The sequence below is a fragment of the Malus sylvestris genome, chromosome 10 (genome assembly GCF_916048215.2).
Source record: "Malus sylvestris chromosome 10, drMalSylv7.2, whole genome shotgun sequence".
Lineage (NCBI taxonomy): Eukaryota > Viridiplantae > Streptophyta > Magnoliopsida > Rosales > Rosaceae > Malus > Malus sylvestris.
The window spans coordinates 6,172,761-6,244,849 of NC_062269.1; the positions used below are offsets into that span (position 1 = coordinate 6,172,761).

General features: G+C 38.3%; 4 protein-coding genes, 1 long non-coding RNA gene and 1 pseudogene across 5 annotated transcripts; 3 read left to right on the plus strand and 3 right to left on the minus strand.

Moving 5' to 3' along the window:
• Positions 1 to 3,112: 3,112 nt before the first annotated feature.
• On the minus strand, positions 3,113 to 3,962 carry LOC126587580 (uncharacterized; annotated as a pseudogene).
• Positions 3,963 to 23,617: 19,655 nt separating this feature from the next.
• On the plus strand, positions 23,618 to 27,526 carry LOC126586187 (ABC transporter G family member 1-like). Its single transcript, XM_050250901.1, has 8 exons — positions 23,618 to 24,017; positions 24,932 to 25,011; positions 25,231 to 25,701; positions 25,800 to 25,886; positions 25,973 to 26,092; positions 26,221 to 26,415; positions 26,509 to 26,595; positions 26,676 to 27,526. The coding sequence occupies exons 1-8, from the start codon at positions 23,684 to 23,686 to the stop codon at positions 27,357 to 27,359; spliced, it is 2,058 nt and encodes a 685-aa protein (XP_050106858.1). The 5' UTR covers positions 23,618 to 23,683; the 3' UTR covers positions 27,360 to 27,526.
• A 2,714-nt stretch (positions 27,527 to 30,240) lies between these two features.
• LOC126585762 (small ribosomal subunit protein S13, mitochondrial-like) lies at positions 30,241 to 31,852 on the plus strand. Its single transcript, XM_050250263.1, has 3 exons — positions 30,241 to 30,408; positions 31,166 to 31,393; positions 31,488 to 31,852. The coding sequence occupies exons 1-3, from the start codon at positions 30,337 to 30,339 to the stop codon at positions 31,659 to 31,661; spliced, it is 474 nt and encodes a 157-aa protein (XP_050106220.1). The 5' UTR covers positions 30,241 to 30,336; the 3' UTR covers positions 31,662 to 31,852.
• A 140-nt stretch (positions 31,853 to 31,992) lies between these two features.
• On the minus strand, positions 31,993 to 32,738 carry LOC126585763 (uncharacterized). The gene is made up of 2 exons (XR_007610642.1): positions 32,482 to 32,738; positions 31,993 to 32,363 (listed from the first exon to the last, which is right to left on the minus strand). It is a non-coding gene; the product is annotated as an uncharacterized LOC126585763 (long non-coding RNA).
• Positions 32,739 to 33,117: 379 nt separating this feature from the next.
• Positions 33,118 to 34,526, plus strand: LOC126585761 (30S ribosomal protein S13, chloroplastic-like). Its single transcript, XM_050250262.1, has 3 exons — positions 33,118 to 33,533; positions 33,620 to 33,844; positions 34,183 to 34,526. The coding sequence occupies exons 1-3, from the start codon at positions 33,420 to 33,422 to the stop codon at positions 34,345 to 34,347; spliced, it is 504 nt and encodes a 167-aa protein (XP_050106219.1). The 5' UTR covers positions 33,118 to 33,419; the 3' UTR covers positions 34,348 to 34,526.
• A 1,719-nt stretch (positions 34,527 to 36,245) lies between these two features.
• On the minus strand, positions 36,246 to 37,476 carry LOC126585760 (protein EXORDIUM-like 2). The gene has a single exon (XM_050250261.1). The coding sequence runs from the start codon at positions 37,405 to 37,407 to the stop codon at positions 36,526 to 36,528; it is 882 nt and encodes a 293-aa protein (XP_050106218.1). The 5' UTR covers positions 37,408 to 37,476; the 3' UTR covers positions 36,246 to 36,525.
• Between the last annotated feature and the right edge of the window lie 34,613 nt (positions 37,477 to 72,089).

Below are 72,089 nucleotides of genomic sequence, written 5' to 3' on the forward strand. Positions count from 1 at the left end.
GATGATGGTTTAAAGGCTGCCTTGGCCGAATTGTTCCCTCGTTCATCGTCAGCCAAACTTCACCATTTAAAGCCATTATATGTAACGGCCCACATTGAGGGATATCCAGTCTCTAAAGTTTTTGTTTACTGTGGGGCTACCGTCAATATCATGCCTCTGAATATCATGAAAGCCTTACGTCGTTCGAATGAAGAACTTATTCCGTCAGGAATCACGATGAGTAGTTTCGTCGGCGACAAATCTCAAACCAAAGGTGTACTTCCGTTAACTGTGAATATTGCCGGTCGCACCCACATGACCGCCTTTTTCGTGGTTGATTCCAAAACCGAGTATAATGCACTGCTTGGTCGAGATTTGATCCATCAAACCAGTTGTATTCCTTCTTCGTTGTATCAAGTGCTTGTCTTTTGGGACGGCAAATCGGTCACTGTTCACCCAGCCGATAACCAGCCCTTCGAAGCTAACATGATCCAAGCCCGGTATTATGATGACCACGTCGGCTACATTACGCTGCAAGGCTTCAATGAAGACGGACGACCGACTCGGATTTCAGTTCAGAAAGCCATCGAGGTTGGCGCCGAGACTGTCCACCAGGATTCGGCGAGACTCGGATTGGCCAATTTCCTCCCCAAGTCTGATGTCTGACACTGATCAGGACAAACGTAGGGCCGCGGTTTCATCTACGATGGAACGACTGCTGGCTCATTGGTATACTATATCTCGGCAACCGAATTCAGGCGTTAACCTCGTCGAGTTCCTTGCCGAAGAAGATCATGGTCCTACCCTATCTTTTGATAAAGTCCGAGCCGCCCCGGCCGAACTCGAGGATCATCGGCCTCAGGTTAAGGACCCCCTAGAAGAAATTAATGTGGGGACGGCCGATGACCCACGGCCTTTGTTTGTTAGCGCTTTACTTCCTCAATAAATGAAGGACGAGTTGCGTGCCTTGCTTACGGAATTTAAAGATTGTTTTTCTTGGAGTTATCATGAAATGCCCGGCTTAGATCGTGCTCTGGTCGAGCATGAACTACGAATTAAGCCCGGATGTAAACCTTTCCGCCAGCCACCTCGGCGATTCTCGACAGAAGTGCAACTCGGCATCAAGGACGAATTGGTTCGGCTTTTAAAAGCCGGGTTCATTCGGACGGCTCGATATGTTGAATGGTTGGCAAACATCGTTCCTGTGTTAAAGAAAAATGGCGCACTGCGTATCTGCATCGATTTCCGCAATCTGAATCTGGCAACTCCCAAAGACGAGTATCCCATGCCGATCTCAGACCTGTTAATCGATGTTGCGGCGAATCATGCGATCTTATCCTTTTTGGATGGACACGCCGGGTACAACCAAATATTCATTGCCAAAGCCGATGTGCACAAAACTGCTTTCCGTTGCCCGGGGGCACTCGGCACTTACGAATGGGTTGTTATGCCATTCGGTCTCAAGAATGCCGGCGCCACATACCAACGGGCGATGAATACTATTTTTCATGATTTAATTGGAACCATCGTCGAAGTTTACATCGACGATGTCGTCATCAAATCTAAACGCCGACAGACACATCTGGATGATCTCCGACAGGCTTTCCTCCGCATGCGTCGGCACAACCTCAAGATGAATCCCGCCAAATGTGCCTTCGGTGTGTCGGCCAGAAATTTTCTAGGTTTCCTCGTACATCACCGAGGGATTGAGGTTGATGCGAATAAGGCACGCGCAATCATCAGTGCCCCACCCCCAACAACGAAGAAACAACTACAGTCCTTACTCGGCCAGGTCAATTTTTTACGCCGATTTATTGCTAATTCGGCAGGTAAAATGAAAGCATTCTCCACACTTTTGAAACTCAAGGACTCAGATAAGTTCGTGTGGAATGAGGAGCATCAGGCAGCGTTTACGCAAATCAAGGTTTCTCTCACAAACCCACCTGTCCTGGTTCCCCCTCAGCGCGGTAAGCCTCTCAAGCTATATATTTCGGCGGCCGAAGAGTCCATCGGTTGCCTCCTCGCGCAAGACAACGATGCCGGACGGGAACAGGCTATCTTTTACCTCAGCCGCAATATGAGTCATCCAGAGATCAATTATTCCGCCGTTGAGAAGATTTGTCTCGCCGTGTTCTTCTCCGCATCCAAGCTTCGGCATTACATGCTCCCGTCGGTCACCCAAGTCATTGCCCAGACCGACGTTATCCGGTACATGCTTACCCGGCCAATTGTGAAGGGCCAAATTGGGAAGTGGACGATGGCGTTGTCCGAATTCAGTTTGCAGTACGTGCCGCAAAAAGCTGTGAAAGGACAGGCGTTGGCCGATTTCCTTGCTCAGCACCCTTCGCCTTACGGTTTCGGGGATGCTGACGTCGAAATCGGCATGGTGGTGACCCACGACAACTATTGGACGATGTATTTTGATGGTTCCAGTACTTCGTCTTCGGCCGGCGCGGGCATCATCATTCAATCTCCTCACAACAATCGTTGGTATTTTTCGCTCAAACTGGATTTCGAGTGCACTAATAATCAGGCCGAATACAAGGCTCTTGTCATTGGTCTTGGCCTCCTTGTTGGTCGAGGTCATCTCATTAGCCTTCTCGGTGAGGTGAGGTGTCACAGTTATTACATTCGGCACATTGCAAGCCGAATTCGGTTCGTGAACTTTGTAAGAAATAGCAGCCTTGTCTTCAGGCTCGAGAACCCAAGAGGCCGAGACGTGTTCCTTTCTCGGCCGCAATCGCAAGACGCAGAAGTCAGTAGCGCGACCCAACGCAGCATCATCAAATTTACTCCTCGGTCGAGCCTCGGCCGACGAGTTGGCACGCCCCGCAATCACCGAAGGACGTAGTTAGCTTAGAATATACTCGGCCTGCGCGCCACGTAGGCTTTGTAATTTCTAGGGTCAACACACTGTTAGGCAACTTCGTTGTTGTTGAAGCAAATTCAATGTATTTCTTTTGCTTTCAAACCTTAAGTGCTTGCCGAATAAGTAACCTCATTTTTCTTCGTAGCTTTTGACTTGATCATGCTTGTGCAATATTTGTCCATGTACATTTTTGGTATGCAGCGAAACTTCGTTGTCTTTCTTTTCCTTCCAAAGAGAGACTGAATTGCATTGATCTTAATTTATAATTGACAAGAAGGAAGGAATTCTTATCTTTTAGGCAATTTCTAAGAGTGTGTTGAAGCCTTTCAATATTTTCCAAAACTTTTGCTTCTTGCGTGCATTCTTTGTCCTCGTGGTGTTAGGAGTTTTTGGGAAATCGTAGATTCATCAGCAGCTGCTAAGTTTCGAGTAAGAACCCGATCACCACTCCACAACAATATATAGTTAGACTGCTTCCAGAATCAATTTTTTGTGACTTCTCTAGGCAATCCCATAACGGTGTCAACCCTATCAGTATCACTGCTTCTACAAATGGAAAAATCAATGGATGTTGCAACATCAAACCGCCAGCAACATTGAGCGTAATTTCCTCCTCTATCAGGCTATTGATCACCTCTTCTGGTATGACATAAAGACAAACCTCTGCTCTGCGCCAACCACTGTTTCTTCTTCCGGTTTTTAAGGTTGGTAACCAGTACAGATCCTATAACTGCTGCTTGACCACCAGAATAGCCTTGATAAAATTCCATGCTTCTTCCTTGCAGGATGGTTTCTCCCTTATTATCCACCGTGTCTGCAGTAATCAACAGTGTAGCAGGAGCATCCCCATTCAATTGTTCTCACTTTGGAGCCTTGAAATAATAGCATCTGCTTTGGCCTCAACTAGAACCATGACCAATTCTTTAGGCTTATCCATCCTTATACTTTTTTTCATCAATATCTGCAGTCACGACTGTGAAATGGTATTCCATCTCCGCCAGTATTGTCCGGCGCGCCGCCTACGCCGATCCGAGTATTATCTGAAATGACATCTCCTTTGAGTTTCTCATTTGTAGGTATTTGAATATCAGGTCTGATCGCTTAGTCTAAGACAACATGTGTAAAGTTGGTTGGTCCAACGTTGAATTCTGAATCGTTGCTTTATACTAGGACTCTGAATTGATTACCACCATTAGTATTGTTGATATTCAGGATCATATATTATCATAAAAATGTTATTCTTCATTTATTGTTGATAAATACTATATAAATAAGCAAATAAGTCCTTATCTCCTTGTTCACATGGTACACGACGTGCCCAAATTCTCGGTTAGTCTCACGTCCAACAACCATAACGCATTTCTGATTTTCCTTCACTTTCGCTCCCATTATAGGAATTAAAAATAATAATGGTACAGCTTAGCCAAATAAGAACTTCAAGCAAATACAGGGCGTTAGGCAATTGCATAATAAACATTGAAATTTGTATGCAAACATTGTGAATAATCTACTATATATCATCCGAAAAACATTATGGATTAGATAAGAGGGTTCTTATCTTGTTGTTGACAGAAGCTTGAGTGTGACCATTAGTCATTAGCGAACGCTTCGCTTGATGTAATTCACGACTGAATGCTTTTCCTTCATTTTCAACCTTTCCTGCTAATACAGAATTTTCTACACACTGGTCTTAATTAGTTTGTGACTTTGATCGTTTGTTAGCCATTGAACGCCTATTCGAAGTCTTGGAATCATGCCCCCATCCTAGCTTGAACAATATCCATGGAGCAGCGACAGAAGATGGAGGCTCGTACGCTGCCTAAGTTCGTTGGCGGCTGCTAAAGGACTCAACTGCCTTTTCTCATATTCCGATTGGTTTGCTTTTCTACAATTAATAATCATTATATTACCATATGTAAACTGGTGGAAGTATTATAAGAAAGGAAGTAGGAGCGCTTCTCTGTTTGATGTCTCAGCCCATGCCCCCATGGTGTTGCTGGGATGGATACTATTTCGTTCGCTTCTTAATTTGGCTTTTTGTTCAATTCCCACAGACGGCGCCAATTGTTGGAGCAGAAAATTTTGGTTCCTCTAATCTCCCAACAAGTAAATCCTGTAACCATGTTGAGAAGCCTACAACTCCATCTTCGCTCGCCATCAATGAGGGAGGGGGGGACCTGCAAGAAAACACTCTGACGCTCAAGTCAGTATTTGTTCAGAATGCTTATCAAATATAGAACGATCTTTTTTCCCCTTTCCTCCCTATTCTAGTTCCTTTATAGGCATAAAATACTTAGGCTCCAAGTCCCACTTTCCTTCTATTTCTCCATGTTCCATCTTCCATGATCATGCCCCTTTATTCTAGCCCCACTCCCCCAAATTTAGGAAGTGGCTGCTTGCTTAAGCCTTATTTTTTGCACCCACAGCTCCCCAGACAAAACAACAAGGTCGTCCAATTTAATTGTATTTTACTGAATTGAACAGTATTTGGCAAGAGCTTGACAAACATCAACCTAGCAAGATGGTACGTGCGGCTGGCTTGAAGAGCCGAAACAAGGATCTGATCTATGATTTTCTTGCTGGCCTTGGTGATGTGTTTGACAAAGTTCGAAGTGATATTCTCCAGATTAAACCACTTCCGGAGTTGGCAAAATGTTTCAACTTTGTTCATCGTGAGGCTCAGCGGCAAGCAACCATGCTAAAAGCCATGTGGATGATTCTCCCATGGCTATGGTTGCAAAATTCCATATTTTGGAATGTCTCGGTCCGCCCATTCCTCCGAAAATGTTGATAAAGATAGTCTTCGTTCTGTTTTTTGCAATGGAACCCGACACACTGATGAAATGTGCTTCAATAAACCTGGGTATCCTGCGTGGTATTTAGAGCCTTTCTCTTATGAGATTGTTCAGCTTTTGTTTTCAAATTCTCTGCGATTGTGGGATGGTACTAGAAATGGGGCTCTATTTGGGTTTTCAGGTCTCTTCTAGCTGGTTAGCTCTAGGAGATAGTGGACCTTATATTTCAATTTTTATTTCTCTTAATTTAATTCTTTTAACTATTGCCCTGCATCAAAAACCTTATTGCGATATATGACATCCCTTCCTAAAGGAAACGTAGTGACAACAACTAAAGAATCTCTTCCTGTGACGAGGATCGGTGTATTTTTCTTTTATTCTTTGAGTTTTAATAAAAAGACCGAACCCATTTGATTTAGTTTATTTTGATGTACAGAGAGGCCTAATATCTATTCAACATGGAATTCGGTGGTTTGTTATATTTGTAGATGACTATACTAGGATGACTTGGTTACAAGTCATGAAGAATAAGAGTGATATTGGATTCATTTTCTAAAACTCTTATCAGATGGTTCAAACTCAATTTTCACTCTCTATCAAAAGTTCTCCAGTCTGAAATTAGCGGTGAGTATGTCAATTCAGAACTCTAAAAAAAACTCCACAAAAATGGTATCTTCATGAAGCTACATGTCCACAAACTGAATGGCATGGCTGAGCAGAAAAATATACACATATTGGAGATAGCTCGGGCTCTTATAGATGCATCAACTCCAGTCTTACTGGGCTGACGCAATTACCTATGCTATCTGATGGATTGGATGCCCTCTGGGATTCTTGACTTCTGGACTCCTCTTGAGGTTTTGGTAGACCATATATTTATCCTCTACCCTTAATCTTACGCCATGTAAATTTGGATGTGTGCCGCATGTTCATGTTCAAGAAAATCAACGAAGTAAACTCAACTCATGTGTTGTCCAATGCATTTTTTGGGAGCACTTATGGCTCCGTATATTGCTTACTGAGATCGGGTTTTTACCTTGTTTTTTTTGTAACTGGGTTTTCTTGTTTCAAGCAGTTTTCTACTTCTTGTTAGGGTTTGGCTTCAAAAGATGTTTTTAACGGGTATTGGCCTAGCTCCCCCGCTTGTATTACTTTTCCTTTTTCCTTCTTCATATTATTAATAAAATCTAGTAGAAAGGGGACGGGCGGGGGGGTTTCTAGGTGCAATGGTCCTTTCTCCTAAAGGAGAGGGTTGGTGCTTTGCACATGACTATTGACGAAGAACTAATCTCGCCTAATCCGTCCCTACAAAATTAAAAATAAAAATAAAATATTGGGTTTAAATCTCAAGGGGCTATACAGCTTTCTTGTCATAATCAAGCAACTAGGGAAATAGCAAATAATCATGTCCAACATGGCCGAACTAAACATGTGGAGGTAGATCGATACTTTATCAAAGGGACGCTAGTTGTGAGGTTACTAGATATACCGTTTGTAAGGTCTAAAAAAACAGTTGGCAAATGTTTTAACACATTCGGGATTTGCTAGAGTCTTTCATGACTCACTTGACAAGTCATGAGGCAATGATTCTTTGTATTTATTGTATTTATTATAAGATTGTAATTTTCTTATTCTATGAGATTTCTTGTATGCTTGGTCAGCTTGTACATATATTTCACCTCCTGGATAGAAGAATAGACATTGAATTATAACCCCTAATTTTCTTCTATCAATTTTATCTCTTGGTTTTGTAATTTTCAACCGGCAATAGTTCCTAGATTATTATTTGATTTGTATGTGTTAACGCTTAAAATTGGAAGGTCAATAAAAACTAGTATGGTCAACTCTACATGGGTTTGAAAAATAAGATAGATATAGAAATAAATTTTTTTTAAGTGGTTCACTCATAAAAGATGAGCTACATCCACTGGAGTACTCTTGTATATATGAGTTGTGAATTACAAAAGATCTCGACTTAAGTAATCTACTTATTTCTCTTGGACTTGACCGCTTATAAGGGTACTCGGTTTCTTTGTTTACGCCCTTAGTGAATCCTAAAAGTCTTGGGTCTTTACTTCTACCACCGTTCTACTAATAAATAGGCAGAACACATAAGCACGATCAAGTACTTCTCTACTCGACATGTGTGGAGGAAGTGACATTTACACATGGCTACTAACATGATTTCTTGGGTCGACGCGTTTTGAGCACAACGCTCATCCAAGAGAGGTTGAATAGCATTTTGTCCAAATGCTAGGCCTGACAGCATTTATGTCACATTATAAACTTCTTCTTCTGTTGATGGTCAACGTGTGGCTTAGAGTTGACGTCTAAACAGACCTGTCCTTGAAGTTATGTGCCAACAAGTTGTAGGTCCATCAACATTCAGATAGTACGTTTAAGTTTTACACTCGTTTCTCTTTGTCGGTAGACGATCTAAGGCTAGGAGCGATCGTTGATGGCGGTCATCTTTCGTTTGTTGCGATAGCGCAACGTCTGCTGGGTTCATTGGGCTGGTTTGTATTGTTTTCATCTTCTCATTCTTTTGTGGGCTCTCCCAACGGCCATCTATTAGGTCCAAAGAGCTAATATTGTTTTAAGGGCCATGAAGGGGTCGTGCGTTATTAATATGGCAATAGCATCAAAGATAATCCTTCCTATAGTTTTTTTGTAATCTTTTCAAAAAAGTTGAACAGTGTCGTTTAGTATATGTTTCTGTTTTTAACAACCATAAACTGCAAGTGACCATTTAACAACCATAAGCTGCAAGTGACCATTTAACAACCATAAACTGCAAGTGACCTCATAGTCTTGGGGCGCTGACGTGATAAGAAACATTTTTAAATTTTTCCTATGCCTTGTACCATTTTAACAACCACGAACTGCGAGTGACCTCGTAGTATTGCAGTGCTGGCTTAATAGTCATTTTCAAAAAACGATTGATGTCAATATCCCTAGTCTTGGGCTAATAACTTCGATAGGTGGAACATAAATGCTAAAGAGACTTTTTGGAGTGAGACTTTATATTGATTATATGTTACCTCATATTTTTTTGTACAATATTTTATAACATTGGCACGGGAATTGTGCCCAAAACATGAGATGATAAAAAGTTCATAAAGAGTCCAATTTTTTAGAGTCTCCTTAGCATTTTGTCGAGAAATTTTTCATTTTGACGAGAACATGGATGGTAGACCACGTGTTTTTATGTAAGTTGTGGAAAATTTTATTTTTTAAGTTATTAACAAAAAACACACATATCCTATCATTTGTATAGTGATACGTGGTGTATTACCTCCTATATCGGTCACACTAAAAAATCTCTCCATTTTGTCATAAGTGAAACCTTTCTTTATATTATAAATGCTAAGGAAACTTTCTTAAAAATGAGATTTTATGTTACCTCATGTTTTTTGCATAATATTTTATAAGATTAGCACAAAAACTAAAGTTAAATTATGAAGTGTCAAAGAATCTATAAAGAGTTTCACATTAAAAAAATCTCCTTAACATTTCTCTCTTTATATTTCTTATGCATTGATTGCATTGGCGGGTAGCTTAAGAGTAACCTTTTTATTTTTATTTTTATTTTGTTCAGTTGTCTTAAGAGTCAAAACCAATCTTGGATTTCTAAATCTTAAAACCTCTTTTAGTATTTTCCCCTTATTACCATAATTTAATGCAATTTTTCTTTATTTGCAAATATGAGATTTTAAATTCAAATATCATGGATGGTAAGTTTGATACTTATACAAAAATAAAAAATAAAAATCGTTTTTAGTATTTAGGAGTTTATTGAATATAACGATTCTCTAAATTCAATAATGTTGAAGCAAAAATTTAATATGACTTTTAAACTTTGTCAAGTTTGAGTGTACAAGATGAATTAACCATGAATGAAACTTGTCCCTCTAATTGTATCAATTATTACAAATTGGAAAGCGATGCTTTTCCTTCATTACTAATGCATATCTCTAACTTGGACAAAATTTAAAATTACATCCATTTCTTGATTAAACAGATAATGAATCTAATTAGTTATTTGATACAATTCAATTCTATCCACACAACAAAAGACACAATTAATGTAGATCGAGAACAAAATTTCGGCTCATCCATGCATTCACACGCAAACACACAAAATATAATGAAAACGTGATGAGTAAACTCAGTATGATACATGCACATGGTCAAGAATTAGAATTTTCAACATTAAATTCTCAGTAATTTGATGGACCAAGAAACCAAACCCACAATTCTCATTAGTCTACTCCTCTACGTGTCTATCTAATTGTACTGAAAAAGCAAACACAAATACAAAATAATTAGGAGCATTGACTCTTTTTTTTAACAAACGATGTTATCTATTCTAAAGGGGTAGGAGAGTGGGTGAAACCTCACAATAGGTTAGCACTAATGTGGTTCAAATTTATTTTTGACGAGAATCGAATATAAGATCTCTTACTTACAAGTAAAAAGAAATATCACTAGATCGTAATACTAAGTAATTTTTAACAAAACGAGTGAACGTCTCAATCTTATGAACTACGGTCCAGTCTCCAAATTACATTTAGGGACAAAACAAATGTATAAATTATATAAAAAAATCAATTTTAGTCCCTTGACTCAATGTTCTTGTCAGCATACATTAATTACCTAATATACTAATATATTTTGATGTTTAATTTCTCTTTTTCTTCTTAAATTTTTAATATAATATTCTGATACACTTTGTGCTTGGTAATCTAGTGTCTTTATGCATGAAGATAATCAATTCGGTCATTGTGGTTGAACTCTATTATGGATTTTTGACCACATTCTCCATAGGCCCTCTTATCTCTTCCTTCTCCAAGCTCGGGTAATACCAGCTGCTCTCACTAAAGTACATATACCTATGGGTATTGATATATCACACTCACGGCTCCGTTGCAACACGCCACCAATTCTAATTGAAATCGAAAGTGTTAGAATGAAATCATCAAAATATGTATCTTTATTTTATATGGTATTTACTTGGGATTGTAGTTCAATTGATTAGAGCACCACTCTATCAAGGCAGAAGCTATGGATTCGAGCCCCGTCAGTCTCGACGAATCTAAATCTAATAAAAAACTATATCTTCATCTCTCTAATTTTTGTGAAAAGAAGTCCAAATAACAAAATTTCATTCCCAACAGCAATCCCTCTTCTTTTTTTCTTTTACATTTCACATTTATCATTAACCAAAAATCTTTTTTCCTCCACTTGCTTTTGCTAGAAAATTTTTTGCAAATTATATCAGCAAAACATAAGAAGGTGTTTAGACTCAAATTTACGTTATCAACCCGCGCAATCAAGGCCGCTGAATGAGCAGGATTTTAGACCGTTGAAAGATAAAGTTGTGAAATCCCGTCCCTGATTTTTACTATTGCAAACTATGTATGTGTATTAAGGAGTTATTATATTATTTTTGGAATTTATATTAATTGTAGAGTGTTGAGATTGTGTACTCAAAAGTTATCAAGGTGAAAAAGCTACAATTAAAGAGTTGCCCTTAATTAATTAAGGAGAAAAAAAATTAAAGAAAATGCCCAGGGGGGGTGGCTGAGAAAAGGAAGAAGAAGAAAAGGAAAAGAGGTGTGGGAGAGAAAGGAGGGGAGGAGGGGGATGAATCATGACACGCCCCGATCCCGATATTCCCCGAATATCATGATAGGTACGTGCTAGCCGACACCCGAGGTGACGAAAGCTATTTATTGAATACAAGAGTAAAGATTAGAAGAATATATATATATATATATATATATATATATATATATATATAATTATCAAAAGGTCTAAAGGAAATAAACAGTGCTTAAGAAAGTGGCTAGAGTGCACAGAGCATGTTCTAATTTGAGATTTCAAAAGGAAAGACTATTACAGATATCACACAAAGAAAATGGATGCAACTACTGGTAGGGGAATGCCTCGTATATTGCATCGTAGTCCTCGTCCCTAAGACCTGAATGGGGGCGCAAAACAATGGTGAGTGGACCAAGTTTATATATATACATACTACGAAAACAATTATAAACATACTAACCCCCACCGTTAAGATGATGAAAACTACTAAATAATAAGTGATAGGTTTCTCAAAACCTCTAGCATGCCATAAAAATAATTCATATAACTATCTGCAAATCAAACTCATAAATCATATCAAGAAGCATAACACAAATTGTGCTGCTAGTGAGTGCACCGAATAATAATACTCCTGGGCCAATGCCTGCACCTCAGTCTCTGTGCCCATAGCCAAAGATATCTCCCTCCCGGCCCAATGCCTTTCTCCGTGTCCCTCAGCCTTTTGCTAGGGATTATTTCTCCCGACCTCAATGCTAACATCAGATCCTCGCCCCAGGCGGCATAGTGTTCACTAGGTACGCACAAAACATAATTCATCTCTAAAATACAACTTCGTAGCATAAATTCATCGATCCTCTATACTACGAAGAGGTGTTCGAAAGTCATTTGAAACACATTCTTAGCATCCTATCGTTATCGATCAGATAGTATACCAGAACGAGGGTTCTATAGAAAATACCATAGAATGAAAATAGTTCAATATATATATATAATCAATCATAATTAAATCATCATGCTTCCTGTAAAGTATTCCTCAAATCAATAATTCTGCAAGGCATGCTATTAAATTATGCAATTCTATAAATAAAACATGCAATTTTGAAGGTGGTCCACTCACAGTTACTCCGTAGCAGCAGAATTATGTGGAAAAAGATTAAGGAATTCCTCACTAGCAATTTCACCTAAACACAAGAGTGTACAAATAAATCAAACTACCCAAACGATATAATTCCAAGAAATGGAAATGGGTCTTGGGTTTGGATAGGTTAGGAACAAGAGCTGGTTTGGGTTTAAACCCCCTATACTCACACACACACGGCACACACCACACACCACACACACCTGCACCACGTACATACGTACTACACACACACATGCACTACAACACACTCACATGCATGCACAGCACACATGCGCACATGCACTCACATCATATACACATACACACACACTGTGCTGCACACACACACACACACACGGCACTGCACACATACACTCACACGGACACACATATACACACAACATACACTCACACAGCACACGCACACACCCACAACACATAACACACACACGCAACACACCACATATGGCACAGCACACACACACAACACACACTTACGACCCATGCAGGGCACGGCCGTAAGCCAACTAAACAAAAAGGGAAATGGGCTAAGCTAAGGCCCGAGGGTGATTAAGAAGGCCGGATGGCCTAGTGGCTTTGGGTGCAGATCGGGGAAGAACACCAGAAATTTTGATCGGGATTCCTCTCGATTCCGATTTGGACCTAAAACTAAGTAAATATAGGAAGTTAAAACATAAAAAAAATGACGCTGAGAGAGAATGGAAAACAAGATTATACCTAGTTTAGAGCCACCCCAGCTGGACCGTGAAGAAGAGGTCGGAAATTCGATTTCGAATTTCGTCAGATTCTGGAAATAAACACCTAAGGTATGCATGCAGAGATTAGAATCACAACTCAGGCTCAAAGGTCACCACAGATAGACTACCACCAAGGGGACAATTTAAACATACCTGAGATGGAAATTTTGAGAGAGCTCAAGCTCTCGGGTTCACTGGTCACTGCATTCGCAGTGCACCGATGGTGCATGCAAAGCTATAGTTAGCTTCCTCAGGTTCCAGAGATCCAAAATATGAGTATAGAGTGTGCGAGTGCTAGGAAGAAAGAGAGATGAGAGGGTTTTCAAAGTGAGAGCAAAGGTAGAGCTCTCGGAGCTTAGAGAAAATTACGGAACTGGGTGCAGAAAAGAATAAGGGAGAAGATGGGTTCACGGGTTGGGTCAACCTTAGGCTTAAGAAAATTAAAGAAAATCTTGGGCCTTACATTAATTCACAAAGGAATGAGCCTGGCCCAATGTAAACTAGGTTATTTTCAGGTAAGGGTTATAACAAATCAGAAGAGGGGAGAGGAAGGAAGTGACGAATCAGGGAGGGAGAAAGAAGGGAAAGGAGGGAAGGAGAAAATGAGGGGGAAAATCGGTTTCCCCTTAACCCATCGCGACCCTGTTTCGACCCGGTATAATTTCCGATGAAAATCGTCAATTTTCCGACGAATTGAGATGATTTACCACCACCAATCATCACTTCGTTACTCCTTCTTCATCTTTCCACCTAAAATCGAGCTAATTTGGCCTTGTATTCGTGAGATATGCACTGGTGGGTGGCGGGGTGGACAACGGCAATTCCACCATTTGTGAAGACAAAACCATTGACTACCACCATGGTTCAACTCCCCTTGAGGTCTGGATGAAAGCCCAAACAAGTTTGGGGGCGGCGAAGCTATGGAATTGAAGGATTGAGGCACACCCTTTTCTAGGGTTTCCGACGGATTTAAGTGAAATTGGAGCTCTTTCCGGCCAAATTGGACTTGGCCACATGTATAAAGTTTGCTCTAATCATTGATATCTTCATTTCTGTAATTTTTGGTAATTTTTAAAAATAGTTGAATTTTCCGGCAAATTGGGGCGGCCGACCGCCACCCACGATGGCGCGTGCAGCGGCAGCCTGGCCAGTGGGCCGACGATGTCCTTTTAAGTTCAAATAGATTCCTTGATTCCATAATTGATAACTGTATGACGTAATTTGATAGTTTGGACTTAGTTTCATAGAAACTTATGGATCGAGAATCCGACGTACGGATCTTCCCTAATTAGATTTCTACGTTTGTAAAATTAATTGTTAACCGCCACCTAATTCTAGCAATTGGTGGAGATCCGATTGTTGGATTGCGATGAGAATTTAGTATATGGTTCTATGAGCATAATGTGGACTTTGGGAGGTTATGGATCGGAAATCCGATATACGAATCTTCCGGATTGAATTTCGCAGGGTTGTGGACTTTACCGTTGCTCGAAAGTTGACTTGTGGTCAATATGTCTCGAAACGTTTTAAATATTAAATCTAGTACCACGGGATACTAAGTAAGTCTAGTGGGGTCACATTGGTTAGAGAGTGACTGGAATATATGTGATGTAATTACTACCTTAATTTCTTATATTAATATCATTTGTGAATATGATTTGGGCTATAAATGACATTTATATTGACGTGTGAATTATATATATATGCCATAGACCTATGTTTATTAAATGTAAATTCTATTGAAGTGTTATTTTTATTTCGGACTATTGATCTATTTTCATTAAGTATGATTTGACTTGTGCATTGGAAATATTGTTTGTATTGTATGATTGGATTGATGTAATGAAATGCGAGGGCTAATAGTGAACCGTTAACCCATTGTCATGGGGTTTGTTGCTTCGAAACATGTTTCACCCCTTGTGTCATTATTTTATTCTCGTTTTGTTGAGTCTTTGTAACTTGAGTAACTTGATTCATGTCTTGGTTCATTGATTGGTGTTATACATTATACTTCACGATTCCGTTGAGTGATGGTCCGGAATCGTGTCCTGGTTTGGATTCCGTTCAGTGATGGTTCAGAATCCCTTCTACTCCGTGATTCCGTTGAGTGATGGTCCAGAACTGTATCATGGTTTGGATTTCGTTGAGTGATGGTCCGTAATCCCTTCTACTTCGTGATTCCGTTGAGTGATGGTCCAGAATCGTATCCTGGGTTGAATTTCGTTGAGTGATGGTCTGGAATCCCTTTTGTTGTCTTGGCTCCGTTGTGTAGTTCGAAATCCCGTTCTTCCGAGATTTAGGCTTCAGCCGAACTGTGCCGCTCTAGCCCTACATTTTGATGAGTGGTATGTGATATTGATGATGCGATGGTTGGCATTATTGTTTGAGGTGATTATGGAATGATGTTGGCTATGGTTATTGTAATTATGATTAGACTCGTTTACCATAGTGACTAGTGAATATGATTGTGCTCCGTCGTTTTCTCTTTGTAATATTGTATGATATGCATTGTGATATATTGTTGAGATATAGCGATCTATGTGATGAATATTCGAGTGTAGTGAAATGACGAACTACGAATGGCTTGATCCCAAATGTGGGTACGTAGGAAGTCTAACGAGGATGTTAGATGCAGTCATAAAGTATACAAAAATTCTAACGCAATTCGAGTATTGAATTAGGCTTTATTCATATCCCGAAGACGGGGTATGTTAGATATATGGTTATTTGATGACGTCACGTGTCGATCTTGGACGTACGTCGGGATCGGGGCGTGACAAAAGTGGTTGAAATGGTTTTTAATTATTATTAAGAAATGATATTGTGATTTTAATCATGATATTATCTCTTAGTAATATATTAAATTATTTAAAATTGATATTTATCTAAATCCCAATTTGAATGATGATGGGATATTCAGTATCTGGCAGTGCATCTAATACTGGATTAATTTCATGCAATTAATCCATGCATGGGATAAAGGTGAAAGATGGTGATGTGATGTGATTAGGATGGTTTTATCTAGATAAAAAAAAAGGAGTAGGCTTCAACCTATGGACATGATGGAAAAACTAATTATCAGAAGATAGTGACATGGTAATTTCTTGACCATTGATCACATGATAATGGGATAAGGAGTAGGTGTGTTTGGTCAGACATGGTGTATTTAAATATTAAAGATTTGTGGCGTAAGGAGACTCAGGGATTGCTTCAGTTTGGTAGTCGTGATACATCAGAAGACCAAGAGATTATTTTCTAGTAGCCGTGACACGTCAGGAGACTCAGAGATTTACGGCTTAGCCATCAGCGAGAGCAACATTATAAATACAGAGGCACTGTGCATCGTAAAACCCCTCCAGTTCAACACATAAATTGCCCTACGCAAACCTCTCAAACACCTTTAAGACTTTTATTTTCTTTTTTCGCCGACACATCTTCAGTTTGGATAAACAGCACTGTTGTCATAGAATCAGCAGACTGAGGAGAACCTTCAGTTTGGATAAACAGCACTGCGTCAAGGCCGACTGGTTACCTATTCAAGTCTCGGTCGAGAAGGGTTTTCGAATCCTTATTGGCATATGTCATCTTATTAGTCTTCTTGACGAAGTGAGGTGTTACAGATTACTGGGCTCGGCACATTGAACGTCAAGTTGTTTATGATTGGATATTCATAAGTAAGTTTAAGAGTTCGGCATTTTGACAGCTGAACCACATTCACCATCAAGACATACATCTTTTTTGAGTACTTGTGTCCATATAGTTTGGAGCCGGTTCGACATGCTTATACTCTTACGAATATAATCACCATAACCAAACTTCGCAAGACTAGCAGCCTTGTCTTCAGGCTCTAGAACCCAAAAGCCGAGACGTGTTCCTTCCTCGGCTACAATCGCAAGATCAAGAAGTCAACAACGTACCCAACACAACATCAACAAATTTTACTCATCGACCGAGCTTGGCCGTCGATTTGGCACGCCTCGCACACAACCAAATGACGTAGTTAGCTTACTAATTACTTGACATGTGCACCACGTAGGCTTGGTAGTTTTTAGGTCAACAGAAGGTATTTCTATTCTTTTGTTGATCAGGCGACACCCGAATTTGAACTGGGGAAAAAGGATTTGCAGCCCCCCACCTTACCACTTATTTTATATATTTTGACATATCAAACTCAGTACAGACATATAGGTACATTAACTTAATATAACACATTTTAGTACATCCATTTATTCATTAAACAGATTAATACCCACTTTAGTACCTTGTTATACCAGTATAACTAATTGTGCTCAATTAATGTTTTGTTCATTCATGCATCCACACAACAAAACCCACAAGGTATATTGAAAACAACGTTTCGCTCATTCATGCATTCACAGGCAAACACACAAAATATAATGAAAACGTGATCAGTAAACTCTTCGTGTAAATGCAGATGGTCGAGAATTATAATTTCCAAAACGTTAAATTATCATTAGTTTGATGGAACAAGAAACCAAACCCACAATTCTCATTAGTCTACTCCTCTACATAACCATCTCTATCCAATTGTACCAAAAATACAAAATAATTCGGAGCACTGACTTATTTTTTTATTTTTATAACAAACGATATTATCTACAGTAAAGGGGTGGGAGAGTGGATGAAGCCTCACAATGAGCTAGCAATGATGGGTTCAAATTTGCCTTTGACGAGAATCGTATCCAAAACTTCTCACTCACAAATGAAACGAAATACCATTAAACAGTAGTAATAAGCAGCATGAGCTCTGACTTTTCAAAAACGAGTGAACGTTTCAGTCTTATGAACTATGGTCCATGGTCCTCAAATTACATCTAGGGACAAAACAAATATATAAATTATAAAATAAAATAAATCAATGTTAGTCCCTTAACTTAATGTTCATGTCAGCATACATTAATCACTTAATATACTAATATATTTTGAGTTTAATTTATCTTCTACTTCTTAAATTTTTAATATAATATTTTGAAACATTTTGTGTTTTTTATTTAGGTACATTAATTTATTTAATATATTTTGGTATATCATATTCAGTATAGATATATAGGTAGATTAACTTAATATAATACATTTCAATACACATATTTAGATCAGAGTCGACGTTGAGGGGGAGCTACCTGTTCGATGGCAAAGGGCTCCAAATTTAAGGGCCTCCAAAATAGTTTTCTATCTAATCGGGTATCCTATGAAATAATATTATATTATTTATATACATAAAAATACTAATCAAAACCAAAGAAAAGATATACAAATCCTAGTGGCCCCATAAGCCACAAGCTACATGAATGCCTATATAAGCCACCAAATAGTAAGAAATTTTATAAAAATCATAAAATAATGACATTCCTCACAATGTTTCTCAATTCTCACTCTAAGAGTTATGGTCCAGATGCCCCCTCTCCTGCTTCTCATGTATGGAAAAGGATCTTCGTTGGATCCTTTTTCTGGGGATCCTAAGGATCCCGTGATCACGACTGTTCATCGTACATCATGCGGTCAATTTTTGTTAGCTACTATTTATATTTAATTTTAAATTTTAAATTTTAAAATGATTTCTGACTATACGATGTACGATGAACAGTCCCTATCACGGGATCCCTAGGATCCCTAGGAAAAGGATCCAACGAGGATCCTTTTCCCTCCTATATCGCCCCTCCTCACTACTTTTTTTTACACAAATCATTAAACCCTAAATTCAGAATTTCATGTCATTGAAGAAAATTTTTCAAATCATGAAGACAATTGAAGTGGTCAGAGTGGTGTAGACTTCGATTAAAGTAATGAATTTTTTTCCTTTTGTACTTTTTAGGGCAAAACTCATAAAAATTAAGGAAAAATAATGAAAATGGCTCGAAAACTTTGAGTTTCAATGATAAGGACAAAATAAAGGGTAAAGTGAATAGTATCAAGATTGATTTTTTAGTGTAAAAATATGGTTTTTCGTTAAAGTGAACAGTACCGGGAGCTTTTCATTAAAATTTCCTAAAAATTAATCAAGTAATCGTCATAGCAAGAGGGGAGCAATAAACAAAAACCAATAGACACACATGTATTGCAAACTATCAGGTTTTATTGTTTATACTTAATATAATTTAATTGTGATATTGTTTGAGATATAAAAGATGACACCTACTAAAAAATATTCATGTGGCTACTTGAAACACCAAAGAAAAAAAAGTTGAACAACTGACTCGTCTAAAAAACGAGTTATTGATAGGTTTTTTTTTTTAAAGAAAAAGAACCACAAAGTTCAAATTTTTATTTTTAAATATTGTATTAAGAAGGGCCCCTTTTATAAATTCGCACAGGACCCCTCAAATCTCAGAGACAGCCCTGAAATTTTAGGTACATTAATTCATTATAATGTATTTCGGTATATATATTTCAGTACAAACATTTGAGCACATCAATTCATTTTAACATATTTCGGTATGCATTTACATACTTCTCTTATGTGTCACTATTTTTCTAATGTTTCTCATTTAGGTACGTTTATAAGAATATAATCGGAGGAAGTTAAACAAATTAATCAATTAAAATGTGTATTACTAAATTCAAATATTTAATGGGGAGACATTAAATAAAGCACTTTAAATATTAAAATCATTGGAATTAAAATACAAAGAACTATAAATCAATATTTAATCTAAGACAAAGTTTTAATTATCTATTTTACTATAATATGTAATTACCGTTAAATTATCTATATTACCATGCAAAGAACTATAAATCAAATTTCTATAATTTTCAAGGATTAAAGTTCAAAACCTTATAAATTATCTATTTTACCATAATATGTAATTACCGTTAAGTACAAAATGTATTTACAATAAAAAGTAAAAACTTCTCAATACACCCTGTCGTCATAAAAAATTGAGAGGACAACTAGTTGGGTTAGGTCGTAATTAGCAAATAATAAATATGGGATTTTAGAGGTTCGCCCTAATCGGGCTACGTTTACTGTGGTTGAATTTGTATTCCACCATGTATTTGCGGTGTACAATTTATATAAGAAGAGCTATGATATCTAGGGAGGGAGAGGAAGGCTTAGAAGGCATTTACATAGAGAAATGGGAGAGAAGTGTGCCCAGGTTTCCTTCTAGCCGCCTTCCTCCTCTTAAAGGCCCTTGGACAAGAATGTATGATTTAGGGCATAACTTAGAGCATCTCCGCCAGGTGAACAAAAGGCAGAACAAGGGCAAGAAACATATCTGCAATACCAAAAATCACCTCCAGCGATCGAAGAAGAAGAGGACAAGTGGTGGGCCATGCGAAACCCACCCAAAAGCTCGAGCAACTTATGCCCGACCTTGCGCCAGAAGGCATGACCCGACGTCATGCTAGCGTCGGCGAGTATTCCTGAGTTGACGTGGCGAGTCAAGATGATTGCATGGTCGTCCTTCACTTGTGGGATACTTGGCCATCCTTCACTCGTGGGATAAATGGTTCCCTCCATGTCATCCTCAAGGCTCCCAAGTCTTCCTTCGTTAGTGACGTGAATAAGTGTGAAAAGTCTTCCTCGATTTATGTGCAAAGTATGTAGCATCAACACACCCAATACTGTACAGATAAGAGTAATAAATTTGTAAATAAAATTTACGTCCTTCACTTGTGGGATACTTGGCCATCCTTCACTCGTGGGATAAATGGTTCCCTCCATGTCATCCTCAAGGCTCCCAAGTCTTCCTTCGTTAGTGACGTGAATAAGTGTGAAAAGTCTTCCTCGATTTATGTGCAAAGTATGTAGCATCAACACACCCAATACTGTACAGATAAGAGTAATAAATTTGTAAATAAAATTTTGTAAACTAAATGATATGTAAGTTGATAAATGGATTACTACTTAAACGTTGGTAAACGTTCTCATTTCCTATTAGTAACACATCATTTAGCTTGTAAATTTAATTTATAAATTTAATCTCTCTAGTATTGTTGTACATATAATTCAAATCTGACAGAGTTAATTAAAGTAGGAACCAGGAGTCTCTCCTGAGCACTTCCCTAGGGATCCTAGGGATCCCACAATCATACCCGTTCATCCTATATCGTGCGATCAGAAATGATTTAAAATTAAAATTTTAAAATTCAAATATGAATAGTACCTAACGAAAACTGACCGCACGATATAAAATGAACGGATAAGATTGTGGGATCCCTAGGATCCCTAGGGAAGTGCTCAGGAGAGACTCCTGGTTCTTAAAGTAGTCCCACAAGGCACCCAGCTCACCAGACGGCGACCACTACTCCCTTTCATGCCACCGCCATTGCATGCTAGTGTCTCCACCAAGCGGCGGCTAACTTCACTGGGAGAAGATATTCATTACATAGTGTGAACCCAAAAATAAAAACTTGGACTTATGAATTTTGATTTTGCATCTTCTAGTTTGATTTGCCTCAAAAGATTCTATTAATGTGAAAGGAACTTTCCATGTCGTGATTGTTGTCACTTTGTCTGCTCGACTTTTATAAATTAGTACGGGTGGCTGTCTGGTAGAAGGAGGGAAGGAAAGAGAGAGCAGAAGCTGCAGAACAATCCCAATTTTTTTTGCTATTAATTCACATTATTTTTTTAACATTCCTTTAACAAAATGAAGTCCGTAAAAAATGAAATGTCCAAAAAGCCTTTGAATTTAACATTTTTTTAACAAAATAAGATGAAATGAGATCAAAAGAGTTGAAAATGGAAATTTTAAAGGTCAAAATGAGACAAAACCATATGCAAATGATAAATTGAGATTGGATAAAAGTTTCAGGGGCAATAATAAGCCTTAATTGGTATATATTAGTTCACCCTAGGTAAGGAGAGTTTGATATAAATGGTCTAGACCTCTGTTGCCTGGTTCTAAGCTCGCTAGCTAGTAGCTACCTCTGTATGGGTTGAAGGCTGGCGCAGCTGCCTTCTTGCTTCCTAGATTGGAGACATGGCCATTGCAGTGGTAGGGAGTGATGGCAGCCTTCGTCACTTCGTGGTCCGCCGCATGGATCAAAAGAAAGCACGTAGAAAGTGTCATTCCTCGTGGTTTCAAAATTTTCTACTATTGTATCATTTCACCTGATAAGTTAAGTGTATATCATACACGTGTAAGCTGAATATCATTTTTGTAGTATGGACAAGTTGAATAACATAATCATACAAGTATAAGTTGGATGTCATGTTTGTAATATGGACAAGCTGAATATATATCATACACATGTAAGTTGGACGGTCTTGTATTATTTCTTTGTACTTATACGTAAGAGGTTTTAAGTTTGAATCTCGTGGTTAACGAATTCAATACCAATATATATATATATATATATATATATATGTGTGTGTGTGTGTGTGTGTGTGGGTAATTCAGTAATGATTTATGCTCATGTGCCCTGGGTTTGAAACTCTCACACACTTATATTATTGTAGTAGTTTCGAACCCTCATCCTCTCATCCCCTAGCATTATTCTTTTATTATTCCTTTTTGGATGAAACGATAGAGATTTTATAAAAAATATTAAAGTCATACAACCAATCTTGTAAAAGAGCATCCTATGTGATATCTGGAGGCTCTTCGAACCAACATGAATCAACATTAGAAAAATAGTTGATATTAACACCAAATGAAATAAATCTTCAAAATTTTCATTTATTCGATTCATAAAATAAGTAAAATAACGTTAAAAGTAATGATATTTCAATTTCGATGTGAAGCTTCCACTTATACTACACCTCTCTAGTTATTTAAACAAAGTTAGACTAGAGTCAATCTCAACAGGATTTTCTTTCCATGATGATTCTGCCAAGCTCATTCTTTTGGCTATGATTTCACTGGATGGTAGACAGGAATAGTAGAAATCTTGTTAATATTAATTCATTCATGTGTGTCACTTATTAGATGACGAGACATTTGACTAACTAAAATTAGTCATAGTTACTTCAATTGTTTACCGGCGCTTAGTTGAATATCTTCATTTTAACATCCAAAACACTAACAGAAATCATATTGCACTAGCATTCACACAGACTATCGCTTTGCTTTACTTTAACCAAACAGTCGAATTCTTCTTATCAAATAAAGAAAAGACATGGAAATTAATTTCCCATAAATTTCGTCGCATACCGAACGGAGCCAAAAAAGACCTTTTAACAACCAAAAAAGCTAATTGGTTAATCGATATCACAACTTGGGAAATTTTTTTAATGTGGCCGGTATATAGGATAGTATATTACGTATCATTATACAAATGATGAGATATATGTGTTAAAAATTTAATAACTTAAAAAATAAAATTTTCCATCATTCCTATTAAAACAAGTGATATATCACTTGTGTTCCTGTCATAATTAAAAATTTCTTGACACCTTTGAACCACACGACTACACGAGGGCCCCGGTCCCGTCCTCTTCTTCCCACGATTTTTTCCCGAGAGGAGAAAAAAATTTGTACACGTTACCTACATTTTAAGGATCTTTAAATACCGGGCATCCTTGACCATTTCCCCAACAAAAACTCTCTCTCTCTCACACACACACACACACACAGAAATTGCCCAAATCCATATGGCTTCTACTTTTAATCTTAATGTCCACCACAATGCTACTGAGCATGAATATGGTTCAGCTATACTGGAGGTTGAAACACAAGTACTGCCAAGGACTGGCGGAGGAGGAGGAGGTGGCCGCGTCCAAAACAACAACCATGCAAATTTGGAGGAGGGTGTGTTTCTGACATGGGAGGACTTGTGGGTGACAGTAGTTTCCAAGAAGAACAGTATTGGTAGCAGCAGCAGATCAATCCTGCAAGGTCTAACTGGTTATGCCAAGCCTGGGGAGCTCTTGGCTATAATGGGTCCTTCTGGCTGTGGCAAGTCCACTCTCCTTGATGCTTTAGGAGGTAATAATCGATACCCTACTTAATAATTCATTCCAATTTCCATTCCACGAGATGTAATTTCAGCATGGTTAACGATTGCATGCACGTACAGAGATAAGCATCCGGATGCTATTTTTTGGCTGTCTAGTCAAACAATATTTATATGAATTTGTGAAAGAATTTTAAAATCTCGCGTCGGAAAATTGACAAAATAAATACAATATATAATGAACGGTTCCACATTTAAATATCAAGATTTTAGAATTGTGCAAGCAATCCCCTACTAAACGCATCAATATTGTCCTAATTTAACAACCTGTAAAGTTTAGTAGGTGTTGGACTTTATTATAACATGCATCGGTATTAGTAGGAATGGAACCACGTAATTATAATTAAGATAAGATATTTTTTTGCCAAATTACCAAGCCAGCATGGTATTTTCAACATGGCCCTCACATGAGACCATATTTGGACAAAGATTGTCTGCCCTTCTTGTTCCCGTGCCCTTTCATGCCCTTCTGTTTGTGTGGTCACGGTTAAGCCACATCAACATTTTATATTACTATTCATTTTTGTCTTATTATCTTTATAAAAAAAACAATATAAAATGTTGACGTGACTTAATCGTGACCACACAAAACAGAAGGACACGGGAATAAGGAGGGCAGACAATTCTTGTCCACCATGTTTTTATTGGGTTACGTGAAAAGAGAATTCCACAACAAATAAGGAGAAGACAATCACGTGAATACTACACGCTTGGATTCGACCCATTAATTGGGGTCATGTCCAAGTAATTAAAGACCTAGTATTATAGCTCAAATAAAATTCGATCTCAAACTATGTCAAAATTTCAAATATTGTCCTAAGTTAATCACATACACAACCTGTGTGCATAGGTACTCTAACTTACAACTCATGGTTACACACTGCAGGGAGATTGAGTTCAAACGCAAGGCAAACAGGGAAGATCCTAATCAATGGGCATAAACAAGCACTAGCTTATGGAACTTCGGTGGGTGTGGCTTCAATTATACGTATCATTCAATGCTTCAAGCGTTTTAACTGTTAGATTTGATTTTACATTATTTAGATCATTTATTTTCAAACTTAATCATTCATTCTTGTATTATTCAATGTTATGCAGTATTTTGAAGAAATTTCCCTTAATTTTTCACTCTTTTTTTTCCATATTTTTTTTTAATAAATCACATCTACTTATATACGGATACAGGCATATGTCACACAAGATGACACTTTAATGACGACATTAACCGTTAAAGAAGCCGTATATTACTCTGCTCAGCTGCAACTGCCAGACTTCATGACCAAGTCAGAGAAGAAAGAGAGAGCAGAAGTTACAATTAGAGAGATGGGTTTGCAGGACGCCATGAACACAAGGATTGGAGGTTGGGGAGCTAAAGGCCTTAGTGGTGGCCAAAAGAGGAGAGTAAGCATTTGTATTGAGCTTCTCACAAGCCCTAAGCTTCTCTTCCTTGACGAACCGACAAGCGGCCTTGACAGTGCAGCTTCTTATTATGTCATGAGCAGAATTGCAAATCTTGATAAAAGTGATGGAACTCCAAGGACTATTGTTACATCCATCCATCAGCCTAGCTCTGAAGTCTTTCAACTTTTTGACAGTCTTTGTCTTCTGTCTTCTGGAAGAACTGTCTATTTTGGTCCTGCTTCTGCAGCAAATCATGTAAGGCTAGCTCCATGTATATGAGATGGCTTATTCAGAAAATCAGAGTTATTTAAATATATTGTTAACTATGTACTGATGTTCTTAATTGGTTGCAGTTTTTCACTTTAACTGGTTTCCCATGCCCAACTCTCCAAAATCCATCGGATCACTTCCTTAGGACCATAAACAAAGATTTTGAGCAGGTAAGAAAATCTCTTTGGAAACAAGAAATCACATAACATGCTGATAAACCTTTAGAAATCTAATAGAACTTTGTAACACGTCGCAGGACATTGAGCAAGGCGTAACCACACCAACAGAAGTAGCAATTGATACTCTAATAAGGTCCTATAAAGAATCTGAAACCTTTCAGCAAGTTCAAAGGCAAGTAGCTGAACTGTGTAAACAGGTAAACTAGTAATCAGATTCATAGAAGTAATTATGTATGCACCTTTTTGAATAAAATTTCAAATTGCAGTAGTGGACCCAGGATTAATGGGGGCAACATCGACTAACATTAATTCACATGAAATTTAGGACTCTGGTGAAAAATTGGAGAAGAGAAGCCGTGCTGGCTTTCTTACACAATCTCTCGTACTCACAAGAAGATCCTTCGTGAACATGCATAGAGATCGAGGCTATTACTGGTTGCGCCTGGCTATCTACATCTGCATGACCCTAGGCCTCGGTACTATCTATCATGAGCTTGGACATGGTTATAGATCTATTCAGGTAAGTGAGAGAGAGATCTATATGTACTATGTATACAAGGAAATTGTCCCCTTAGTAGGCAGTTAATTAGTACATAACATTCGTATGTTGCAGGCAAGAGTCTTGCTGCTCACGTACATATCTAGTTTTCTAACTTTCATGGCCATTGGTGGATTCCCTTCCTTTGTGGAAGATATGAAGGTAAATTAATTTAGAATACTTCATTAGCGATCGATGTTAAAATTAGTGTTCCTAAACTCTACTTTTTGTTGTAAATGCAGGTATTTGAACGAGAAAGACTAAACGGGCACTATGGTGTCTGTGCATTTGCTTTTGGCAATACATTTTCTTCTGTGCCTTTCTTGATAATGATTTCAGTGATTCCCGGGGCAATAACTTATTACCTTGCTGGACTTCATACCGGATTGGAACACTTTGTCTACTTTTCTTGTGTGATACTTGCTTGCATGATGTTGGTTGAGAGTCTTATGATGATAGTTGCTAGTATTGTGCCCAATTACCTCATGGGAATAATAGCTGGTGCTGGAATTCAAGGTCTTTTGATGTTATGTGGTGGATTCTTCCAATTACCAAGTGATCTTCCCAAGCCTGTGTGGAAGTATCCAATGTACTACATTGCCTTCCACAAGTATGCATACCAGGGATTGTTCAAAAATGAATTCCAAGGAACAATGTTTCCAGCAAGTGAAGCCGGAGGACCATTCATCAGCGGCGAACAAATTTTGAGAGACAGATGGCAAGTGGAAATGAGATATTCTAAGTGGGTGGATGTTGCTGTGTTGTTCGGGATGATAGTTCTATATCGAGTTATGTTCTTGGTTATCCTCAAGACTACGGAGAAAGTTAAGACTAGTACTACGGCCCTTCTGTCAATGCCTACCAAGCGAAACATGCAAGTATTGGTTAATCCCTCATCCACGCCCGTGCATGGAGAGAACCACTAGGACAATATCAATATTATGTATTGTTTTTACGACAGACAAATTCCAAGGGAAGACGCAATACAAATAAAGCTGTGCGAGTAGATATATACACACACACACACGTACTTCGAACAATATCACGTGTGTAATAATATTATAATTACCATATTAGGCAGAACTTACCACAATTAGGGGTGGGCACTTAGAACCGAAAACCGAAACCGAAACACGAACCAAATCGAACCGCACCGAATGGTTTGGTTTTGCGGTTTTGGAACGGTTTTGGTTTTGAAACCGAACCGCAACATAGAAAACGGTTTGGTTTCGGTTTTGGCTTTTGAAAACCGCATCGAAACCGAACCGCACCGCAAATATTAATAAACATTTAATTAAATGTCCATATTAAATTTCATGTTTTAATTGGTTGTTTGTTAGAATCCATGCACTTAGTATGGACACAACCACACTGGAATATCATCATTCATCACTTTCTTTCGTTCATTAACTTCAAGGACCTTTGTTATTTTATACCATCACACACACACACACACACATATATGTACAAGGGTGGACTAATCTTGTTATCAAGAGTCGAACAATGATCTAATGAAGTCCACTCATTTGAAGCATGATATCACATATTCTAGTATGAAAGTTTCACTCATGTTTAATGAATTCAAAGTTATTCAACTTGTTTTATGTTATACTTTGTACGGGACACCTTTTTGTTGCACAAACATATTTTAACATCACAACTGCATGCAACATGCTAATTGTTTATATAACAAATGTCTTTTTCCTATTGCTACTGGGAAATGCTTATTAATATGTTTAATTTCAAATTGTACATTTTTTCTTAAAAACCAAACCGAAACCGTTTGAAACCGCACCGAACCGAACCAAACGATTTGGTTTCATTTCGGTTTTGGCTTCAAAACCGCACCGAACCAAACCGCAAACAATTTTGGTTTCGGTTTTGGTTTCACTCAAAACCGCACCAAACCAAACCGTGCCCACCCCTAACCACAATGCTTCTCCTTATGTAATAAAAAGTATTTTTCAAGTTTTAAGACTGATTTGAAATCATTTGGAGAGTTATATTTGTTGTGTTTTACCTTTAATTGGATTTAAAAAGAAATTAAGAACCCACTAGCGATTCGTTTAGTGATGTAATTTCAAATCTCCAACTCCTAAAGTAAATATTTCATGAGTTGTATAAAAGAAAAAAAATGATCGGACAAATTTATAACAGAAAATTAGGGTACGACTCTTTAGGCTATCTCCAACCGAAATGACTAAACATAGTCTCGTCCAGAATTATAGCCCTGCAAAAAAATTATCTTAAATGAACTATGTCAAGTCATACTCATATACCATCTCCAATCCAAGAGGCTAAACATATCCTATAATAATTTGTTAGTTCTAAGTTTATACTTTAAATTTATTGGTTAATTTAATTAAACTACCTTTGGATGTTTTCGAATCTAATTGTTGGATTTGAATCAATTATTATAACTGAGGAGCTGATCCACATGAAACAAGAGAGGGGGCGACATTTAGTTAGCTTAATGCCCCTTTGGCCAAATAATTTTCTAGTAAGCTCCATAGAATTATACCCTAATCATCAGTTGGAGATGAGTTTTTGGACAAATCAAGCCATTTTTTTACTTTTGGACATTTAGCCTCTCCATTAGATACGACCTTAAACTGAGCTACATTACAAAATTATCTTTGGTATTGTTTTATATAACGATAGATTTACACTAAGGATGAAAAAATATATTGATATCAAACTTATCATTTTTGAGATTTGATCCTAGAAATTCTTACTTACAAGGAAAAATATAATTAGACTATAAGGGGGCGTTTGTTTGCCCTCACTAAACTTCGTTGGAAAAGACTGGCTTAACTGGAATTGCTAAGCCGTGTTTGGTGTGAAGAAGGACTAGCGTTAATGAGACTAAGTCGGATTCGCCCTGACTAAGTCCTTCGCTAGGTAGTCTTAGCAAGTCCCCTCGAAATGTATGAGATTGTTAGTCTCGTCTCCAAATCTACTTCATTTTTACACTGCATTGTCTATACGTTACTTTGTCTCCGTTTACCCACCCCCAAATAAGCTTCACCCACTGCCAAAATCTCAAAATCGAAACACCAAAATTCAAAAAAAAAAAAATGCAAAACAATAACAACAATGGGAGAAGCTAATTAGCAAGCATTCTTCACGCATTCTTCCTTTTTCCTAGAAAATTCTGAGATGGCTATCTCGTTCTGGAATTGCAGATGGAGAAGCCGACGCATGTATCAGAGGGAGCAGAGAGATTCGAAAATTTTTGGGAGAAAAAAGGTGAGAAAGGTGGAGATGCCTAACGGCGGGAAGAAGGTGAAGGGGATGAGCTTGTCTTGAAAGATCTACCATGACCTTGTTTTGAAACACTGCGTTTTACAAGAAATACAAGGAGGAAAAGAGAGAATGGATGGAGTCAGAGAGAATGGATGGGTGAAGGTTCCAGAGAGAGGTAGAGTGGGAAAAAAGAACGAAAAGGGTTAAATTAATATTATTAGATAAAATAATAAAATATTATTAGCTAAGTGTTAAATAATATAATATTATAGTTTGTTTATATTCAGCTTTTTAATCCGACACTGCACCAAATGCTTCACTAAGTTACTCCAGTTTAGTCTAGTATAAGCCAATTCAACTTAGTCTTAAAACTAGTCTAATCCAAAATAATCCTGTGAAACAAACGCAACTATGTGACCATAACTTCGATGTGAACAAAGTACAAAAATAAGGTGGGAAGTTTTAAATAAAATAATGTGTATAACTTGGTAAATTTCTGTGCACATAGAAGCGGGCCAAGCCCAAATGAAAAAGAGATACAGGTCGGTTATTTTGGCGGACAAAAATCCCTAGTGGTGGTTTGACTGGAAGTTTTCCTTCGGCATTCTGCAACTTACTTTGGCAAAATCTAAGTATCCAGCGACCAATTGATCATTGATGATGTTGGGGTTACGCGGTTCAATCGCAATCGTTTCTGATGCGAGTCGTCGACTCCTTCAATCTGTATCGGTAAGTTCGAATACCTTAAAAAACTTCATTCTATCAGACTAATCGTTTCTTTTGTTGAATTCAAACAAACTGTGTTTAGGGTTTAGGGTTTATGACTGTGGATCATGTTCGTACTAAAGATGGTGCTTTAGAAATTTTCTGGGGTTTTCATGAATTGTTGGTTGCCTCGTCTGGTTTTTATTTTTTGGGTCTGAAATTGCCCCTCATTTGGTTGCTGTAAAATTATGTAACTGAAGAAAAAATAACTCATGCCTCATGGGGTTGGTTTTTTTTTTCCTAAGATTTGTCATGCATTGGAGAATGTTTTCTGACTAAGTGATTTTCTTTCAATGCGTGGTGTGAGGAGCCGATCAATTGGCTCAATACAGTTGGTGGATCGGTTACTCACATCTCCCAGCTATCCTGCAAAATTTGTCCGGTAACTGAGATTTTACATGGTGGGCAAGCCTTGGCGCAACAGAAAGGTTGTTCCTTTGTGACCGAAAATCACAGATTCGAGTCACGAAAACAGCCTCTTTGTTCCCCGGGCCGAACCTCGCAAAGCAGGGACTTGACTAAAATGATTGACTAGTGAATTATGAAATGGCAAATACAATTATATCTGCAGTTTTGAATTAGTTTGTTTTTCATTGTAAATTGTAACTACACTCAAAGATTAAAAAATTTGGAACAAATATTCTGACCACCCCCATTTGAAAGGTTACAGATTCATATGTTGGTTTAATGGTCATATTTGAGCTTCCTGTGTCATTTGCAGTTTCATGGGGTCCGTGTGAAATGCCTGAATATAAGAGCAGGAATGGAGATTCCAGACAATAAGCCCCTTAAGTATGCGCTTCAGTACATACGTGGGATTGGCAGAGCCAGGGCCGGCTTGATCATATCTGAGCTAAACATGACCAACAAACGTGCCAAGGACTTGACCCGAAGAGAAGTTGTTGCCATTGGCGAAGAAATCTCCAAGTACTTAGTTGGAAGGGAATTGGTATATGTAGCTCTCTCTGTTTCTCTCCCTCCTCTCCCTCTGTTTTAGTGCTACTTGCATCACTAACAGGTTTGGGTTTTTCGGGTTTTTTCAGGCGACTATTGTCGAGAGAGACATCAAGAGAATGAAGGACATTCAGTGCTACAAAGGGATCAGGCACATTGATAAGTTGCCTTGCCGAGGGCAGCGCACCAGCACCAATGCCAGGACTAGGAAAGCTAATCCACGGATTGCGGTTGCATCATCAAACAAGGTGAAGAATAAGTAGTCAGTATAAAAGAAGTCGTCAGTTTGGACGCAAAAGACAGCTTCTTTTCACAACTTTTGAGTTTTGAAGCCATGGTTGTTAGATGTCTTACTACTTATCCTCAAAGTTTCACTCACCCATCTCTCTTAACCTTTCCAACTTTTATGTTAAACCAACTCTTGGATATTATAATCTCAAGAATTTTCTAAGTTTCTTTTGGTTTCTATTCGATCAAAAGGTAACCATCAGTTTCCAAGCTTGGCAGTAAATCAAAGTGAACACCAAAGCTCGCGCTTTCCAATATTGAGTGAACTTTTCTTAGATTTAATTGACGAGGGGGTGTGCCACCAAGTGAAATCAAATTCAAGAAGTCTTGTTATTACAAATTTCTCGTGTCGTCCCTACAACTTTGTGATTGAGAAGTTTCCTTTCAGTTGTATGAGAGAATCAGCATTTCATGCCTACTTCTGTAGACAATACTTTTACATTTCCGTACACACAAATGCTGCTAAGCGACTGCTCTGCTGCCTAATCCAGTTTTCGTAGGGAACTAGATTTTCCGAAGTTCGGTCTTATACCTTTGAATTTCATTCTGGCAGTTCAAGAACTTATAGGGGCACAAACAGCTTCCACAGACACTTTTTCGAGATTGCTTGGACGAGGGTACATTCCGAAGTTGGTGTTTGATATTGTCACTGAACATTTCTGCTTACCTAGGCACTCCTGTAAAGATAAAACATCAGAAAAATCTCGATTAGGTTGAACCTGGAAACCTTTGTGAGTTAATTGGGGAAAAGTTTAACCCTTTACTGCAGTAAATTAGGAGCAATCTGAGAAGTACCTTCGGCAGGACTGCATTTGAGTTTGGAGCATGACTGTTACCATGCTGAAATTTCCCACAGCTTCCGGTTGGAGTTCCAAAGCTTGAAAATTTAGTTGCAGAAATGTTCAGCTGTACATGTAGGCTGATTTCAGGCCTCTGCTGTGCTTCCGTTTGGCCTTGGCTCTCAGTGATTCAACTCCACCCCTACAGGAAGCCACAGAAAGCCAACGCTTTCAGTTCTTTTCATTTTTTGTAAGCGGATTGGTCAAATCCAGGCATGTTTGGTTAACAGAAATGGAAAAGGAAAAGAATTGTAAAACTAAAATAATAAGAGAAGCAACAAAAGAGAATCAGATCAACTAGTTTCTCTTGTCGATCTGATTCTTGAATTTAGGGGGATGTATTCAATTGTGATTTTGAGGAATTTTAATTCTTTTAATGAATCTAGGGGTATTTAATCAGGATTTTAAGTGATTATCCGAAATTCAAAATGTATTCAATTAGACTAAGCCGGCATTCACTTAACGGCTCCGATTCAGACTAAGCCGTCTAATACTTTATACAAAGTTGACTGGTACAAAGTTGACTGTCAAAGAGGCTTTGGCCGGTACCACACCAGTACCTCATGTTGTTCACGATTGTTTGCTCCTTCCTCCTTGTGTACATGATCGTTTTCGCATGCTCTTATCATCCACGGTGGGGCAAAATTTTGGTTCCAACAGCTTTCAAGGGGAACATCTACCGCCCCAGCCTCGGCCGCACCAAGTATTCAGACGTTTCCACGAGAAACCTTTTTATCTCAACTTAATCAGAACCGTTCATATTTGATCCAACGGTGTCGAAACGCTGCGCATATATTGTGTTGCGCACTTGAGATTTGGCCAGAACAGGATAACTCGACCCCATCGTCTTCATCCACACACAAAGCTCATCACTCCCACAACTCAGACACAGTCATGGCGCAAACACTGGCAATGCCTCTGGCACCCTCCCTCTATGTAATCTGCAATGGAAGAAACTCTAATCCCCTCTCCAACGGCCTCTCCTTCCCAATCAGACCCCCCAATCAGGTAAATTTCACGTTTTAAATTCTGGGTCGACCTCAGAATTTCGTGGGTCGACCTCAAAATTCATGGGTCTCGTCGATTTTGTGCAGGTTGGTGGCTTGAGCATCAAATGCGTGCGTGTTGGCGGAGTTGAAATCCCCAACAACAAAAGGGTCGAGTACTCTCTTCAGTACGTTCATGGAATTGGGCGTACTAGGGCACGAACAATCCTAATCGACCTCAACATGGAGAACAAAATCACCAAAGATTTGTCGGAAGAAGAGCTCACCATTATCCGAGATGAAGTCTCCAAGTACATGATTGAAGGAGATTTGGTAAACCCTCAAACTTTATTTGTTGCAAATACAATAATTTTGCTCACTGGCATGACATTGATTGTCGTTAGATGAGTTTAAATTTCGACATTTATATAGTAAATACATTAGATCACCTTCATTTGACCGCAAGCAATTGCGGTGGGTGGAGCAAAATGCACCCTTAATTTGTTAGGGTTTCCTTTTTCATATAATGGGATGTCATTGTGGCGGTATCTCAAGTCAATCATGCGCGTCCTAGGTTATAACTTTCGCACATGGGATTGCCTGATTGTTTTGGGATATGGCCACAGTTTCCATTGGATGAAAGTTCTATTGGGATTTTTTGTATGTTGCAGAGGAGGTTCAATGCCTTGAATATAAGGAGACTCAAGGAGATTCAGTGCTACAGAGGCATACGCCACAGCCAGGGATTGCCTTGCAGAGGACAGCGCACCAAGAACAACACTAGGACCCTGAAGGGTAAGAGGGTCACTGTTGCTGGAAAGAAAAAGGCCCGTTAAGTAATCGAATGGGTTTTCGACTCTTTTTGTAATTGGTAATGAATTCCTTTGTCTGGTTTTGTGTTTTAGTATTAACTACAATTGTTCTGATCGCTTTTGCTTCGTTGAGCTGTGCCCTTACCTTTGGAAATGTAGTTGGGATCATCAATGTATATTGAAGCATTTTATCATGACTTGTATATGTTGGTGTACTTGTTTGATCACAATTTTATTCATAGGATTGTCAAATGTTGAGAAGGAATTGTTGTCTAATCACTTGGTCACACTGCAGTAGATTCTTGACTACTTGGAATGCTATGAAATTTAATCAAAAGTGATGAACTTGCTGAAATTGTTTACAAAATCTATAAGGCCTAGTTTCTCAAATCATCAAAATCCTTGTCGTTCGGTTTGATCATCTTATTCATTTGTCTTTTCACTAGCATGCTTCACTGTTTCTTCCTGCTTGTGCCGGAATTTGTACTCCATGCTTTGTCATGTATGATGGGTTTGAAGTGTTCAGCACGTATTTAATCGCTCACAGTTCTGCAATTTTGTGAATCACCACTTGCATTTCTATATGCATTCATGAATTACCACTCCGTTACAAACTTGTTCAGAAGATGTCTACTGTTTCACATTTCCTCCGGTAATTAGAATGCTTTTCATACGATATATTACTTGAACGTATGAATTTTAATTGTAGTTGGATAAGTATGGAACTTGAAATGTTTGAATAATTGAAATTAGCCAGTTACGCGAGTATTTTCGGAGGAAGAAGTTGCTGAGCTTGGTATGGTTTACGCATGAAACATAGGTACAAATATACTGAAACTTCTCTTATGCATTGAAAAAGTTGCTGAGCATGGTACCGTTGTTTATGTTCATTGCATTTTGTCTTCCAAGTACTGTCAAATGGGCACCATGATATTGTATTATGTTCACGTGATGAAAATCACATAGCTAATCTCTTTATTAATTATGTTACAACGTTTTTGTTATGGACACAAGAGTCCGTAGCATTCATTTTCACTTGTAAGTGAAATGTATTAGGTCGTCAAAGACGAGTTTGAATAACATTATTGTTAGTCCGCAGTAAGTAAGTTTACCTCCTCTTAGCTAAATAATATCGTTTGAAAAAGAAAAATATAAAATAAATAAATAAATCTACTTGTGGATGGTCAAATTGACATGGACTACAGTGAATACGACAAAAGAAAGGAATCATAGTAAGACCTAGTTTGGGAGTGAGGTGCTTAAAAAAAAACACTCATGAAAAAAAGCTGTAAGGGTTTTAAGTGTTTGGTAAACTGAAAAAAAATGGCTTATTTTGGAAGCTGCTGTGAGAATAAGCTGAAATCAAAGGAAAAAACTGAAGCTGCTATTTGCAGCTTTGGAAAACTGGCTTTTTTTCAAAGCACATAGAGCTACAGTGCTTCTTTAATGAAAAGACCCACTATTAGACTGCTTTTTTTTCCAAAAGCACTTTTACAAAAAAGTTTACCAAACACTCTGCTGATTTATTTCACAGCCGCTTATTCTTACAGCAGTTTTTTTTCAAAGCACAGCAATACCAAATCAGCCCTAAATGTGGTGCCTTATCACTTAAGCATAAAAACAAAATAACCGTGTCGTTGAAAAGTAACAAGTTACACGAGATCTTTTCTTTTTTCTCTCTCAATACACGAGTTCAAATGAAGTGTGAGAAAATTTTGCCCTCCGTCCGGCTATTAAGAAACCGAATTACGTGAGTGACGACTCGTACTTATAATGTTTAATATAAAAATATATATTATTGACTACGAAGATAATATAAAAATATATATTATTGACTTGATACGCCACCATGTTGATCCACAGCTTTGTCCACTAGTTGCTAACTCATCATTAAGCTTTTGTTTATCCGATAAAACACAAACTTTTGCTTGTAAAGCGAAAACGAGCACCATCCTTTCATCTTTAACTTTTAAAGACAACATTTTCTCTCTCTATAATTGCTCTATTTAACCATAACCACTTTATTTCCACTTGATCTACACGTCACGCAAGACGACAAACTTGAAGTGTGTACAAAACCCCCCAACCCTATCCACTCCCCGTCCTCATCGGACACCATCCCATCATCACATTATGTATTTATATATAATATTATAATAATATCTACACAATCGCGTGCGGCGCAGATGATTGCCACGTCGGTCACACAAGCGGCTTGCATGCAGAGGTCTGCGGGTCCCACATGGCTGGCAGTAGAAACCTACGCCCGTTCACCCCGACCGCGTTGTAGCTCGCCCCGGTCGCCTTGTCCACCAGGACTTGACCCGGATAACCCGGGTATGCCCCGGTTCCGAAAATGCCCGTGCAGGCAGAGACCGCCTCGAGCGGCGCGGTGGCCGGCCCTTGGAAGTATCCATTGTTGTACGGATTGGTTACTGTTCCCGCCAAGAGAGTGGCGAGGTTTATGATCATGCCGTCAACTCCGACGTCGCCGTTTGGGGCCACTAACGGCGGGGTTTGCGGGCCGTAAATGGGCTGGTGAAAGGGCCAGGCGCATTGGCCGGGGCACTGGACCACCGAGTTCCCAACCCACACGTAAGCCGACTTCTTGTCCCGGGCGGAGCCGTGGGTACCGCAGCGGCTACAGAAGCCGTCGACCGCCACGTCACTGGCAGTCAAAACCACGTTGATGGCCTTCAACGCGTTGACTTTGCCGGCGAGGGCTACCAGGTGCCGGTTGCCGAGGGACTTTCCGAGAGAGTAGGCCTCGTGGAGGATTTGCCTGCCGACGACGAGATTGGAGGCGCCGCCCTTGTACTTCTCGGTGGTTTTCCACCAGGAGGAGGCAGAGGGGAGTGGGCCCCGCCGGGGGGCGAGGGAGTGGATGAAGTCGACGATGATGGAGCGTTGGATTGGGGTGAAGTGGCCGTACCAGATGAGATTGACGGTGATGTTGCCTTTGAGAAGAGCGCCGTTGTGGTACTTGAGCACCAGGGGCTGCTCCTCCACTAAAGCACCCAAACCGGGCTCGGCCAGAAACAAGAGTAGCAAGAGAGAAGTGGCAAAGTGGTAAATAGGATACATTGCTAGGGGCAAGAGTTTAAGGCTTTTGTTGGGAATTGGGAGTGGGGAGAGTGAATGAATACAATGAATTTGGTTTGGGGTGGTATTTATATTCGGACGATAAGGGAGACAGCTGTGGATAGCAAAGGTGTCACTGTGTTAGGCGTCCACGTGGGAGTTGGTGATTAGACATTGAGGGCACTCGAGACCGGAGAATTTGCCAGGCTGTAAGGTTTCTCGGATGCGGGGTGGTGAGACTAGAGAGGGTTGTTCCAGGAACTTGATGCTCACTTTTAAGCGTATAGACTCGTTACCCCGCATGGCTCTCACCCTCATAATTTTGTGTGATTATTTTATTTGACACATAAAAATAAAAATAAAAATAAAAATAAATTGTGAAGAATTAAAATGATTGTGTCAAAATTACTCCCATTGTATATGTGAGTTCGTTTTTAATGGTTACCAGAATTGGAATCGACCTTCAATAATATTTGCAAATTCCCAGTTGTGTTTGTGCCGTTAGGGTTTAGGCCTTGTCTTTTAGTTTTCACAAACTATAGTATTCCATAATTCTATCCAAAGATAACCGTTTCTAAACCTCAAACCATAAATTCCGTTGTGTCACATATGATGAAAATCGTATCTTTTCTTGCCTTGACGACATATAAAAAATGATAGGAAAATCATATTTTTGTACTTGGTGTAACATCTAGTATGTCAAGTTGTGCGTATAATATTGATTGTATGGATCGACTGTTCCATTATATATAGTACACTAATATGATTGAATTACATAATATCCCTAACTTTACTCCCAACATATGCTGCACACCATCAGCGCATCACTAATCAGTGTCCAAGTCCTCCATGGCTTCTTGTCCTCTCTCAAGCCCTGATGCCTACCTTCGACGAAGAAATGAGCATCTTCCGCGCTCCCTCTAGCTCCCACATGCAGAAGACCCTCTACTGGTTCGACTTCGTCGTATTGGGCATCGGCGGCATGGTGGATGATGTTGCCTTTCGTGGACTATTTTTTTCCAACGGCTCATTTTTTTTCTTACGCGGTATAATTTTGTGTTTTAAATCAACTTGTAAATATTATGAACGAGTGAACTATTGTCATATCAATTTAGATAAATAATTGAGAAATGTGATGATGTTACTAAGTTTATTCTCAGTTTTCAATTTAAAAGTTTAACGATAGATATTAATCATATTATCACATTCTTAAGTTTTCTTTCAGTGCTCTTTTGCTTCGTTTTGTGTATTAATTTATACTTGTTGAGGCGTACAAGGATTCGTGACACATTCATTTGCACTCTCCACTCTAATCTCCACCGGTTCTTTTCTCCCATTTGGTAGCCCCACCTAGTAGGGTTTCATATCAAAGCTATGACGTGCACCGAAGGCTGCCTTGAGAGAGTCAGAGTAGGTCCGGCCTAGAAGGAGTGGAAAAATCGTGGTTTGCCATGTCACATTTCAGTCTCGATTTCACCGTAACACGATATTGTTCGTTTTGAATCTAGGTCATGCCCTCACGAATTTGTTCCTGGGAACTCAGACGAGAACTTTCCAGTAAGTCACTCAGCCTAGGAATGCTCTCGCCCAAACTCGCTTAACTTCGGAGTTCTGATGGAACCTGAAACCAATGAGTTCTCAAAAGGCCTAGTGCTATAGAAGGTAGGCATGTACATATAAGGTACATTATCCCCTCTCCATTTGTCGATGTGAGATGTTACAATTCACCTCCCCTTAGGGGCCCGACGTCCCTGTCGACACACTTGCACTAAACGGCAGAGTGGCTCTGATACCATTTTGTGACATCCCAGTTTCGACTCCGCTGTAGCACGATATTGTCTGTTTTGGGCCCAGGCCACGCCCTCATGGTTTTGTTTTTGGGAACTCAGACGAGAACTTTACAGTGGATCACCCATCATCGGAATGCTCTCGCCCGAACTCGCTTAACTTCAGAGTTCTGATGGAACTCGAAGCCAGTGAGTTCCCAAAATGCCTCGTGCTATAGGAGGTGGGCATGTACATATAAGGCACATCACCCCCTCTCCGTTGGTCGATATAGGATATTACATGCCACCGGTTGTCCTTTTTAAAAAAAAAAAAAAAAAAAGTCAAAGGAGGTCCACTATGGAGGAGTTGATAAAGAGTACTGCTACACTTGACATTTAGTTGTACTATTTCTCTAATAAAAATGAGGCCGTCCAATGCATGCGAGTCTCATTTCTATTACAAAAATAATACAAATAGATGGTAAAAATAAAATATTTTTTATTGATAAACAATGACATCATCTAGCTACAAGAAGAGTAGAAAGCTTTGCCCAGGTGCAAACTTCCAGACCAAAATTTATTCACTGCTTTTGGGGGATTATTCCAAAAATATTATGCTCCCGCATGCATGATTGTTGCCGGTTGAATATTATATAATTAAATATGAAGCTCGTCGCTTCTTGTAGAACATAAAATAATTTACGTGGAACCAGTTCACGATAATTTAATATTCGAAATTATTTTTCCTGTGAGCTACTGCGGCTAACAGGATTTTCTCCAGATTTGTTTAATGAAGATTTTAAAGATCTGTGGATCAAGTTTGTTTATCATAAATTATGCGATCAATTTTTTTAAATGATATTTGTGTTTAATTTAAAATAAATTAATTTCTAATTATTAAATATATAATAAACAGACAAAAATAACGAATCTTTAGAATCGTCGTAAAGAGAAACCGGCGATAATCCGGATTCCTACTGCGGTATCCATAAACATTTTGTTGGGCGCTTGTTGGTTACGTCAGCGTGGTGTTTTTTATTTGGTAGCATAATTGGGAAGTGCGCTGAAGCTGAGCACCTAGTACTAACAACCAAGGTAAGGTAGGATTGGTTTTGGTTTTGGTTCCCTAGGGGTGGTCCGCAGTATAGTGGCCTAGTAGTAGGGTTTTCCAAAGTTTAAACACTGCTTTTTTAAAGTAATAGAGATCATCCTGAATATTGACGCGAAAATTATGTTAAAAACAAAAGTTAAGCGGAGAAAGCAGTTAGTGTTTAAAATATTCACAAATTGTCTTCAAACATTCAAAAAGTCAAGGATTATGGAAAAGAAGGTAAAGTACAAACTTCACCTATCGGGTAGGATATAAAAAATTATTGAATTTCAATAATATTTATCGATTTACTGCATAAATTTTGCTTGAACCAACCACAAGTTTCCAATTTTTGAATTCTTTTTGAAATTTTTTTCCATAATTTTGACTAAATGAGTAGATATACCAACTTAATTGTAAGTTTCTATAATCTTTAAAAACCGAAACATTATCAATTTATTCATTTATATGTTGATATTTCTATTTATATCGATGTTTTAACCACTAAATATATCATCCAAACAATATATTCGTTACTCCAAACTGGAGATGCTGATCATTACATGGTTTTCAGGACGGGTCCTATCAAACATTTATGGTCTCCAAAACCAAAAGTAAAAAAGTAACAATAATTGTCACCTAATCCATGGCGAAGTCAGAGTTGGGAAATATCGGTTTAATAAATTTTTTATTTTAAAGGTATGCAAGAGATATTTGTTAAGGACATTTTTAGGAGGAACTAGCATCTGTAATAATTTGGTTTTAATTTGAATTTACCTAAAGTCTCTTGTAGTAAACCAAGACACAAGCACACTTTTAACACATCCAAATCTCTTGACAACTGCTACATACATTTGAGTTAATTTGGTTTTTGTAATTTGGTTTGGTTTTCTTTTAAAAGTTCTGAAAGATTAACAAATTAATGGTATTGATCCAACAAAGTAATTGTGTGACAATAAGGATGCATTGATATAAATAGAGGCAAAACCAGGATCCAAAATAGGGTGCTACGAGGGAAGAATTGTACAACGAAGCATGAAGTTGTGTCTAGTATATCAGGGCTTTTAAAAAACAGAACGAGCCAAGGCCACTGCAAGCCCTAACTAAAGCTCGCCTCTATTGGAGATGTAGTACCAGTGTGTATGTAAAATGTGATAAGTAAAGATTTTGTATATTTAATATCTATTTTAATTTTCTTTACTGTGTCGTTGACACGTGAAATGAAAAATATTGTTTATTACACTCTTTACCAATTTTGCAAAATATAATGCTAGGAGAACTAAATTTGTAGACAAAATTTGCAAACTAAATGATGTGTTATCAATATGAATGAGCACATTTATCAACGCTTAAGTCACATCATCAACTTTTATATCATTTAATTTGCAAAATCATGTTTACAAATTTAGTCTCATGACATTATACTTTTGCAAATTCAGCTTAAATCATATATTTACAAGGACCACTAGTTTGTCATGTTAAAAGAAAATTACAATAAGAAATTGAAGGGAAAAAAAAAGTTGGTGACTTGTCTTCGTGTCATAACATAATTTAAAAAGTAAAAATAAAAAGGAAAATTAATGAAAATAACTTAAAAACTTTAATTTTTAACGATAATAACAAAATAAAATGTAGCGAATAGTACAAAAATTGATTTTTTAATGTAAAAATATAATTTTTTGTTAAAGTAAACAGTACTAAAATCTTTTCGTTAAAGTTCTTAAAATAAAAAAGATCTTTTGTCACGTGACTATCAACAAGACAAGGCCTTTTGTTTCACGTGAGTTGCAATAGTGCAGCAACGTCGGCAAAGACGGCGACCGACAAGCTGTGGTCAAATGGCGGTGTTGGGGGGCTCGATGGGGAGGGGCCGGGTAGGGTAATTACATTTTTCCCAAGGCATTGAAATATGAGGGACCAATATGAGAGGGGTTGGAGCAGATGGACCCTCTTCACTCTAGCCCTTATTAACTTTCTACAATGGACAAGAATTGTCTGCCATTCACTTTCAGTATCATTTTCGTGCCTTTCTATTTTGTGTGGTTACAGTTAAGTCACGCTAATATTTTATATTGTTTTTTTATAGATATAATAAGATAAAAATAAATAGTAATATAAAATGTTGACGTGGTTTAACCGTGACCACACAGACAGGAGAGCAGGAGGAGGGCACCGGAAGTGGAGCGCAGGCAATCCTTGTCCTTCTACAATTGACAAGTTTTCATCTCTGCATCCGTTTCTTACTTTTTTTTCAATAAGTAAACGGGTTACACCGTTGAGATACTTTAAATAAACTAAAGTACATATAAAATACACTGATGCTAAAATATTATCTCAAGATATCTTTTAAATTGTTGGGGTGGTTGCTTCAGATGTTGTTTTTCCGGTACTAAAACATTGTCTCAAGGTATCTTTTAATTTAGGACAAATTTATAATGAAACGAGCCTCAATTCGGTTTTGGTGATCTTACTTTACATCTTTGACGTATGAAACTTCCACTTTAATGGAAAAAATGTAATTAGAAATTTTTTGATACAAAAGCAGTGTAGAATATATCTATTTCAAAGCATTTTACATCTTTAAAGAAATGCTCTAATACTACCCAAAAAACTACTATCTTTTTCATTTTTTTTTTCAGAGGCACGAAAAGAAAACATTGATTATTGTGATATTTTACATCAATGAAGGCAACTTCACGATTGGACCTGCAAAGTGGCCAAATAGTGTAAGCAGTCATAATTAATTTGAAGGTTTTTTGTTTTATTTTTTTGGTAAAGGTAACTAATTTGAAGTTGTTATGTGGACTTAGGGGTCTCATAAAATTGCAGCTTTTTACATAGGGTAGTGCTACATGCACTAAATTTGTGCATCAAATCCGTGCACGTACTAAATGACATGATACATTCTATACCATATAAATTTTTATTGGTGTTACATTCACAATTATTAACCAAATTATAACTTGAATTAAAGTACAAATTTGATTGCTCCCACATCATTTGGTGCATAGATTTGGTTTACCTAGTATTATTCTTTTATAATTTCAGGACCATTTTTCTTTATGAAAATGTTGTTTCACTTTAAAGTTAGGGAATAAAAATTGTTTGGTAAAAATAAAATATCAAGTTTTATTTTAAAAGCAATGACTGCTTGCATTAAAAGATAGCTGAGTCAATAATGAATATTTCAATTCCTACTATAACCTCACTGGTTTTCAAAAAATAATAGTGTTTATCCTTCTATACACACATTTTTTTTTGGGAGTTTTAACGAAAAGCTCACGGTACTGTTCACTTTAACGAAAAACCACATTTTTACACTAAAAAGTCAAACATGGTACTATTCATTTTACCCTTTATGTTGTCCTTATCATTAAAACTCAAAGTTTTCAAACCCTTTTCATTAGTTTTTTTTTTTTTTTTTTCTATTAGAAGTGAAATCATCACCATCGCCTACCACTGCAACCACCAGCCAAACACTACCACCAACATCGTTGTTGCCGCCGCCACTACTACTACCATTGCTGCAATTGTTGCCACCACTGCTGCTTGGACAGTGCCACCACTGCCACCACTGTTGCCACTACCGCCACAATCCACAAATGCCACCATTGCCACTACAACCACTGATGGGTTGGGAATGCAAACTAAAAGCTGAAAATCAAAGACCAAAAATTAAAAACTAAAAACTGAAATGTATTTCAAACGGCGTCTAAGGTGGTGTTAAAATTTCAATAAGTGAAGGATTCCAGCCCTTCAAATATGACAACCTAAATTGTACTTGTAATATTGCTTTTGAGTTACATGAATCGTATTTCCACATCTTATTATTGAATTTATTCCCCTTTAGTATTATGATTTGCCTTTTCAGTAGCAATAGTCCGTCAAAACTCTTGTAATTATTCTTTGAATTCAATCAATGTGATCCAAATCAATGTCATCCTTGGAGATAACTCCGTCCAATTTTCTCTCATGTATTGTTAGGTCGGTCAAACAAGTCCAATTTAAAAATAAAAAGTAGGTCCATAAAATATAAGAAAAATAAGACAGGTGAGATGCACCCATCATATGTATGTGCAATTGTGCATGAATGGATGTTATTAGGTACCAATCATTTGTTGGGTGTCGGGGAGAGGGAGTGATACGGTCCAATCCTCCCCATAAATACCAAGACTTAGACAAGATAGCGACGCAGTTTGCGAATTTAACAAAAAGACATGAGAACCAAAATAATGCATACAGAGGATTTGGAATTTGATTGGTTTTTCTGTTCTTCCACTATTATTAATTATTATGCATGCAGCCCATCCCTTTTCAAAGTCTTTGTTTCTTTCATAAATGCAAATTTCATTTGATTTGTGTTGGTTCGTTCAACTATGGGACCATACTGTTATTCGTACTTTAAAAATATCATTTTATATTCTACATAAGTATATTTTTCTTTCTAATTATAAAAAGTTTAAAGTACCAAATAAGATTTTTGAAGAGCTAATAACAATTTCCGTAATTGAATTACTGATGGACATCAATTTATATGACATAGGTACACTGATACGATATCATTCTATGTTAATGAATTAAAAATATGTTTATGTCTTTGTTCACATATAATTTTGTTGACACGAAACTTCACATATCTGTATAACCGTACAATGTATGTTGTTCTCTTACCCGTACACAACGACGGAACACAAACATAGACGCTATTATTGTTCTTTTTTACTTAATATCTTTATTTGGGAAGGAATTTCATCCCTTCACTTGTCACCTTTTGTACTTCTTTAGTCCTCTTATATTTTGATTTATTCAAATTCAATAACTAAACAAAATAAAGGAATTGTATAAGGTGAAAAGAGTAGTGTATAAATCATTTCGCCTTTTTTTTTCTTTTTCATAATAGGTAGTATAAATTATAAAACAATAATTGATCAGTCGTTGATAAGGATATTCACTAACTACACTATCACCTCATTAACAACTGCTTAATAGCTGTTAAAAATATCTACCTCTACTTTAAACTTGTATGTACTGTTGAAATCCCTTAGTGTAATTATTAGATAATTAGTTAGTCAGCTCTGTCTATATCTAACGTTAACTAGTTATTTATTTAATACAACGTTAATAGCTCTTCTGAGCGGACTTTATTATATTTTATACAATCTGAATTGTTCATTCGTAAGTTCATTACTCATAAACCATCCTCATCAAACTCGAGAGTTGTTGAGTTATTTACTATGACTTGATATATAAACGAACTATAGCTTTGTCAAACCAAAATAAAAACAGTCTCATACCGCCCGTGGGTCTGGCATCTTGAATTCCCAGCCCGTGTATTATTCTCATCTGGTTGAATAATTTGAATAATAATTAAGGTGGTCTGAATATCCACATCCTATCTAGTTGATGACATTTAGAAGTTATATCACTAATAAATAACTTGTATTAGACGATGCCAAGTTGACCTAATTATATACCCAGAAAAAATGTAGATGCAGTCCATCTATCTTGTACTATTATTTGATTTTCCGCGTGTATCGACAAACATTATTTAATTAAATCGGTCAGGGTGATTAATCGGGACAGGGCAATTAGCCTACTCCATACAATACGGGGTCGGTCTGTGAGTTATTGACCAACTGTATATTCCCAAGGGGTCGATTTCATACAGCTGCAGTTTATTTAGGATTTAATTATTTCCTTCCTCAGAAAAATGAAAACAATTATGCCAATATTGCAAAGTTCGTTGGAGAATGTAAAGTCCCATATTAGGGATATGACAAAATAATATGTAATTAATATGTGAAAGACTCACAAATAACGTCTCCATGGCCTTTTGTGTTGAACCACGCATCTAGCGATAAGTTATTAAATAAGGACAATATCGGCGATGTTGGTGGTAGAACATGTTGGGCTGAAAAAATTTATCAAAGTTTTATTTATTTTTTAAACAAAAATATTCATACTTCATACTCAGGCCATATATGTGGAGTAAAAAATAATATGAAAAATTCTAGAGTTGATATGCGAGCTTTTACGCACAAGTGATGAGAACGCCCTTATTAAATTGCAAAGGCCCACATTTGTTCCAAGCATGGTTAAACCTTCAAGAAGCCTCAGCTACTAACTATGAGTTCTCCAAGCTCTGCTTCCCATGCAAGGAGATAAACTAGGAATTAAAGATAGAATTAATAATTAATCCATATCTTTAAACTTTCATTATTGAAGACCAACTCAATCATGCAACAAATCACAATTATATCTAACTAAGGATGCTATAAGATAATTCTATTTAAAATGTTAACGTGGCTTAACTGTGACCACACAAAATAGAAGAAAACAGAAAGAGTACCAGAAATTAAGAACAGACAATCCTTGTCCATCAAAGCACTCCTACTACTAGTCTACTACAAATCTCGAGTTCAAAGTGTGTGCCCAGTTGTTGTTGCATGTCGTTTTGCACTTCGCCGCTCTCTCTCTCTCTCTCTCTCTCACTCTAAAAAAAGCTTTCACCTGCCCAAGATTCGATCTCATGCACTTTAGCGCTCTCTCTCTCTCTCTCTCTCTCTCTAAAAAAAAGCTTTTCACACACACACACACACCCACTTTTATTCCTATTTTCTTTCTTCCGAGTATCAAATCTTTCCCAGATCCCCATCCCAAAATAGTTACCTCTCTCTCAATCTCTCTCTCTCTCTCTCTCTCTCTCTCTCTCTCTCTCTCTCTCTCTTGCGGTTTAATTAATAATATTTTTAAGATAATTCTCTTCTCATCCAACCGTTGACATGACTTGACCAACTGGCTAACGACACATAGCGCGAGATCTCCCCAAGCCACATCTCCTTATTAATACTCAATTGTACACCAAATTGGTAAGCTTTTGCTACTCAATTAAGTCTTAAACTTTCTCTCTTTTCATAGAAACTGATTTAGGCATTGAAGATCCATTGACGATTGACGAACAAATTCATCAAGACTGAAGATGGCAGATTAGGCATCGGAGGTTCATTGACAGTTGACCAATAAATTCATCAAAACTGAAGATGGCAAATTTTTGCTACTACAATATACAAGTTTAACTGTATATTTAAGGACTAAGAAACTACTAAAAGTTTGATTGTTTGGTAATTTGATAGTAGATCAAAAGCGATAGCCATGTTGCGTTAATCCTCGTAGTTTTTGTTGTTGACTTAAGTCCGTTTTACATTCGTCTGTTCCAGCTTATACTTCCTCTGAACTGATATGGTAAGTCTAACTTACTATTTTTTCATACCAAATTGCAAATGGTTTTAGCGGGACATCACTGCAGTGCAGAAGCAGGCAACTGGATATTGCTTCAATAGTACGCAACAAATTTTCGCAAGCGAACCAAACACTGCATTGCTAATGGGAGATATCATACTCCAAAGTCTTGCAAGTGCTAGCACCAAAAGGAGCAAATGGGTTAAGAACCTGTCTCCTATGAAGAAGAAGAGTCTCATTTGGAAACCTTAGAATATTTTGGATGTGAATTGCAGCTTCATTTGATGCGATAATGAGAAAATGTGATAATAAAAAGATAGAGACTCATGGCTAAATGGATAGATAAAGACCTACGAAGACTTAGAAAGAGACTTTAAGAAAAGACATGAAGTACTTAGAACTAACGAAAGACGTGGTGCAAAACCTAGTCCAATGATGTTCTAAAATTCATATAGTCGACCCCACGTAGTGGGATAAGACTTTCTTGTTCTATTTTAGATGAATTTGATATCTTTTGGGATGGATGTTTGATGCATTTTTATGGAGCTACGAAAAGGATTACCTTGCCATATTTTAATAGTTTTTGTGCATTGTGATAAGAAGAAAGTAAAATTGGAGGGATTTAATTTGGATGTATTTGTGATTATATTCCGTATTTAGTTTTAACGACTTGGGTATGTATATTATAGATAGGTGGAGTTAAAACTTAAATGTTGTTTATCTGAGTGGAATGTCATTTCTCTTGTTCGCATTGACTCCACTTTTACACTCTAATATATACCATGAAAGCCATGATTTTCAGTCTGACCCACAGATTTTATGAGATTTAACTTTTACGATATATTGAAGAAGATAAATGTTTTCTTTCCAACCTTTTTTTTTTTGGTCAAGGAAGAGAATTTATTTCAAACAAACACATAGTACACAAACTTACAATTGAACAAAAGTTAAACAATACCTATAATAACCAAAAAGGGCCTAAAAACCAAAAGGCAAAAAATAGAAACATAAAAAAGCCCAAAGGCCCAAAAAAAAAAAAGAACATCCGAGAAGCATCCACCACTTTCTCCACTGCTGATCCGAGAAGCTTCCAGGCAATCGATTCTCCGGCCACCATCGATCATCTCCTTCTTAGACGCCTCCTGCACACAATCATAAGCAAGAGGTAATCGGCACCCAAACAAAAGAGGCCAACCACCTGTGTGAAGCTTAGAAAAATTCCCGAGCAGGATTGCCGGAAACGGCAGACACTAAGGAGACCGTGGTGGTGTTGGAAACACCCAAGCTAGTGAGAGCACCAGAACTCTACACACAAACTCCACAAAGAACATGGCTGAAAATCAAAGCAAGGAAGGGCCAGGAAGAGGAAAACCCATGGGGGTTGAGGAATTGGATATACCTAATTGAAAATTTGGGAGAACCAGCAATAGATGCATGAAGAGCAGAAGAAGAAGAGGGAGAAGATGACCCAGCAACCAACCCCAGCCGAAGCTAGGGTCAATGCCACCGAAGGTGCTTAAAACTGAAGATCTCATAGAATAAGGGAGGAAGACTCTCACTCTCACTCTAGAGAAAAGAACTCTCACTTGGATGGTTTTGTGGGTAAAGTTCATGATTTGTGTTTAATTAGCAAATTAATTGAATAATTAATCAATTAATTAGCTATTTAATATAATAAAAAATGAATGATTTAGGGGTTACCTTGTGGAAAAGATATGATGAGGGATGGATGAAATAGGTTATAAATAAATACCTATTTGGGAACTTTTGACTTGATTGAGGGATGATTGTCCATTGCTTGTGCGTAAGAATTCTGGTGTGCCTTAAGGGTAATTTTGTCATTTTTACCAATAAATTCACGTGTCGCCTATTGATTATTTTTGGCTCCACAAATGCCCCCACACTTGTTGGGCTGCTTGTAGAAAAGGGCAACAGGTGTAAAGATTTTTTTGCTTTGGGAAACATAAGATTATTTCCTATTTTGATGCAAATTCCCTCTTTAATAGGAAATTAGATCTTTCTAGGAAAGGAAATAAATTTCTCAAAGCCTATTTAAGTCCACCTTCAGTGGGTTATTAAATCAACTTTGTTTAGCGATTTATTCTACCCTACAAGAGAGAGAAAGCTTAGAGGATATTTGTTCCCCTTCCTCTAGCAATCTTTAACATCTTGCATGTGCAAAGGATTGTCTTTTGTTGACTTCTTTGTCTTCTCCGCACCGCACCGATGTAAAAAAAACTTAATACTCCTTGTCTTCTTCTTAGTGTCGGGGTGGTGTGACACGTCGGCTGGTAGAGGCCAAAAGTTGACTTGGCATGGGCCAAAGAGGTGGTGTGGCAAGGGCCATTGCTTGTGCTACTCGGCTTGATTGAAGCCAAAGATTGGTTCGGCCTGGGCCGAGAAAGTGGCGTGGCATGGGCTGAGAAAGTGGCGTGGCATGGGCCGCGGTTTGGGCTGCCTCGTATGAGCTGTTTGCCAAAAATGAGGAAACTGCTTGAGTTTGATTTCTCAGCTGCCGTAGATGGAGCAGTTAAGGATGAAGCTGCCAAGATCGGAGCTGCTAAAGATGAAATGTCGAATGAGCGAACTATTAAGTGCAAAATGGCTGCTGCCCCCTGACCATTCGTTGCCAAGTTAGTATTTTAGTATTCAAGCATTCAATCTTTTGAGCTATGTGGCATTCTTGCACTGGATAGCTTACCCAGATGGGTGTCAGAAAATTAGTTTACCCTCTCGCACTGGAGAGCAATTAGTTTACCCTCATACACTGGAGATCAATTAGTTTACCCTCTTGCACTGGAGATCAATTAGTTTGCCTTTATGGGTGTTAGGGAATTGGTTTACGCACTCGCACTGGAGAGCAATTAGTTTATCATGACGCAATGAAGAGCTTACCCATATGGGTGTCGGGGAATTGGTTTACCTTCTCGCACTGGAGAGCAATTAGTTTAACCTCTCGCACTGGAAAGCAGACCCATATGGGTGTCGGGGAATTGGTTTATCCTATTGCATTGGAGAGCATACCCATGTCAGTGTCGGGGAATTGGTTTACCTTCTCGCAATGGAGAGCAATTAGTTTATCCTCTCGCATTGGAGAGCAGACCCATATGGGTGTCAGGGAATTGGTTTACCTTCTCGTACTGGAAAGCAATTAGTTTACCCTCTCACACTAGAGAGCTTACCCAGATGGGTGTTGGGGAATTGGTTTACCCTCTTGCACTGGAGAGCAATTAGTTTACCCTCTCGTATTGGAGAGCTTACCAGATGGGTGTTAGGGGATTAGTTTTACCCTTTCGCACTAGAAAGTATATAAGTTGTTGTTATGAGTACAGCTGAGGAAAGCTAGATTGCTGGACAATTGAAATAATCCTCAGCCTGTGAGGTCTTGTTTGGCGAACTGTTTAAGACTTCGAACTGCTTGTGGAACCCATGTAAAGGTGTAAGCCCAGTGAGCTGCTCCTAGAATTATTGCGCCATCATTAGGTGTTTCGTCGTGTGCCCTTTCCAGGCTTAGTTGGTGCGAGCCATAGGGCAATATTGGCACGGCTGGGAGCCGTGGTGCAAGATTGGCACAATTATGAGCCATGGTGATAGATCAATGGCTGTCATAAGCCGTGACGCAGGTAGGCACGGTTGTGAAAGCAAAGCTGGGGCTGGCTTGGGCCAAATTATGCACAGCAGGAAGAATTTGACCATTAGGTCCGTGAGGCTCAACTACTAGTGATGTGTTGCTTCAGTATTGAATCATCTGGAGTGTTGAGAACAAGGCCTGCTCCCGGTTCTTGGTAGTTGGGCTGATGTTTCATTATGGTACTCTTTTGCCCCCAATGCCATTAGGCTGAGCAACTACCTTTGTCAAAACAGAAGTAATCTTTGTATTCGACAATCTTCTGTTTCGACAATCTATGTGGGATAATCCCGTCTGCTCGATCTTGTCATTGAAAGATGACCTGCTTATATTGGTCATGTCTCATTGAAACGCCTTGTCAGTAGCTTAGTTATGTTGGAAATCAGGCAATTGCTAGCTTAGTTGCGTTGGAAATCGGGCAATTGCTCGGTCAAGAACTTCTCTACTTCTTCCTGAATTTACCTTCGTTGGGGTAGCAGAGCTCTCGGCTGCCCTTGGTCGTGACCTATTGGTCTAGGCTATTTTTCCTTGTGTTCAGCTCGTTTATGCAGCGGCTGCGGTGCATGTGGTATATTCCTAGCAAGCAAACAGGTAACACGCAGGCTGCTGGTTGAACTTGAGTTGGATTGAGTGACTGTTTTTCTTCGTCCACTGTGCTGCCTACTCCGATGTGAGGTGCATGATGCTCCTTACAAGTCTTGTTGCAAATGAACACTTTGCCTGGAAGGTTGCTCATGTTGATTATCGGAGTGTAACCCTAACTATGAGTGTACGTTCGTCCATGGGCCTAACTGAGAGTGCATGCTACTCCGTGCACTAAGAAGAGAGTATACGCTATCTTGAGGATTTAGTCGGGAATGTACTCTGTCACAACACTCGGTTCGTGACTGGTCAAATGGTTGCTTGTTGGGATGCTGCTGGAGAGGTTCATTGTCTGCCCTTGTCCTACTTTGGGACATCTCGATACGCTGCAAGAGCTAATTCACCAAGGTTGTCTGTTGTGCGAGGGCGCTTGTCAACTCTATGACTTGTCGAGACAAGTGTTGTTCGCCATTCGGGTTGGAAGAGTTTAGACGGAATACATCTCCTTGAGTAGTGGAAGTGTAATGGACTTTAGGCTCACGATTTGAGTTAGGATGTTAAATCTACGGTTCAATCATCGGTCCAGAAATATAAAGCTAGGACAGTTGATCGGTCTTGGACCGTTTATGATTGCTTGGTAGGCCACGAGAGTGGGTTGGGCCTCGGATTGAACCATGGAAGCGAGTCGGATCGCTGGTGCGAGTCAGGCAGCTGGTGTGGATTGCCCTACATGGGGTGCACTTGAGCGCTGGCTTGGGCTCTGCTCAAGACCGTGTTGGGCTCGTGCTGGCCTTGGGCCTGCGAGCGTTAGGCTGCTTATCTTGCTGCAACTGCTTGGGCTTGTGCTGCTGAGGTAGTGGCTCAAGCCGGCTCGCGTTGGGTTTGGCTCGACTTCCTTGTAGCGTGGGCTGCATATTAGGTTGTGCGCCAAGTGGACGAGACTTGGGCCTGTGCTGCTGGGGTAGTGGCTTGGGTCGACTCGCATTGCGCTTGGCTTGGCTGCCTTGCAACATGGGCTACAGATTGGGCCGTGTGCCAAGTAGACGAGGCTTGGGCCTGTGCTGCTAGGGTAGGCGCTTGGGCTGCTTCTAGTGCCTGGGCTTGTGGTTGCCTCGCTACTCGCTACTCACCGTGGGCTTGCTGCCATGGAACTGGCCCACTTCCCACTACCATGATGGTCCTCGTGGCTGCCATGGTGGTGGTGCACAGTGGTGGCAAAGTTGATCATTTTGCCATTACTTTGAGCATAGTGGATTGTTGTGGTGGGGCTACGTCTCGTCCTTCATCATTTGATCCGAATCTTTGAATGTAGGAAGTTTTGTTAGTCGTGGTTTTCGAATTTCCCGTCATTGTATTTTTTCCTCACCTCTATTCAAAGAATTAAAAAACTCTAGGAATAAGAAAGTATGAAAAATTTATGAATGAACGAGAAATGAGAAATTTTGAATGTGAGAGTCGTCTTCAAGCATGTGAATAAAACTCTCATGAAAGCACCAATTTGTGGATGCAAATTTCTTCCTTCTTGTTCTTGGACAAAATTGCACTTACAAAACAAATAACACCTTAGGTCAAGGCCAAGAGCCTTACGTGCTTATGATCAATTTTTTTGGGGGGGGGGGGGGGTGGGGGCGCTTTGGCCGAAGAACCTCTGATGCAAAGTTAGAATTTTGAGAGAAAAATGTTTGGAGAATTTTGAGAATTTAGCAAGAGAATTGGAATTGAGTTTTGGAGAGAATGAGGGGGTTTATATAGGAGTGTGGCCGGCCACCTCGGGAGGAGATGGACCAGCCACTTGGATGGTTTTGTGGGTAAAGTTCATGATATGTGTTTAATTAGCAAATTAATTGAATAATTAATCAATTAATTAGCTAATTAATATAATAAAAAAGGAATGATGTAGGGGTTATCTTGTGGAGAAGATATGATGAGGGATGAATGAAATAGGTTATAAATAAATACCTATTTGGGCACTTTTGACTTGATTAAGGGATGATTGTCCACTGCTCGCGCGTAAAAAATCTGGTGTGCCTCGAGGGTAATTTTGTCATTTTTTCCAAAAATTCACATGTCGCCTCTTGATTATTTTTGGCTCCACACAAATGTTTTAAATTAAATTAAAAAAGGAAGAGACATACGAACATGCAAGCTTTAAGTACGACGTATTGCGCTTGACTCTTGTTGATAGCGAATTTGTATCAATTATTATGATTGACACATTGTGTGGCTTTAACTCAATCTCTCACCTCTTGGTATAAATAATCATTATGTTAAAAAAAACTGATCTGTGATTTTCTCTTAACAAAACACACTAAATAGAAAATCCTCTACATTATCCTAACCCAAATGATAAAAAAGAAGAGCTTTATAAACAGGGGATTAATAGGCATCCGCGACAAAATTTGTTGCAAGAAAGAAAGTTATGGTGATACTAAAGAACCTTGAGAATCATAAAAAATTAGTGTGATGAGTGTTCGTCGGTCTAAAATTGTTGTGAAAATCTAAAAGTTGAAAGTGGAAGAAAATGTTGCATTACTTTTTAACTTGCGTGTAGAAACTAGAAACAACAATCCTGCTACAAACCAGACGAATACAGGCCAAAATGTAGGCCGCATCAAGGAAATTTTACCTGCAGTGGGGCGGTAAAGAGGCTAGTTGAACGGGCTCAGCTTCTGATCAAGAACAAGTTTAGTGATTTATTGTAATCTGCAGAGATGCCGTAATTTCACTCGGGCTACTATGGTGAACAAAGTTTGAACTTGTAAACTTCCTCCCTGTCAGTCATGTTGATTGTTCAACCATGGTAAATCCAAATTTGTCGAGAAATTGGGTACGTGTTGATCTTCGCAGTTTGGAGAATTTGGAAGATGCGAAATAGTGTTCATTCTAATGAAGCAGCAAGCAGAGTTCGAGTCTGCGATTGAGCTGCAGCCAACAAGTGCGTGCCATTGGCATTGCTGCTGGAGCTTATGCCAAGTTGGAGGAAGACATTGACTGCATTATTCATGATAATATTCGGATTAATATTGTTGTTCATATGCCATGTTGTTTGCTTTCAGCATGTACCACGTTTTAGACAAATAGGAAAATAGTTAGACTTGGATTATGATTGTATTCCTATCTTGTAGGAAGAGTCATTGCTATAGGAATGTAATTGCATATATGCTTATTCATGTATCAATGAAAATATACATTTAGGCATATAATATTTTTCTACATGGTACACTAAACAGGTGGAAAACCCTAGTTCTCCTTATTTTTCCACGGATCATATTACTTCATCCTCTTCACATGCTTCGCATTTGTCGCCTGTTTCATTGCCTAGTGGTGCCACGCTCCAATTACGTTAACTGGCATTCTTCATTTAAATTTATCTCAACCTTTTAAAATGTTTCAAATAACTTTCTAATATTGTGAAAATTAGACATATATTAGTTCATCGACGTTAAGTCATAATGTTTTTAACAACATCCCTACTTTTATTATCACTTCCGGTACTAGCGAGGGCAATTACCATGTTATTAACCGATCAAAACTTAATACAACCCTTTTTGATCCCGCTAGAGGGGGAGACCCCATATTATACCAGCATCTCTTTCGATTCTTTGGTCATCCAGAAGCATATATTCCCATTCTGCCTGGATCAATGTACTAGCATTGAACGATGAGGTGATTAAATACTAAAGTTGGTTTTCATTAATTGCTGTTTTTGGAGCTTTAGTACCTCAAATCGATCACTTTTAGCCAAGTTAAATTACAAATTTGCTTAAGCTAATATGCGTCGATTTAGAAATTTAAAGCTCCATAGATGAATTAAAAATTAAAACATGCTTTAATATGTGTCTATATCATCATTTAATGCTAATGAACCTAACAGATGTCTGAACTTTAAGTAGTTATTTGACTTTCATTCTCAACGACAAAAAAGTAATACACAAATGCAATACAAACGAAGGGGAAAAAGAAAAGATGACAAGCATGGACTTCATAAAAAGCCTTTTGGTTTGAAAACCCCCCAATGTGAAGGACAAATCCACCAAAAGGATAAAAAAAAAAAAAAAAACACCTACTTGCATCACAAACTATATATCATTAAGTTTGTAACACCGACTCCGCCTCTAAAAATAGCGCTAGTCATAGAGAAGTTTCTTTGATTCAAGCAATAAATTCATCGTAACTCACTGCGAATTGACTCAATTGATCAATTCAAAATTAGCTCTTAAAAGATTGGGTAGTGATCTTTTTATTTTATTTTATTTTTATTCGGATGTTGTCATTGACGGGTGTTGCCACTTAGTATTTAACTGAGAGGTTTTAAGGTTGATTCTCGCCCAGTGGCGAAGCCATGTGAGGGCGAGGAGTGGCGGCCGCTACTCCCCTCGCCGGAAAACAAGACGGATTTCTGGGTCCGCCCCTTCCCTAGCCAGAAAACCAACTGGTTCAGTTAGGGGCGGATCTATTAAGGGACCTGGGTGGTCCTGGGACCACCTGAAAGTCCAGATAATATGCTGTAAGGACCTCCGAGGACCACCCAGTCTGGGCACAAGGTGGAGGATAAGAGAAGCGGGGCTGCATAGTTCTGGTGTTCTGCAAATTAGAAGAAGGAAAAGGAAGACTATTTATCATTTAAGTAAAATGGTGTGTTTTACATTGGGCTCGGGTTTGAAAACACCCTTTAGTAAAACGGTGCGTTTGGTGCACTTCTTTAATATATAGTTTTTACAATTTTTTTTTTGAAAAAAAAAAACAAAAACAAAATGGTTCAAATTTGAAACAGAGAACCATTCCTTATCCCCACCCCACCCTATCGAAGGCCACCCACCAGCACAACACTAGTCTCCTCTCCAGTGTCCACAAATCAAATAGTTCAATTTCAATATTGGATGGTTTCAATCATATACAGATGTTTTTGCTCTAGTTGACAATAAATCTATCATGACGCATTTTTTAGTATGAAATCTCGTTGGGGATATATTTAGTCTTTGTAATTTGTAATGTTATTTTTCCACTAATATGGTTATTGATTATTGATCTGATTCTATGATTATTGATATGAAATTTGTTTGTACCATACTTGACCAATCCCGAAACTACCGAGCACCGGCCAACGCTATACTGTCAAGGACCCAGAAGAGTTCCCCTCCGACCAGGAGGCCAATCACTACTCGACACGTGTCAAGATTAGAAGCCAATCAGAGCGCAGCACGTGTCGACATCAAGAACCAATCATAACATGACACATGTCAATGTGACAAAGCTACAAGTTTTTCTATAAATAGGGGTCATTCCCCCACAATATTGCCTAATGCCATTTGTGTTAAATCATTCACAAGAACTCACTAAATTGAGAGCTTGATCCTTTGTACTTGTGTAAGCCCTTCACTACTAATAAGAACTCCTCTACTCCGTGGACGTAGCCAATCTGGGTGAACCACGTACATCCTGTGTTTGCTTCTCTGTCTCTATTTATTTACGTACTTATCCTCACTAGTGACCGAAGCAACCAAGCGAAGGTCACAAAACCTGACACTTTCTGTTGTACCAAAGTCCTCGCTGATTTTGTGCATCAACAAAATTAAAATTATTTTTTAGGGTGAAAATTGAAATTTGAATTCTTGATTATTGATTAATTAATTGAATTATTACATAATTTATACACTTATTCATATGATTAGTTGAATTGAATATTTATTCATTGAATAATTTGTACGCTTATTGGTATGGCTTAATTGAATTGTTAGTTGGATTAATTATTATGCATATTAGTATAGTCTACTCTAGGATTAAGAGTGTAAGAATGTTTTTTCCTCTCCATTTTACAGTTACGTAATGGAACGATACTATAAAAAACAATGCTTAAATCCTCCTTCAAACATTTCGGGTAGTCCTTCACCTTCAAATATTCCAAGTGGTCCTCCTCCTTCTTCAAATATTCCAAGAAGTCCTCCTTCAAGTATTCCGAGTAGTTCACAACAAAGTAAGGCCACTGAGTTAGATGAAATATTGGTTAATCTTCCTGTAGACCCTGGACATAGATGTCGAATGCTTGATTATCCACCTAATTATCGTGAAGCAATTCGTAGACACTACTTGACTTCGCCCCTCCCCCCGTTAATTCCTGGCTTCGCCAATGTTCTCGCCAAAGGCGAATTTGAACTAGATTATTACTAGTATATTGTGAGACTTAACCTATTTCCCATCTATTAGTGTAAATAATATCGTTTATTAATAAAATAAAAAAACGCTGCGAAACCTCTCCACAATTCAAACCATTTCCTCATTCTCAGAGACACTTCTAACTTCAAAGCAGCGCCACCACAAATGACTGCAATAGCCACCGTCCCGCCGCCACAACCACCACAACAAGCAATCATTCCCTTAGACTCCTTAACCCACGTAGACATCAACACACTTTCTCAATTAGAGCTCCAAGCCTTCTCCCTCTTCTCATTTTCCTCCTCATCGGCCTTTAACCTCTGCCACACCCAGGACCTCGTTGTCCCCAAAATTGACTGATCTGTCTTTAAAGAGAGCACCGGGTCCCGCTGCCAAACATACTCTCGTCCTCGCCGTCAACAGTCTGATACCTCCACTGCCGCCGCGGCCACTGGTCACCGTCGTCGCATTGCCGGCCTGCTTGCTACCCCTCTTAAGCTTACTTTGGTGCCATCTGATGACCCCGAACGCAATGAGAACCATGTGATCATTGCTCACCTCAAGAACTTTATTTCCCAGGACCCTAAATTCGACCAAATTGACTTCGAACCCTCCCATACGATATTGTTTTCTAGGGCACTCATCGCAAATGATGACATGAGGACTGAAATTATTGGTCTTAAGGGGAGAGGTGAAATGGGGGTGAAGAAAAGGAAGCAAGGGAGGAAGCCCAATGTAATGACACATCCCCAATTATTATGGTTTTTATAATTTAATTACGTGAGTTTACAAAAATGCCTTCCGAGACAAAACGTTGACTTTTATTGATCGCCTTGTTGTATCATGTAAGATCTGTTTTCTTTGCGTATCCTTGTAGTATGGTCGCTACAAACGTATGGGTGCAAACTAAACATAATTTGGAGTTATAATGAAGAAATTATAAACGAACAAAGTTAAGGGTGAAATGGTCATTTGATCATTTTTTGGAAGGCTTTAGATTGTTGGAGCAAAAATCTAGGAAGCCACATGTGTGGCTGTGATGGAAAGGTAAGATGAAAAAGAAGAGAGATGGACGGTGAAGAGAAAGGTAAAATGAGAGAAAGGAGATGAGTATTGCCTAATCGAGGAGAGAAAGAAAAAGAGTGAACCAATGAGGATGAGAAGAAATGAGGGTAAAGGAGGAAAGAGAGAAGGAGGGGAACCCGGTCCTTTTCTTTTGACCCGTTTGCCCATCGTTACTCGATTGCTTGAACTAGTTCCTGGCGCCATTTTTGACATGATTTCGTTGGTTTTTCTGGTGCTTCACAGCCATCCACCACTATAAATCAACTCAGAGACCTCCCATCTTCATTTCTCCATCAAACTTAAGCTGTTTTGAGTGTTATTTCTCGACGATCACCCCTGTCGGCTTCGAGGACACTATGGCGGCGATTGGACGTTTCTGTAACCACCATCATTGACCACCACCATCAATCGACTCCCCTTGAGTTCAGGAACAAAGCCCATGCATTGGTTGGGGTGTCGGAGTTCGTTTGGACAACGAATCGAGATCACTTATTTCTAGGGTTTTTAGCGGATCAAGGGTGATTTGAGGGGTTTTCTGGCTGAATTGGACTTCGGCCTAGGTATGAAAGTTGTTCATTTCATTGAGATCTTCATTCTTGTGAAATTTGAGAGTTTTTGGAGTTGTTCAATTTTTCGGCAAGTTGGGGCGGCCGGCCGCCGAGTGGCCTTCCGGGTCACCGCCTCGTGGCGGTTCGTGCGGCTGCGTGTGAGGGTGAACCCAAGGTCCGTCCTTAGGTTTTTCGCCATGCCAAATTCGAATCCGCTGTTCGTTTTCCCAAATTTTATTGTTTAGGTATAGGTTCACTAAAAGGTCTCTAATTGTGTTTAGGCGCGTTGGCGGGAAGCGATCTCATCCTCACTAGTTCGAATAGTTCTAGGGCATAAAATCTGTGAATGGACCCCTGCTTAACTTATATATTTTTATAAGTTATTAGCCTAGCATGCATTTCATATTTCATGATTTGAATATGACTTATAGTATGCTTTACGAACTTTTATATTTCTAGCTTATGAAATATTTATGATTTATTGAATTTATGCTTTAATAAAAGTTATTGATTATTGGAATTTCGTTTATGAATTTTTATAGCTCTCGAGTATGATTTGGTTATGGATTTACAAGTATGGTTTACCATAGATTATGAGATGAGATTTTGAGCTTATGAGCTCCGGTTTTGATATGAGATTTTTGAGGTACGTTTTTTATACTTATCTAGTGGGTTATCATACAACACATCCACACAACACGGGTATGTAGATGTCTATGACCATAGGACACAGTTGAGGATATGGATGTTATATATTTCTTCTTTGGCGTAACCCGGAGTTATACAACTTCACCTTCGGGTGATGGGGCCTACCATGTTCCTTCACTGGCGTAACCTAGTGTCGTACAACTTCACCTTGGACAGGTACTTATGTGATACCCCCAACTTCACTAACCATGGCTAGTGTCGGAGTGATGTATATATTTTCTTCTTCGGTGTAACCCGGAGTTGTACAGCTTCACCTTCGAGTTGTGGGGCCTACCATGTTTCTTCATTAGCATAACCCAGTGTCGTACAGCTTCACCTTCGGGTGATGGACATGTACTATCTTCGGGCGACTATGATACCTTTAGAGAGTAAATATTGATGAGATTTATGGATTTGCCTTCGGGCAATGATTGCACCATTATTGAGCATGGTTTTACTCATACTTGTTTTATGAATGATTTCGTGGCATGCTAGGGTTAGCATAAAACCTATTATGTAGTCTTATATATGTTTTCAAAATAGGGGGTTAGTATGTTCATAAAGAAAATGGTTTTCTTATTAATAGTATTATTATTATAAATTTGGTCCACTCACCTTTTCGGTTTTGCGCCCCCTTAGGAGTTAGAGTCGAGGCACACGATCCCGGCGTCAGGGCACTTCCGCTCAGGCATAGTCCTCGGTTCGTACCTTTCTATCATAATTCTTTCACTTTATTCTTGACTAGTTGTATGCTCTGAACACGATTCTGCACTAGTGTATCTCTTTCTAATTACATATTTTATCGGTATGCATGTTTTTAATGGCTTTGTTACCCTCGGGTGTAGGCTAGCACGTGCCTACCCTGATATTTGGGGATATCAGGGTTGGGGCGTGTTAGTTTAGTATCAGAGCATGGTTTGTTTAGAGCATACTTAGGATCTTCCCCTACGCTAGTAGTGTGTCGGCCTTGATATCATTCGGATGTCATGGCTTCTATCTATTGATGTCCTTCGGCACGGTTATGCAATCCTCATTCTGCATGAATAGTCACATCCTATTGTAGAATAAAAAACTCGTGTCGGGATCATGTCTCAAGTTGACATAAGTGATTGAGGAATGACCTTCAACATCAGACCGATACTCTGCGACATGCGTTCCTTGGGAATGGTGGGTAGAATCGGTTCTACATTGGAGTTGGTGATTAGACATAGAGGCCTCTCGAGACCGGAGAGTTTGCCAGGCTGTAAGGTTTCTCGTATGCGGGGTGATGAGACAAGAGAGGTTGTTCCAGGAACTTGATGCTGACTTTTAAGCGTATAGACTCATTTCCCCGCATGCCTCTCACCCTCATAATTTTGTGTGATTATTTTATTTGACACATAAAAATAAAAATAAATTGTGAAGAATTAAAATGATTATGTCAAAATTACTCCCATTGTATATGTGATTTTGTTTTTAATGGTTACTAGAATTTGAATTGACCTTCAATAAGATTTGCAAATTCTCAGTTGTGTTTGTGCTGTTAGGGTTTAGGCCTTGTCTTTTAGTTTTCTTGAGCATGCCTAAAATCTGTTTTTAGGTCAGGTATTGAGCATCTTTCATTTAATAAAAAATCAAAAACGAGAATTTTTCTCACAACTTCTGGTATTCCAGAATTCTATCTAAAAATGACCGTTCGTGAACCCCAAACCATGAACTCAGTTGTGTCACATATGATGAAAATCGTTTATTTTCTTGCCTTGAAGATGTATAAAGGACTTTTTCTCTCCCTTTCCATCTCTCTCCCTTCCTTTACCCTTCTTTTAATTAGGACCATTCAACCTAGATTCAATGGCCAAGAGTTATGCCACCTCCTAGAATCCCAATTATTTTACCCTTTACCTATCTCTTCTTGTGTTGTTACCTATATCTAAAAAATGATAGGAAAATCACATTTTAGTACTTGGTATAACATCTAATATGTCAAGTGATGCGTATAATATTGATTTTATGAATCACCTACCACATTACATAGTATTGAATTATATAATATCCCAAGCATTTCTCCCAACATATGTTGCGCATCATCAGCGCATCACTAATGCAATGGCTGCAATCAATCCAACTTCATGAATCAGAGTCCAAGTCTTCCATGGCTTCTTGTCCTCTCTCAAGCCCTGATTCCTACCTTCGACGAAGAAATAAGCATCGTTCGAGCTTGCTCTAGCTCCCACACGCAGAAGACCTTCCATTGGTTCGGCTTCGTCGTATTGTCGTATTGGGCATCGGTGGCATGGTGGGTGATGGTGCCTTTCGTTGACTATTTTTTTTTTGCAAGGGCTCTTTTTTTTTTTCTTACGCATATAATCTTGTGTTTTGAATCAACTTGTAAATATTATGAACGAGTGAACTATTGTCATATCAATTTAGATAAATAATGGAGAAATGTGATGATGTTTCTAAGATTATTCTCAGTTTTCAGTTTAAAAGTTTAACGATAGATATTAATCATATTATCACATTCTTAAGTTTTCTTTGAGTGCTCTTTTGCTTCATTTTGTGCATTGATTTCTACTTGTTGAGGCGTACAAGGATTCGTGACATATTCATCTGCGCTCTCCACTCTAATCTCTATCGGTTCTTTTCTTCCATTTGGTAGCCCCACCTAGTAGGGTTTCATATCAAAGCTATGACGTGGACAGAAGACTGCCTTAGCTGGCGTATAAATGAAGAGAGTGAGAGTAGGTCCGATCCAGAATGAATGAAAAAAATCGTGATTTGTCACTAGTTATCTATTCAAAAAAAAAAAAAGAGTAAGATGAGGGCCACTATGGAGGAGTTGATAAAAAGTACTGCTACACTTGACATCTAGCTGTACCATCTCTAATAAAAATGAGGCCGTCGAATGCATATGAATCTCATTTCTATTAAAAAGATAATAGTAAACAAAAAGATTTTTTATTGATAAACGATGACATCATCTAGCTACAAGAAGAGTAGAAGCTTGGCCCAGGTGCAAACTTCCAGACCAAAATTTATTCCCTGCTTTTGGGGATTATTTCAAAATACTATGCTCCCGCATGCATGGTTGTTGCCGGTTGAATATTATCAATGTATAAAATATCGATGATATCGAAAATATTGGTAGTATAAAAATACAGAAATTTCAATGGAAATATTGGGATATTATCGATATCGATAAAAGTTGAATAAAAACCACCGAAATTGTAAGAAAAACTTGGAAATTTTTATTAAAACTTTGTATGATGTTTATTTAGTCAATTATCTATTAATTTATCACAAAAAATTGGGAGGAAATGCATTGCATGATAGATATAACTGATTTAAGTTGATTATATAGTAAGTTGGCAAACATTGTGAGTAGAAAATATGTAGTAATTAATGAAAGAAGTTTAAACACACCATAATCATTTATATATAATGAATTAGTACAATATTTTACACTTTATACATTGTATGGTAAGATACATGAGTGACTTAGTAAGGTCTAAAATATCGGTAGTTCAAAAAAATATCGGTAATCCAAAAACACGAAAATTTTGATAGAAATATCGAAATATTATGAATATTTTAGATCATGAATATTATATAATTAAATATGAAGCTCGTCGCTCCTTGGAGAACATAAAATAATTTACGTGAACAAGTTCACGATGATTTAATATTCGAAATTATTTTTTCTGTGAGCTACTGCGATGTCCAAAGAAAAGAGATCTTCTCTAGATCTTTTTCAGTAAGATCATCGAATCAAGTGATCCGAATCTTTTAAATTTTATTTAATGGTAAAAAATTATCATAGTTTTTAAGAGGTTAAAATAAGTAGACCGTTCGATAAGAGTTGAAAGTTCCAGATCATTTAATTTGATTAGCTTGATGGAAGAGATTTGAAAAGAATCTGTGTCTTTCTGTATCCCAAACATTTTGTTGAGCGATTATTGGTTACGTCAGCGTGGTGTTTTTTATTTGGTAGCATAATTGGGAAGTGCGCTGAGGCTGAGCACCTTGTACCAAACCAAAGGTAAGGTAGGATTGGTTTGGTTTTGGTTCCCTGGGGGTGGTCCACAGTATAGTGGCCTGGTAGTATGGTTTTCCAAAGTTTCAACACTGCTTTTAGGGATAATCTCAAATGTTGACACGAGGTTTATGTCAAAAATATGAGTTAAGCAGAGAATTTATAGAGGGTTATATTTTTTATAGTCTATTTAACAATTTTTTTCGATCAATACTTGGTTACTCAAGAATGAGTATGAACTACTATTAAAATTTTCTCAAAATTGTTCGTTGTCAATTTATAAAATTGGTGTTCATAATTAGAACAGTTCATATTATAAATCACCCTATAAAGATCGTCTCTGCAAAAAATCAATTAAAACTAGGGCTGTTTAGTCATCAAACTGTTTAAAAACAAATGAACGAAATTGGTAAAAACATCATAAACCGTCTATGTATTTACTACAATAAATTGACTAAATGACCTTAGTTTTAATTTTTTTTTCCAAAGATGATTTTTACAGTGTGATTCATAGTATGAACGGTTTTGATCATAAGCACAAAGCTCTGTGATTAAAACACTCAGAGTTTTGACTAGGAGTTCCTACTTCTCTTTGAATAGCCAAGTATTTTTTTTTTTGGAGTTTTAACGAAAAACCCGTGGTACTATTCACTTTAATGAAAAATCACATGTTTACACTAAAAAGTCAAACCTAATACTATTCACTTTACCTTTTATTTTGTCCTTATTGTTAAAACTCAAAGTTTTCAAGCTCTTTTCATTAATTTTATTTTTTTGCTCTTTTGGTTGGGCAACAAAAAGCAGTTAGTGTTTAAAATATTCACAAATTGTCTCCAAATATTCAAAAAGTCAAAGATTGATATGGAAAAGAAAGTAAAATACAAACTTCACCTTATATCGGGCAAGATATAGAAAAATTACTGAATATCAATACTATTTATTGATTTACTACATAAATTTTGCTGAACGAACCACATGTTTCGAATTTTTGAATTCTTTTTGATTTTTTTTAGCTAATTTTGACTAAATGAGTAGATATAAGAACTCCATTGTAAATTTCTATAATCTTTTACAAAAAAACGATATTGATTTATTCATCTATATTTTTATAAATTTGTATGTTGATATTTCTATTTATATCGATGTTTTAATCACTAAATATGGAAATGAATCATGTCCGGATCCCTTCCTTCTAATTCACCAAGTTAGAGAATTCGGATCATTGAAATTTTATCCAATGGTTAAAATTATTATAACTTTTAAAACGAATACTTGTTCGTAGCTGTTAAATCAAATTTCAACTAAATATATCATCCAAACAATATACTCGTTAGTCCAAACTGGAGAAGCTGACCATTACGTGGTTTTCAGCACGGGTCCTATCAAACATTTCTGGTCTCCAAAACCAAAAGTTAAAAGTAACAATAATTTTCACCTATTCCAGGGCGAAGTCAGAGTTGGGAATTATCGGTTTAATAACTTTTTTATTTTATAGGTATGCAAGAGATATTTGTTAAGGACATTTTAAAGAGGAACTAGCATCTGTAATCTAATTTGGCTTTACCTAAAAATCTCTTGCAGTAAACCAAGACACAAGTACACTTGTAACACATCCAAATCTATTGACAACTGCTACATACATTTGAGTTAATTTGGTTTGGTTTTCTTTTAAAAGTTCTAAAAGATCAACAAATTACTAGCATTGATCCAACAAAGCAATTGTGATAATAAGGATGCACTAATACAAATAGAGGTGGAACCAGGAAATAGGGCACTACGAGGGAAGAAATTGTACAACAAGGCATGAAGTTGTGTCTAGTATATTAGAGCTTTTAAAAAAATAGAACGAGCCAAGGCCACTTGAAGCCCTAACTAAAGCTCGCCTTTATTAGAGATGTAGTACCAATGTGCATCTAAAATGCGATAAGCAAATATTTTGTATATTTAATATCGATTTTAATTTTCTTTACTGTGTCATCGATACGTGGAATGAAAAAGATTGTTTATTATTCTTTTCTCAAATTTGTAAAAGGTAATGTTTGTTTGTACCATACTTAGGGCCCCTGTATTTAGATCTTGTATAAATACTCAGGGGACTCAAATGTAATTATGTAATAAATGAAGGGGCAAATATGTAATAAGTGAGGAGCCCTTATTCTATAAAAGGACTCCTCAACTCTCCTCATTAAGGGAGGGCAATTCTTAGGCCTGTAGCCCTCTCACCCTCAAGCTCCCATCCTCACATACAGAGGCTCTCACCCTTTCATCCTCAATCCTCTCATAGAAATACAATATCAGTGTGGACGTAGCCCGAACATTAGGGTGAACCACGATACATCTTGTATTCTTTACATTTCTTGCAGATTCACGGTCGAATTTGCATTGTTCCAAGACTTTCGGTTTTGTGCATCAACATTTAGTGCCGTCTGTGGAAATCGACACGAAAAGCTATGTCGGTTCTCTTTCATTTTTTCATCTCACCACCGTGAGACCTCATCACTGTCCATCGTGGATATGCAAGACCCAAGAACCAAAACAAAAAGAAATCCAAAAAATCCACCAGTCCCCACTTTCTCTCTCCCCCCTCTATTCAGTGAGTTCAGCCTGGACCAACATAAAGATAGAGAAGCACACATAGAGCTTCAAAGCCCTCATAACAATGGCGGAGGTTGACAACGCCGAGGACTCTAGAGACTTCAAGATCGTCACCGTCGTCGATCCCAATCCCAAGATCAACAGACGAGGTTCGACCGTCTCAGACGACAATTGGGGCGACTTCGTAACCGACGGCTCGAGCCAAATCAAAGCTCAGGTCGTGCCCTCTAAAGGAATCACGATGACGCAATCACCTTCCGCCCAAATCCCCTTCTACCCTTTTGGGTCTTTCAATGTTTTTAATGGGTCGGCGCTGATCAGACCCGAGATAGAGCCAATCCGAGACATACCCGACCCCTTTGACGAGCATCAGGTTCGATTTAAGCTTGTAGATTGCGGCGGAGATGATGTTGCCCACTATTCCTTCAATTGCACCCACGTCATTGTGGGTAAAATTATGTAGGATTATCCCGTATGTGTTGCTGCTCGAAATGATGCCAAAACTCTTGTCACCGATTTATGGGCCTATCATAGTTTTGATGTCAGACTCTCTATTGATCCCACTTGTAGAGGATGTCCACCGACCCTCTCAAAGCCCAATCCTGGATTCAGCAGCACGTGCAGCCCCATCTCCCCCAGACCAAAATCACGTGCATCAACGTCTGGAACGAAGTCCTCGACGGCACCGACACCCAGCTGTCTTTTCTCGGCCATGGTGTCCGAGGGTCAGAGCCTTCCGATGAGCTGGAGAGACTCGTATAAGGGGATGTCCTCTGACGACATCAAGAGTTTGATTCGTGCTTTGTCTTTAAGTTTGTTTATCGGTGCTAGTTTCATTGTGAAGAAGAAGGGATTGAAAAAGGCTAGAGCTTCTGGCATCAAAGCAGCGAAAATGGAATGTGGGTTAGAATGTGAATCAATCCCATGACAATGATGCCTGGATCTACCCTGTGGAAAAGATGATGCAATAGCGTCGACTGAGGAGCTTAGGGCCCTAAAGAGAGAGCTAGCTTCATTAAGGTTGTGTGAGCGTGCAACAGGAACGGAGACGGCAAAATCAGTGTTGACAAGGCGGCAGTAAGTAAAATGAGAGGTTTGCTCAAGTCGAAGAAGATTTTTGCAAAGCTTTGGTTAAGCAAAGAACGTGATCGGCTCGCTCTGTGCCGCCTGGCGCATCGTGTCGTCGATCGAGCAGAAGGAGAAGGGCCGGAAGAACGAGGAACATATGGCGGCTGAGGACACTATGCTTACTTACAAAGCTGCCCAGTCACAAAGCACAACTCAAAGCACAACTCAAAACAACAATCCATTGCCTGCCTCTCCACCTTTGGATAAAGAATGCGAATCAATGGATTCCACCAACTCAGATCGAGAACAGGCCACTCCAAATCATAGTTGCTTAAACAGCTAGCGTCCATGACCTCCAAGTCACTGCTCACCCATGCTGTAAACCTGCAAAGTAGAAAGCAAAAGCAGAGAAGAGAATAAAATATGAGAGATTGGGATTTGACTGAGTAGGACCGCAAGTGGTAGGGGACAAATTGCAAAGAAGGTATTAATGATAATTAGGTGCATATGTATGACAGCAGCGCAGAGACAGAGACATATAGACGTGTGGTTAAAAAAAAAAAGTAAAAGCAAAAACAAAAGCTCAAATTCCCTTCAATTGTGCAGATGATATCCCACTATCCAACCATCTGCCATACCCACCTTCTACAGCAGCTTTTTTGAATGATGTAATTTATTTTTCTTATCTTTTGGAGACAACTGTATAAACCCCATCAGAGGGTAAAAAAAATAAATGGCAAGCCCAAAATAATGGGCTGGAATGTCATGTGGAGGGCGAAGACCCATATGCCCAAAAGAGCCAGACCCTCTATTATCATCAACCAGGTGATCAAAAGTACGTCCAGTACTACAAAAAATTATTTGGCAGCCTGCCGCTATTACCACCAACCAGGTGATCAAAAGTATGCCCAGTACTCTAAAATTATTCGGCACCCTGCCGCTATTATCACCAACCAGGTGATCAAAAGTACGCCCAGTACTCCAACATTATTCGGTAGCCTGCCTTTATTATCACTAACCAGGTGATCAAAAGTACGCCCAGTACCCCCAACCAGGTGATTAAAAGTACGCCCAGTACCCCAACATTATTCGGTAGCCTGCTGCTATTATCACCAACCAGGTGATCAAAAGTACGCCCAGTACCCCAAAATTATTCGGCAACCTGCCGCTATTATCACCAACCAGGTGATCAAAAGTACGCCCAGTACTCCAAAATTATTCCGTATCCTGTTGCTATTATCACCAACCAGGTGATCAAAAATACGTCCAGTACTCCAAAATTATACATGAGCATCACTCATGTCAATCATACATAAACATTCATGAGTATCACTTATGTCAATCATACATAAACATTCATGAGCATCATTCATGTCAACATTCATGAGCATCACTCATGTCAACATCCATGAGCATCACTCATGTCAACATCCATGAGCATCACTCATGTCAATCAACATAAACATTCATGAGCATCACTCATGTCAATCAGCGTCGAAAGCTTCATTTACAGAGCTCCAGCTTTAAAAGCTTCATTTACAAAGCTCCAGCTTTAAAAGCTTTACTTGCAAAGCTTCACCTACAAAGTCAGTGCAGGGTATACAAATACCATCTCCGAACAACCACCAATTCGGCCGATACATGGATTCAATTGAAGTCTCCAGCTAACAGACTCTATTGACCGAAGTCTTGGAGGACTACATTATGTATCATATATTGGGTCTCAACTGGGCCTCATGAAAAATACTTGGGGGACTTAGCCCATCATTTATGTATTGAGGAGCGAGCCATTATTCTATAAAAGGGACTCCCTCACTTTCATTAGAGAGCATTCATTATTCATGTACTGAGGAGCGAGCCTTTATTTTATAAAAGGGACTCCCTCACCATCATTAGAGAGCATCGCCGCGAGCATTGACTCTAGCCCATCATTTATGTATTGAGGAGCGAGCCCTTATTCTATAAAAGAGACTTCCTCACCTTCAACGCCACAAGCCGAGCCAACCAAGGCAACATAAGCCACAAGCAGAGCAGCATCGCAACGTGTGTTACTTCTAGTTGAGCATCATTTCAGATTGGGCACCACCTTATATCGAGTATCAGTTCTAGACGACATCTAGTTACTTCGGCCCACACATGGACTGAATTTCAAGTCTCTAGCCAAAAGACTCTCTTGACTGAAGACTTGAGGGGGCTACTGTTTGTACCATACTTAGGGCCTCCGTATTTAGATCTCGTATAAATACTCAGGGGACTCAAATGTAATTATGTAATAAATGAAGGGGCATATATGTAATAAGTGAGGATCCCTTATTCTATAAAAGGACTTCTCACTCTCCTCATTAAGGGAGGCGGCCTGAAGCCCCCTCACCCTCAAGCTCTCATCCTCACATACAGAGGCTCTCACCCTCCCATCTTCAATCCTTTCAGAGAAATACAATATCAGTGTGGACGTAGCCCGAACATTGGGGTGAACCACGATACATCTTGTGTTCTTTACATTTCTTGCAGATTCACGGTCGGATATACGTTGTTCTAAGACCTCCGGTTTTGTGCATCAACAATGTTAGAAGACTAAATTTGTAGATAAAATTTGCAAATTTCAAATGATGTGTCCCCAATAGAAATGAGTACGTTTATTAACGTTTAAGTCACATCATCAACTTTCATATCATTTAATTTACAAAATTATGTCTACAAATGACATTATACTTTTGCAAATTCAGCTTAAATCATATATTTACAAGGACCACTATTTTGTCATGTTAAAAGAAAATTACAATAAGAAATTGAAGGAAAAAAAAAGTTGTGACTTGTCTTCGTGTCATAACATAATTTAAAAAGTAAAATAAAAAGGGTCTTTTGTCACCTGACCGTCAACAAGAGAAGGCCTTTTGTTTCACGTGAGTTGCAATAGTACAGCAACGTCGGCGAAGATGGCGACCGATCAGCTGTGGTCAAATGGCGGTGTTAGGGGCTCGATCGGGAGGGGCCGGGGAGAGAGTAATTACATTTTCCCCTAGGCATTGAAATATGAGAGGGGTTGGAGCTGATGGACCCTTTTCACTTTAGCTTTTCGGTAACTTCCTACAATTGACAAGTTTTCATGTCCGCTACGTTTCCTAATTTTAATAAGTGGTAAAGAGTGAAATAAATTTGGTATACAAGAATTTGGTGCACAAATTTGGTATACCTAGCGTTATTATTTTATAATTTAACACTACTAAGAATAACTTCTTGGGTGACGAAGGGGAAAGCGTCGGGTAAAGGTCAATACTGTCGAGGCGTGCCGACGACCGAGGGTCTGATCAAGTGTGTTTGTCATGATCTGAAAACCAACATCCTTAGGGGGAAACACCTTCTCGATCGGGGTCTCTAGGGGAAGTTGGGAATCCACCTCCTTTAAAATGGTCTGGCCCTTCTCCACCATGATGGACTAGAAAAATAAAATAAACAAATTAATTTGAATATACATGTAATTAATATTAATACTAATTGAATATTAAAAAATTGCAGTAACTTACATGAAGCTGTTTCGTCAGCTCATCCTCGGGCCGAACGTACACCTCCTTGAACATGTCAATTTCAGGAAACTTTTACCCCCCTTGAAAAAATTTTAAAAGTGTTAACATAGATTACCAATTGTGTAATAAAGAGTAAAAAGATTGAAAACTTAAAATAAAGGGGCTTTTAGATCCAGGTCCAAAAACATAGAGTGTTTTTAGGAGTGACTCCAGTTATCTAATTATATGTTTTTATTTCTTCTATACTCCTTTTGTATTTTCTAAAAATATTAAAAATCAATTAAAATCTTTTAATATTGTGTATATTTCAACTCCAAAATATCTAATTAATATCTTATAAACAAAAAAAATTAATATACTAACATAAATCTATATGCAAAACATTCTACCCTAACTCAAGTAGCAAATATATGAATGTATATTATACCTATAAATGAGATATGAAACCTAACTAAAAGGTAGAAAAAAACATAATATACCTACAAGCAAGACACATTAATCTGTGACAGGTTGACTATGAAAAAGAATATGTCATATAGGTAGATAAATACAATTAACCTGTGATATAGGTTGATTATAAGAATTAAAAAAAAAAAATCTATAAATGGGTTAAAGCTGGAGGAAGAGCAAGAAATAACAAAAAAAAAAAAAAAAGAAGAAATAATCAAAAGAGATAATTAGGAAGAAATTTGATTTTTACAATAAGTTTTTTTCTTTTCAGAGATAAT

Bases quoted from the DNA above. Each gene is read 5' to 3' on its own strand.
- LOC126586187 (XM_050250901.1), top strand. From the start codon at position 23,684: ATGGCTTCTACTTTTAATCTTAATGTCCACCACAATGCTACTGAGCAT. The intron at 25,887-25,972 runs GTAAGAAAATCT...AACACGTCGCAG, and splicing joins TAAACAAAGATTTTGAGCAG to GACATTGAGCAAGGCGTAAC. The intron at 26,093-26,220 runs GTAAACTAGTAA...CATGAAATTTAG, and splicing joins TAGCTGAACTGTGTAAACAG to GACTCTGGTGAAAAATTGGA.
- LOC126585762 (XM_050250263.1), top strand. From the start codon at position 30,337: ATGATGTTGGGGTTACGCGGTTCAATCGCAATCGTTTCTGATGCGAGT. The intron at 30,409-31,165 runs GTAAGTTCGAAT...TGTCATTTGCAG, and splicing joins GACTCCTTCAATCTGTATCG to TTTCATGGGGTCCGTGTGAA. The intron at 31,394-31,487 runs GTATATGTAGCT...GGGTTTTTTCAG, and splicing joins ACTTAGTTGGAAGGGAATTG to GCGACTATTGTCGAGAGAGA.
- LOC126585761 (XM_050250262.1), top strand. From the start codon at position 33,420: ATGGCGCAAACACTGGCAATGCCTCTGGCACCCTCCCTCTATGTAATC. The intron at 33,534-33,619 runs GTAAATTTCACG...GATTTTGTGCAG, and splicing joins CAATCAGACCCCCCAATCAG to GTTGGTGGCTTGAGCATCAA. The intron at 33,845-34,182 runs GTAAACCCTCAA...TGTATGTTGCAG, and splicing joins ACATGATTGAAGGAGATTTG to AGGAGGTTCAATGCCTTGAA.
- LOC126585760 (XM_050250261.1), bottom strand. From the start codon at position 37,407: ATGTATCCTATTTACCACTTTGCCACTTCTCTCTTGCTACTCTTGTTT.